Source organism: Silene latifolia, chromosome 1 (genome assembly GCF_048544455.1).
Source record: "Silene latifolia isolate original U9 population chromosome 1, ASM4854445v1, whole genome shotgun sequence".
NCBI classification, from domain to species: domain Eukaryota; kingdom Viridiplantae; phylum Streptophyta; class Magnoliopsida; order Caryophyllales; family Caryophyllaceae; genus Silene; species Silene latifolia.
The window spans coordinates 11,601,103-11,673,191 of record NC_133526.1 but is presented as its reverse complement, the minus strand read 5'-3'; the positions used below and the strand labels follow the sequence as shown (position 1 = coordinate 11,673,191).

The following is a 72,089-nucleotide window of genomic DNA, read 5'->3' as shown; positions in this document are numbered from 1 at the left end:
CAAATGTTTGGCACAACCTAAATAAATATGGTCACATATTGTATAAAAGCACAAAGTAATATTTTTATGTATGAATCTCTATAATATATCTTTGTATGAATCTCCAGTCAAATTTGATGGAACAAATAAATTAAAATTCTTCTTTTGTACTGATTTTTCCATACCTCCAACAAATGTAATTATTTTTATGGTTGAATCTCAATAATAATGTTAACACGAAAAATAAAAATACCTTTTGGATGGAGGTTTCTTAGCCATGTCTTCATCGCCGATGGTATATCTGTTTTTGGTAGAACAAAAGATGAAAATGGTGACAAGTTGAAGATGGTGAAAGGAGAGAATTGTGGTTTAATTTGGGTTTAATTTGGGAACAAGAATAAGATGAATGCGGATTTTAGGTTTTTTTTGGGTTTTTGGGTTTGAATATTGAAGATAAATACAGAGATAATTTGAGAGGTGAAAAGATTTGAAATCTTTTGTAAATAGGAAATTTGAAAATAGGAAATGAGAGTAGTGGAAGAAGATAGAATAGTGTTCGTTCAAATTGCATGGGGAATATAAACAAATTAATTTTTAATCTCCAATGGTCAATTTATGCACACTGCCCAATGACACCTACTCTATATTATGGTTAGTTTATTCATACGGGTCATGTTCTACCATATTCATACAATATGCTACCAATTCGACCCGTCTTAACCTTAAGACGGATAACATCCGTTTTAAGGAAGACTAATTGAATAAATTAATGTAGTTGATGATTGTTAGCACGCACATCTAGGACAGATACCACATTGTTTTACTATGCCAAAGAGGAGCTTAAATGCAATGGGCTTAACAGAGATTTGAAAAGTTAGTACTTATTCTGTTCCAATTATTTGTTTGCATTTGATTAAAATACTCCCATTTTCTAGTTCGTGCGGAGAACTCCGTTCCCATATACCATAACTTTTGAAGCTAATATTATTTCAAGAATCAATTTGTTTATTTTTGAACTCCCAATATTCTTCGATTTGTAGTATGAAATGTATGATGCTACGTATACAACAAACCTGGTGACATACTGACATCAATCCCCATTGCTTATGACTTATGAGGCAGGGAAACATGTTGTGGGTGTAATGGTAGTGTTGAATTAGAAGGAGTATTTTCCAGCTGAATAATAATAGAAACGATGTGACTGTAGAACTCGACACCGACTGTAATACTACGGTTTTATGAGCTTCTGGGTACTCTATCGAGTGGGCCTTACTCTGTCGAGTAAGGGTGTTTTGCATTTTAAAATAGTTTCTGACCTGTAGGGTACTCGATCGAGTAGCCTTGGTACTCGATCGAGTAGGCGTTTGATATAGGACCATTTTGCACTCTTTTTCCCTCTATTTTCATGCATATTCGACCCCATTTAAAGCGGTTTTGTACCCCCTTTACTCTCGTTTCTAGTCCCGATTCCCTTTACTATGACACTTTGGCCCCCTTGCAGAAATTGAGGCGGGAACGGGCGAAACGAAGCTAGAAAGACGGGATTTCTAAGCTATGCATGAAAGATGAAGGGAATTATCTTTGAGGAGTACCCTCGGTAGGTGAGCGCTGACCGGCTGGCTACTGGGAGTACATTTACAAGGAAATGAAGGAAAAAGTATGAAGAAGCACCCCCAGCCGGTGGCCCGGCGGCCGGCTAGCCGGCTGGAAAGACATATGAGCTTAGGAAATGCAAAGAAATGAAGGAAGTTACAGGAATCTCCCAGCCGGTCAAATGACCGGCGGCCGGCTAGCCGGCTGGGAGTTCCTCCAAGTGCCAAAAGTCAAGATTGAAGTCAAGGGTGCCCCAGCCGGTCAAATGACCGGCGGCCGGTTGACCGGCCGTGCACACCTGATGACCTCCAAAACTCGTTCAAAATTCCAAAGATCTCCCAGCCGGCCAAGCACCGTGGCGGTTGACCTACGGGGAGTGCGTATACGTGTTTCAAAGCCCATTTCCAATTTCTGTCCTAATCCTGGTGGAACCTATAAATACCCTCTCTTAAACCCCTTTGTACACAGAACCCTAGATCTAAGAAACATTCCATATTTATTGTAATACCTCCTTAATCAAGTTCAAATCTTTCAATAATTATTATTAATATTTAGCAAGAATTAGTTAGTTCTAGTAATTGTTAATTGTTTACACTTGTTTGTTGAAGTTTGTATTGGGGATTTTGAAGGGTTTTCCTTCTTATTAATCAATCAAGCATTCATCTTTCCTTTTGTTGGTATAATTCCTCTCCTTTCTTTTACTTGTTTATCATTTGTTTACATTTTCCTTGTCTTTTGATATTGCTATAACATTCATCATGTCTCCTCCTTGTGTTGTTTGCTTTTCTTCTCTATTTAGCATAATTTCCCTTAACATGAGTGAGTAGATCCCTTCTAGGGTTTAGGGTGATTCTTTATGGAATTTATGGGCATGATTCTTTGAATATTTTGGTCTTTGGTGAAATTGTTTAACTTTCCTATTCATTGCACTCAAGGTGTTTGTTGATTTGCTCAAGTGAAAGCTTTTGCCTTTCTTTCATTATCGCTTAATTCTCCCTTGGAATGAAAGTTTTTGAGGGTCTTGATGTATGTCTAGGAGGGGTGTGATACTTAATGAAAATTAGTAATCACCTTTAAGATAGCCAAGACATTGATTCTTCATCTTAGGTTAATCTCTCACCGTTAACCCTTTTTGATCTTCGTGTTTGCCCCTAAACCATATTGATGACCCCGAAAGCCCTAGCTAGCTTTTAATTAACCGTATTCATTATCATCAACTTATTTGTCTTTTGCTCTAGTGATTATAACCAAAACCCTTTCTTTTAATTTTGATTAAACTTGACTCCTAATCGAACTTTGTAGCAACCCCCACCATCCTTGAGTTCGACCCCGACTAAATACTACGCTTTTTCGGGTTTTACAAATAGTTTTGATATAGGAAGTAGACGACAAATTTCCGACTATCAGCGGCACTCGATCGAGTACGTCAGTTACTCGATCGAGTAGCTCGGTTTACGGGTATTGTTTTGTCGGGTTTTGTTAATAATGCGAATTAGTATTTAAACCTTTCCGTCACTTTCATAATACACTTTTTACAAACTTAATTAATTTGAAAAGAGATTGCAACCTACGTACTTCGCATCCTTCGCATTATTCACAAATCCCGGAGCTTGGGAGGTCGGAATTCATCGTTCTTTACATTCTTGTGATCCTTGCGTCGAGGGTAAGATCTACGTACTGATTTTATGGTATTTCGTTAAGATTGTTTAAACCCTAATTTGGGGATTTGGGGGTTTTTTTGTCTTTTATGATTGTTAGTAATTGTATGATTATATGTTAGGGGGAGGATTCGTAGAGGAGGCCTTTTGATAACAGCTGTTGAGATCGTCTGATTGTATTGCATTCCAGGTAGGGTTTCCCTACTCAGTATTAGTCACATGATGTGTTGGTTGTGTTTTGTGATTGTTGAATATTATCATACGAGTATTGTGACGGTTGTTGGTTTTGATTGTTGATGGTAGTTGTGGTTGATTGTATCTGTCTGTGTTCTTCGGGGTGCGTCCCTGGATGAGTGGAGTCACTTGCGGGAGTGACTTCACGCCCATTATTCGCCTTCTGTGGAACCCGCCACAGAAGGGATGTGCACATTAATGGATTTAGGTTTATCGCTCGACGGAGATGAGCGGGACTTAGGTGGGAACGGCTGCGGTCCTCCACTGGCGGCGAGGAGTAACCTGTTGCGATGGGTACTCTGGCAGGGCTACACACTTTAGTGTGTAGTCAGTATTGTGGAGTTGATGATGGTGTTCGGAGTATATCTGTGACGATTGAGCCGTGTTGTTTGTTGTATTGTTGAGTTATATAAATTGTGTGATTAGTACTGGCCCCGTTTATTGTTTTGAATGGTGATCCATTCGGGGATGGTGAGCAGTTGTTGAGCAGATATGAGTCGAGATACATGGGATAGCTGGGATGTGTCACCTTCAGATGATAGAGTCTTCCGCTGTAACTTGAGTAGTTTGTCAGACGTTTCATTTAGTTGACTAGACAGTTGTTTTGAGAACTTATAACCCATGTTTTGGGCAGTTGGTTTTGGATTGTATTTATTCACTAAACTTATACTATTTAAATGTTGTTTCGTTATTGTCTTATGATTATCGTTGCCTCGGGAAACCGAGATGGTGACATCTTTATACCTGAGTGGTCCTGGTAAGGCACTTGGAGTATGGGGGTGTCACACCGACGAACAAAGCGCAGAGAACAAACAAACAAAGAAGATTTGTTTATAAAACCTTACTGGCTGGGTCTTACAACGTGCCCTTGCCTACAACACACTACGTTCTAGCTTTGCTGCGACAACTCAGACACAAGTTCCACTGGAAACGTCCTGTTAATGGTGGTTCAATAGCATATTGTGGTTGTTTGTGGCGTTAGGCAACTAACTGTGAATTTAACACTTGATAAACTGATAGGCTATCGCACACCTATGCAAAAATAATATTTATACCCTAGGTAACAAATTAATGTAGTACTTAGGGGTCGAACCGAAAGGAGACGGGAGTTTATAATTTAGTTGTTATGGATTAAATTTTATCTTGGTAGATAACGCTTGCTTTGGTTGATTGGTTTGATGTAATAAAACAATAATAAATAAAATGTCTAGGGAGGTCGGGTCACACATACCAATTACGTAAATATATAATTATGTTAAACTTGGTAGTAACAATATTGTCAATTGTTTAGGCTTAAAGACACCCACCTTACGATATTACTGTCAACCATAGACCGGGTCCTAGAGAAACTCTCGTCCATGACTAGGTCGTCCTACTACACATGCTTTGTCTAATTCGATTCCATGCCTCTCGACTTTTAGAACGAATGACAAACTTAATCTTTGAATATTGCCTTAAACAAGTATTAAACATTATGGTGCAAACATGTGATAGAAACAATTGAACAATATTATTATTAACTAATTTTAACATGTTACATATTTGATTATTGCATGGCTCCCTTTATTCCCTAGACAAATGTAACTACTCTAACATGGTGGAAATGTAAACTAAACTAATGCTAAATGAAATGATAAATAACATAATTAAAATAAAGATAGAATTACCTTGAATGGAAATAGAAGAACAATTGCAAATGGAAATAACTTGGAATAAATCTTGAACTTGATAATAGAAATGTTGTAACAAACTAATATAAACTAAAACCAAACTAAACTACCTACTAATATTTAGAGAGAATTTAGGAAGAAAAATATATGTAAGAGTTGTAAGAGGTGAATCCAATGGTCGAGCATAGGCTCCTATTTATAGGAAAACAATAGGAGTAACGCATGCACCAAAGAGGAGCCAACCTCGATCGGATTTGGCAACCCCGACGGGGGTCGTAGTGTCCATCACTTTTCTCTTAATTCAGTCCTTAATTGCAAATGGTATACTATGTTGACGATTAATGCCTTGTTTAATGGTGTAATTAAAAGCATCTTAATAATTTCCAAGCATCCTAAGCTATTCTTAGCATCCAATATTCTCCACCATAATTTGGACTTTGAATTTGGGCTTGACTTTGCACATTGACTTTGCTTGTATTTTCATTTGATCCAACACTTTCTTCATGCAAAATCCATGCACTTCCAACACTTAGTCCAAATTTGTGCTCTTATTTAGCTTATTTTTTCTAGTAGCTTATTTGTAATATTTCAGCTCCAAAAAGCTTGAGTACCTACAAAATGTGACAAGACAAGCAAAGATACTAGAATACACATATTAGTTCATAAAATACTAATGGGGTGTTTGTGGACAGCGGGCCGCCCACGGGGGCGCTTGGTGAGAAGGTCGAAAAACAAGCGTCTGCATTTTGTAAGGAGTCGCCACCAATTTTTATGGGAAATTGGAACCGTTCGAATACCTCATGCCATGTCAAGACACAAAGTAGTGACATGAACACTAAGCAATCGTTGCCCTTAGCATTCTATGTCTAGAATGACTCTCGTGGATGCCAATGAACACGGGTGCTCACGGAGATCTGGAGTAAGGGGTGAGGGTACGTATTAGGAAGCTCTTTTGATCGAACACCTAATCCCGCCCGCCTCGATAGCGGCCTCTACTAATGATTAGGGAAGTTGTCTATACTCGATATATCGTCGGCTATATGCATGCAATGCAACATCCATAGATTAATCCTAACATGTGAGAATTAGACTAAGTCGGTTGACACATAATTAGCATACAATTGGGGTCGAAGTAGGAATTTAATGCTCAATTACATGTGAAAGCATTCAAGCAATAAAAGAAATACAATAATTATGAATTACAATAATGGAAATTACATTAATTACATTGGGATAGGCAATTTATGTCGAAAATACCTTTAAAACGGATAATTTGAGAAAAAGAAATAAAAGAATAAATAACGAACAAAACAGAAGGCGATAATACGGTTAATAGTTAATTAATACGTAGGCTAATTAAACTAGGTCAAGGCAACAACGGAGTTTGAGACGTAAATCATCTGGAAGCAAAGAGATCGCGCCCTTTGGAAGAGCGCGCGAGCGATTCTTTCTGTCATTCCAAGGGTGAGTTCTGGACTGCAAATCGTTAATGTTAATTGTTAATTTTAAGGATTGATTAGATTATTTGACTCGGATGGAAGTGATTAACAGGTTATTTAACATATGAATGGGTCGTAAAAACAGTAAAACATGGGTGAGACGGATGCAAACGGATTAATTTACATGAATGAACGATTAATTGGTGAAAGACATTAATGAGTCCTCTATTGAAATTAATTTTAACTAGTCTAAACATGATGATATATGACGAATATATGATGAACAACGGGTTAGAATGTACCAATGACGAATTCCAGAGATTCAATATGAATGAATCGAACCTCTACAACCCGGGTTTGAATTGAATGACGAAAACCCGCAAATATGAATTACTTGGGATTTAAGTCGGATTTATGACGATTTAAACATGTGGATGAATGATGGATTATATACATATGATTATTAAACTATCATGTGAATGAAGAATTAATCAAGCAAACAAAATAAACAAAAGCAAGACGAAATTTACAGAGGACGAAGAAGAAGAAAAGAAGCGAAGGCTGGCGGCCCTCATTTAAGAGGCGCGGCAGAATCGCGCTCCTTCGAAGAGGCGCGCAGCGATTCTTTGCGTCTTTTCTCGACTGTTAGTTTTCTGAAAATCCGTAAAAAGAGGTTTTAAAGACGGTTTTAGAAATCGGTTTTAATGAGGTATTTTCGACATAAATCTTACAATTGATACAATAAATAAAAGTACAATAAATAAAAGAGAGATTTACACCCTCAGACTTACATGTTGACGAAACGAGAAGAACTAAGATATCGATTAGTGATGCTCGACGCGAATGCAAGGAAAGTGCCCTCTTAAGAGGAAAACGATTGATTAAATTAAGTTGATTAAGTGTAGTTGGTCAAATTGGTCGGTCATGCAACGGAGAGGCTGGTACCCGGAAAGATCCGAGCTTACGTGGTCGAAAGTCCAAGAACGTAGGCGCCAATTAGTAAGAACAAAGTCTAGAATGCAAAGGGAGAAGAGAAGGGCGGACACTCGCGTGAGAAATATGAGGAACGAAGGCTCCTATTTATACTAATCACGCGGCGGAATTATGGTAAGAGTTGGATACGGAAGGAAAGATCCGGAAACAAACGACTTAGGTTAAAACACGGAAACTTGGACAAAAAGAAAACCCTGGGAAAAGGCGCAGCAGGCACTGCGTCCCTTGGAAGAGGCGCAGCACCTGCTGCGTCCTTTCCCGGGTAGGTTCCTCTGCGCGTAGAAAACGCGTTTGACAGCCTCTCGTATTTTAGGCATAACTTTCTCTACAAGACTCGGATTTAGGTGATTTCGGTGGCGTTGGAAAGCTAAAAGAAAGATCTAGAACTTTCTGTGAAATAGGCCTGACCCAAAAAACTTGTTATCACCTCGTAAAACGGGCCTAAAGGTCGGGTTGTCAATTTAACTAAATGAAATGCACATTTTGTAATGTAAACTTTTAGTTTAGCCTAATGAAGTGACATGAGACTCAAAATGAGATATAATCTCAACATTTTATGACATCCTAACCTTAGGTAGACAAGCACATTGCTTTGACTCGGGATTTGACGGTTTTAGAAAATGAAGACGGTTTTTGACCCGGACTCCAAATGTACTCTAATTACTGCCAAAACGACCATATCGGCGCGTAGATGACAACTAAGAGGTAGACATTAATGTTTGAGCAATCACTTGACGATAAACTTACGAACTGTCACAAATCGTTCCGCGTACCAAACATGCGGCCCAATCATCACCGGGTGGTTTGCGGGAGGTGCAGAAACGAGGTGTCTACAGTGTTTGGTTGGGGGAGTTGGAATGGAATGGAGTGGATTTAATCTATTCAAGTGTTTGTTTGAGCTATTTTGGAATGGAGTTAGAATCCAGATGGATTCTAAATCTATTCCAACCCCTTCTAATCTCATACCCAATCTTTAACCCAAGATTCTAATTCCATTCCATAATGTTTAACATTTCATTCAATTTCAAAGTTAAACCAAACAATATAACCCAAGTATGGGATTTAGAATCCATACCACAATGGTATGAGATTCCAATCCATTCCATTCCTTCCCTTCAAACCAAACGCCCCCTAAGATAAGTGCTAAATGACATGTGAAATAAAGCTAATATAAGGGGTTAAAATGTATAAAAAATGCACTTATCATAAACAGTCGAAAACCGACAAACTTTCTATTTATTAATTCAAAATCTTACAAAGTTACATTCAACTGCAACATTTCATTCAAGCTTGGATAAAGTATATAATAAGTATGTGGTGAAATCAACTTTGCAAACAGTCCTACAAGTTTTCCTTACAAATACTGAAGATCTTTGATGACAACATTCGTCCCAAAGCCCTTTCGTGACATTACTGCAGCCAGGAAACGAGTATATCAGAATTAAGATTGTGTTAGGCGCTAAGCAACATAGATCAACTGTTTTTAGTTGAAATACTAATAATAAAAGCTAGAAAAATGATCGAGACGGACGAAGTATAATAAAAAAAAAAAGAAAAAAAAAACAATAATAACAATAATCGTTGCAAAAGACTAACAAATGTAGCAATATCCGTGACAAAATACTAATAAAACGTGGCAAAAGTTTAGTAAATTATGGTCTTATACATAACAATAAATATACTTTGACGATATATTATGACAATATAATAAAGTTGTTATTTTAGAGATAAAGATCTAACCAACACTTTTTCTCAATTCAACTCTATAGAGTTATTATTCTAAAGATAAGTGACACGACACTTATTCGTGTTTCCACAATTACTAGCAAAAGTCTCCTGTTTATCACTTTTAAGTACTTTCGTGCCTTGACTCGAATTCAATACGATATGCCGTCCTTACAAATATTCAGTCTTCATACACGCCAACCCATACCCACAATTCAAATGAATTCTTGTTCAGAAAAATTCAGAGGTGATATGTACGTGAAGGTAGGATATCAAATAATGGGTCAAGAATTCTTTTCAAATATAAATGGGACTTTGAAAAACGGGGATTTTTCACTCTCTAACCTTTGGTGATCAGGAGGCATATTGTATATTAATTATTTTATTATCTAACTATAAGTTATCTCTAAATATCATGTGCTACATACTTGTAGATACTAACAAAATAAAAAATATTAGTTGCAAACAAAAAAGAAAAACAAATTAATACAAACCTTTTATTTTCATCTCATAAATTTGGTATCAATATACCTATTCATTTAACTTTTATTTCTTTTATTTAATAAATGGTCTTTTGTTTTTCCTCACAATTAATATACTTTGTATTTATTTTATCATAATTTTTTTATCTCCCCCTTAGTTCACAAACCCTTCCTTTTCTCCCAAATAAATTCTATAAATTAATTAGATAATTAAATACAAAAAATTCCTTATATAAATATTACAACAATCCTATTTTTCATTTTTATCCAAAAAGTTGGGAGGCAAAGTATGCATATATAACCAAATGAATTATTTAACTTTTTTATTCTTATTATGTTTTGAATTAATTAATAGTTATAATTTTATTTAGTTATTATTTTGTGTTTATATTGAAATTGCAGGAGGATGACATTGCATGAAATCTGAAAATAATGGTTATGAAACTTCTTTACAATTTTCTTTTGACTTGAATATTGTTTTCATTTTTGTTGGGTTTCATTTTATTATTATTATTATTATTATGGTCTATGCGCAATATAAAACTGTAGTATGGATCTCTAATTATTGGTGATATGTTACATTATAAATTCTAACCCTTGGAATATTAATTGACAAATTTTGTAAATTGTACTAAATTGTCTTACACCCTTTCGTACACTTTATTTGTTTTCCGTGCACTTTTCAATTTGTATTTTGTCAAACAGGTTATAAATCAAATATCTTAGTCGACAAACAGATTATAAATCAAATGTCTTAATGGAAGTGTTGAAGTATATATATATATATATATATATATAGAGGCGGGATCTCGTGAGTTTGTTTCTTATGGTGAGTTGTAAGTTTGGAAATCCCAGCCATTGGATAAGTGGAAATAGAAGGCTGAGATTAAATCTCCCTAATAATAATAAATAGAACGCTGTCACTAACAAAAAAAAAATCAAATACCCACTTCTCTCTGACTTATCTCTAAACCAAGAAAAATCCAAAAACAAACCCCAAAATCATGCGATTAAACCATAAGAATTGTAGTTTAATTATTATAGAATCAAATCAATACAAATTCCAATTATGTCAAATTTGTTTTTGATGCATCGGATCAAACAATCAAAGCAAAATCACTAAATCAACACAAAAATAGTTCTAATACTAATTGTAATCCGTATTTATATTAGAGCTCGCATCTGGGCTGTTGCGTTGATTGTTTTATTGGAGGTTAATGAAGTGACGGTGGCAGCCATGGTGGGTTGGTTTCGATTCCGACTTAGGTGATTTCCAATTGGGTCGGATCAATTTCAGGTCTAACAAAGCTTTAGTCGGATCTGGGTTGTCACTTGGTGTCATATCTGGGTTGTCACACGGTGTCATATCTGGGTTTCCAGTTTTTATTACTAAGCATTTAGAGAAAAAAGATGTTGCAGGATTTGGGCCATATCTGATTTTCAGTTTGCATCTTGGTCATTCTGGCTTGGTAAGTTTGCTATGTCTAGGTGTGAGGAGATAATGGGCAATGATAAGCATTTTGCTATTTTACCCTGAATAGTCTTAAATTCATAGTGCGGATGGAAAACAATGGAATTAATGAATTAGTGATTGAATTAATGAATTAATGGAGTTTGATCCGTATTCATCCTACTTTGTTGAGTGGATCCCCAACAATGTGAAATCAAGTGTGTGTGATATCCCGCCAACAGGTCTTAAGATGGCTTCCACATTTGTAGGGAACTCGACATCTATCCAGGAGATGTTCAGGAGGGTGAGCGAACAGTTTACAGCAATGTTCAGGCATAAGGCTTTCTTGCATTGGTACACTGTAGAAGAAATGGACGAGATGGAGTTCACGGAAGCAAAATGACAGTAGAATAACAGGAGGGTGAGAGTAAAAAATCAAAGTAGTAAAAAAAAATCAAAGTAGTAAAAAAATCAAAGTGACACCGGAATAGCATTACAATAATAGCAAAATAACAGTAGAATAACAGCACAATAACACGTGGTAAAAAAAAGGAAAAAAATCAAAGTCGTAAAAAAAATAAAGTGGCACCGGAATAACATCACAATAACAGCACAATAAGAGTAAAAAATCAAAGTAGTAAAAAAAATTAAAGTAGTAAAAAAAAATCAAAGTGATACCGGAATAACATCACAATAACAGCAGAATAACAGTAGAATAACAGCACAATAACACGTGGTAAAAAAAAAGAAAAAAAAATCAAAGTCGTAAAAAAATTCACAGTAACAGCAGAATAACATCACAATAACGGCGGAATAACAATAACAGCACAATAACATGGTAAAAAAAAAAGAGAAAAAAAACATCAAAATCGTTAAAAAAATCAAAGTAACAGCAGAATAACATCACAATAACATCGGAATAACAATAACAGCATAATAACATGTGGTAAAAAAAAAAGAGAAAAAAATCAAAGTCGTAAAAAAAATCCAGGTAAAAAAAAGCACAATAATAGCATAATAACACGAGGTAAAAAAAAATAAGAGTAAAAAAAATTTCAAGTAAAAAAAAATCCGGTACAAAAAGAAAAAGAAAAAAAGGTAACATAATGAGTAAATTAAAAAAAAACATAAGAGAAAACAAAAATCAAAGTGGTAAAAAAAAGCATTATAACACGAGGTAAAAAAAAGAAAAAAAAAATTGAAGTAAAAAAAAAAAGGAACATTACAAAAAAGAGAAAATAAGTAAATGACAATGGTTTTATATGACATGTAAGATTTGATCTTGGCCACTCATCTCTAATTTAATCTAATGGCTGAGATTCCCCCAACTCACAACTCACCATAAGAACCAAAATCACCAAATCCAATCTCTATATATATATATATATATATATATAGATTGAATCATGTGAGGCACCCTTCTTAGGGTGAGGCGGCTGGACTCATTCTAAACCGTCGGATCTAAAAACTAATAACGCACCAGATAATTCCACATGTCCCGTACATCACCCAATCTAACAAACACACCTAATACTCAATCATTTACTCCTCTGGCTCCAAGCTCTTCACTTTCTCTATCTTCATCTCGTCTTCGTCTACATTTCGATCGCCATTTTATCACTCAACCTTGGATCGCCATTATCAACCTAATTTCTTCTCGGAATTAGGTAATTTTAATAAACTTATTTTATTAGTTTAATTACTTTGTTTCGCTTTTGTTTTAGTACTTTCCTTCACTCGATTTCAATTGATTTCTATGCTTTTCTATTGTGCTTCATTATGCTCGCAATTGAAGCTTCGTTGTTATTCTTCAGTGTTAGTTATGATCGATTTCATGTAACCTATAGGTTTGTGACGAAACACTCATTACGAAATGTTGAATAATACCTAAGTTTGTTAGTATAAATTAGTCTATGCTGTTGTTTCATAGTTAATTGTTGTGGTTTTATTTGATTTACAGTCATTTCAGTGATAAAATAATCACAAAGTAGTGAATTAGCTGAATTAATCAGAGTTCCTGTTGATGAAAAATTGGACAATACTGATTTGTGATAGGACTAATTAATTAAGAGTCACTAATATTTTGGATCCCAATTTTGTAATTGTGCTGAGTTGTTTACCTCCAGTTTTTGAGCGTCCAACATCTGACATTGTTCTTCAGTGGGAAACTTGTTGTAATTATGTTGGCTCTATCATAGTTGCTTTAACAACTGTAAAATACTGAGAATGGACTTGACATCCTTGTATGGCTGTATGCCGATAGCGCGCAATACATCCAAACTGATAACTACGGAGTAGTTTTTACCAGTAACAATGTCATTTACAAGGACCTGAGATCATTCAGCACAACTGAATGCAACACAACCTTCATGTTGTCCAACTCTTTTCAGTGTATGAGGATCTCATTTCATTGATGATGCTCAACTATGTCTCTTGGCTAATTATAAGGTCGAGAATAACACAGTTCCATGTAGTAAGTGTCATGGCTTGCAAAACTGAGAATAACGGACAATGCTTTACTGCAATCAAAACCAAGATGCCATCAAAGTAATGGCGCAAGGTTTTTGAATTCTTATGTATGACACGGAATAAGAACCAGTAGTAAAGCATGCTTCCACAGCTCTAGTAAGCATGACTTTGATAGTTAATAGCTCACATGCCTGTGTATAACAGTTCTGTTCCTGAAGAATGCTCTGAGATCTTCTAATCAATACTCAGTTCAGTCTGCTGTGCATAATTCATCAGCTAGTGTTTATTTCTTGTGCATGTTAGAAGACACCAAATTATTTTGGGACTAAGGGTTTGTTACAATGTCTTTTGGGTTTTAGGATCTAACTATCTAAGCAAGCCGGTGCTGTTCAACGCGATACGAGGTGACTAACTTACACTTTGAAATAAAGCAAGGATTCTAGACTAGTAAACCTGAAACAAAATTTGCCATCCAACTTGCTTACTTCTTGATGGTAATTCTGCAGCTTTTTCACCTTTGAAGATTAGGCTGGGTGGCTTTTTACAAGACAAAGTCATTTAACAAATTAATAAATAATCCTTCATTGATGTTTGGTTTTACTCTAGGGTGTTTACCAATGAAGAGATGAGATGAAACTAATGCCTTCTTCAAGAAAATTGGGTACTTTATTTCTTCTTCATCCTCCTGAAACTTATTACTCCGATTTAGTGGCGAAGCAAGGGGGTTAGTATGTGCTGCTTGTCCTATAAGGAATAATTATGAGCTTTCTACTTAAAATTTGCAAATTTTTTTCTTAGTTAAAACAGTTGCATTCCTATTTGTCCCCTAAATTTCCGATATATGTTTAACCTTCTAATTTGGAGCATTTCAACCTCGAACGATTCTTTGGTTACAAGACACTCTTTGTATTTGGATTAAATGCTCTTACTGGATGAGTTTACAACCCTGATGGGTCTCCTTCGGGTGTTTGGGATCCTTTCAATGCCGAATCTCTTACTCGCTACATGGTTGAAAAGGGTTATCCTATTCATGGCTGGGAGCTAGGTATACTCATTTATCTAATCAATTTCCTAGATTCAACTCCATGTTCTAGTCATTTTGGGAACTTCTAAGTTCGGATTGGGTCATTTCCACATCAACACTATGGTTTTAGTCAATCGGGTTTGATCTTGGTCAATCTTGTGTATCGAAAGTTCAAGCCAAGTAACTGTTAAATGGTTCTCATTCATATACGCGTCAGATAGTTTTTGACTTTTGGGTCAGTCTTGCCATGTCAATTGTAGCAAATTGACCAACAACATACCCGACATCTTCTATATTCACTTTGTTTGGTTTGGGGAAATCAAGTATGCTAGTGATTTGATTACTCTAAATCACAAATTTAAAGGGAATTTGCACAATTTGTCCATTACATAGGTCAAAGTAAGTGAATATAAGCTTCTGGTTATATTATATTCAGTCTTTCAATGCTCATATATGTGTATTTCATATGTATACAATATACCTATGTTACTCTCGCTCGTCTTCAAGAAGTGTAGGGTCTGGCTATTAATCTTTTCGGCCGTACTGTTAAGTGTTAAAAAGTGTCTTGTGTAGTGATCATAATATGATTCCTTACCATTCTGTTTCCGTGGTGTCTTGGTGGTCGATTACGTGCTATAGTCTAGCTTTCTGCAGAATGGATCAGAGTACCTTCTTTATTTGTTGCACAGGAAGGACTCGTAATTGAGAGCAAGCGGCGGCGGTATCAAGATACAAAGACCGCACTGCAGTTGAGGAGCCTATCACTCCGCCCAAGATAAAAGTTGAATATACGAAGCTTCTTATCAATGGACAATTTGTGGATTCAAAGATCGGGTGAGTTTAGTAACAGGAGGCCTTGTATAAGACCGCTTCATACTAAGATACCGTCGAATCTCACCCCTTTGTAGTCTTGATACGAGACTTTGACCTATGTAATGGACAAATTGTGAAAAATCTTATCAGAGTATAGCCGATCTTCCGAGCAACACACCGACATCTTCTATAAGACAGTGAATATAAGCTTCGGGTTATAGCTCTTGGATGTTTCTTCGACGCAAACTAGTTTTTAGAATTTCTAAGCAAAACACAACACTAATTTGGATGTTATTACGCACCATATTTACAATCTTCGACCAGGTATAGTCGTTTTCAATTATTCATGTTTTCTCAATTAATACTATTTGAGGTTATAACTTGGCTTTTCGCAGAATGGATCGAAACTTGGAAAGTATTCTCAACCCATCAATTCATGATCGGGAGGCACTACATTTTACCAGGTTATGTTAGATATGTTTAGACATTCAAAGACTCAATATGCTTACAAAGTGACAAACTTGTTACTAATTTGAAACATTTTACCAGGTTAGGTTAGATATGTTTAGTCATTCAAGACTCAATATGCGTACAAAGTGACAAACTTGTTACTAATTTGAATTTTTTGTACCCGAATTAGCCTATTGGAGATGAGCGGATCCTGGGGGGTTGTCGAGATCTAGGGTGTCATCTATTAGGTTTATATATCATGTGTTTGTTATTTGTTGATGCATAATTTACTATTTGTACTATATCATCTATTAGCTCAAAAGGTAGAGCATTGTGCTATTGCGCAAGGTGTAGGTTCGAGTCCTACATAGATGAACAAATATAAATATACAATTATTATATAATTTATCAATATAATCTCTAGGATTCACAGAATAAATTATAAAAAAGTTTTAAAATTCACTGAATAAGGTATGAGATTCACAAAATAAGGTCTGAGATTCACCAAATAAGGAAAAGAGAAAAAAAAAACGTGATTTTAACCACTTATGATGACCAAGTTTCACAAAACAAGCTCTACGATTCACTGAACAAGCTCTGAGATTCACAAAACAAAGTCTCAGATTCACCTAATAAAGAAAAGAGCAAAATAGATGATTTTAACCACTTATGATGATCAAGTTTCACAAAACAAGCCTTAAGATTCACTGAATAAGGTATGAGATTCACAAAATAAGGCTTGAGATTCACCAAATAAGGAAAAGAGCAAGAAACGTGATTTTAACCACTTATGATGACCAAGTTTCACAAAACAAGCTCTAAGATTCACTGAACAAGGTCTGAGATTCACAAAACAAAGTCTGAGATTCACCTAATAAAGAAAAGAGCAAAAAACGTGATTTTAACCACTTATGATGATCAAGTTTCACAAAACAAACCTTAAGATTCTTTGAATAAAGTATGAGATTCACAAAATAAGGTCCGAGATTCACCAAATAAGGAAAAGAGCAAAAACGTGATTTTAACCACTTATGATGACCATGTTTCACAAAATAAGCTCTAAGATTCACCGAACAAGGTCTGAGATTCACAAAACAAAGTCTGAGATTCACCTAATAAAGAAAAGGGCAAAATAGGTGATTTTTAACCACTTATGATGATCAAGTTTCACAAAACAAGTCTTGAGATTCACTGACTAAGGTATGAGATTCACAAAATAAGGAAAAGAGGAAAAAACGTGATTTTAACCACTTATGATGACCAAGTTTCACAAAACAAGTTCTAAGATTCATGAACAAGGTCCGAGATTCACAAAACAAAGTCCGAGATTCACCTAATAAAGAAAAGAGCGAAATAGGTGATTTTAACCAATTATGATGATCAAGTTTCACAAAACAAGCCTTAAAGATTCACTGAATAAGGTATGAGATTCACAAAATAGGTATGAGATTCAAAAAAAAAAAAAAAAAAAAAAAAAAAAAAAAAAAAAAAAATTTTTCGGAAAAAAAATTTAAAAAAAAAAAATTTTAAAAAAAAAAATTGAAAAAAAAAATTGAAAAAAAAAATTCGAAAAAAAAAATTTGAAAAAAAAAAATTTCGAAAAAAAAAATTCGTGATATTGTATTGTATAGTGCGTGATATTGTTTTATGGACTCATGGACTCAAATATATAGGTGGACTCACCGGATCTTGCCTCGCCATAATGAGGAATTTGGTGAGACCGGCCGCCTCGCCATAATGAGGTGCCTCACCGGATCCGGCCTATATATATATATATATATATATATATATATATATGTATATAGAGTTAGGATCTATTGAGTCTACCTTCTTAGGGTGAGTCTGTCCTACCAATCTAGACCGTCAGATGAAGGAGATCCAACGGCTCAAGATGGGGCTTCTTAGTAAGGGTAAAAAAGTAATTACAGCTGATATAAGAATTGTCATCAACCTCGTTTCCCGTCATTCACTGATTTCATTTTCTCTCTCATAAAATGTTACTTTCTCACTCTTCTTCTTCCAAGGACCTTTCATCTTCGGTTGGTCGTCTTCCACTTGACATTCAATGCATTTTACTCTAGAAATGAATCACAAATGGAGAATATTCGCCATTAGAGCTTGGTTAGTTTTCTCGAAGCTTACTTTATAGATTTTCCTAATCTCTATAACGTTTCGTTTCAATCGTACCTAATTTTCGAAACCCTAACTTAGACTTACTTCAAAATTTGTCACTTTGTTTTGTGAATTCCTTATTTTTAATTCACTTTATGAAAAAAATTACTCAATTTCAAAGTATTTTGGTGTTATTTCGTCGTTCCCGATTTCGTGCGAAAGGAAACAAACAACAATTGTGAAAAGTTATTTGATGTCAACTGGATTACTTATCAATTGCTATTTTATTGAAATTTATAATATAATCTGCATAAATTCGTGATTCTTTTGATTCAATTCGAACAATTTGTCAGTTTTCTGTAAATCTAGGTTTGGCTTTATTCATATTAACACTAGCTTATTGTGTTTCTTCTCAATTCTTTTTTGCTTTTAGAGATTTTCAACCGGAAAATGATTCAGAGTGATGGCGCAGTTGAGCAAGGAGAAAGCGAAAATAATATGCGTACAGGTATTACAATATTTTCCTATTTCACTTCGATTTTGTTTACTCCCTACATAACTACTGAGTACGATAATATTCCGTACACATTTCTCACAATAACAATCATTTGTCATTCCCATTACTTCATCCAACAAGGCTTGAGTTTAGCAATTCGTAGCTCTCTCTGTTACTATAATGCTATATGTGTGTTATTATAATGGTTTAGGTGTGTTATTGTAACGATATAAGTGTGTTACTCAACGACAAATTTGCTATAATGGAAGAATGGTGTTCTGTTACTCTAATGCTATATGTGTGTTTTTATAATGGTTTAAATGTGTTATTGCAACGATATAAGTGTGTTACTCAATGACGAATTACAATAATGGAAGAATGGTGTTATGTTACTCTAATGCTATATGTGTGTTATTATAATGGAAGAATGGTGTTATTATAATTGTTTAATTGTGTTATTCTAATAGTATAGTTAATTTATGTAATCTATGAAGAACTGTGATAAATGAAACAATAGCGTAATTATGTTACTCTAATGGTGTAAGCGTGTTACTATAATGGTTTAATATTGTTATTCTAAAGATTGAGTTAATTGATTACATTTCTCTACAATAAATTTGTGAATTATCAACTTCTCTTTTGATTTTCTGGCCATGACTTTATCTCTTGAAACGGAATGAGCTAGGTTCAGAATGAGCAAGCTACAAAAAGTACGTTTTTTGTTTGTCTTTTTCTTCATTTTAAATATCAGAATTTTACAAATACGGATACATGTGGATCAAGTTTCGGTCCTTATAATAATAAGCACGGAGATCCTTAAGTTGACAAAAATGTATCAAGTAATAATTCCATGTGTTTTCAAATTCAATCAATTGATTATGCCTTAAGCATTATCTTTTAGGTCAGCTTGTATTATTCTACTCCGTATTTGTTTGCGACGTAAATAGTGATTGTATGATAATAATTTGTAAAATAATTGTTTGATCTGGTAAATGATGTTAGTTTGAACGCGTACAAAGTGCCATTGTTCTAGTAATGGCGTGGTATGACAATGATGTGTATGTATAAGCGTGTTACAATAAGGTTGTTAATGTGTTATAGTAACGGCTTACATGTGTTATAGTAAGGGTATTAGTGTGTTATAATAATGTGTTGACTCTTTTGGTTTCAATGTTATAATAATAATGGTGACAATATGGTCATAATGCTTTGGTTATTAGTTGTTTCGGACTATTTGGTCATAATGCTTTTGCGAAACTAATTTTTTCGTATGATTTCTTCTTTATCAATGACTACATTTCTTATCGTGAATATACAATACACGTTATCTAAATTTACTAAATTGTTGCTAGATTATCAGTACAATATAACAATGACATGATTTTGGCAGCTAGGGGTCACCAAAGTTCAATGTAGTTGGTTATTTGCTGCCACATTTCCGGTGTCTGAAGTGTGTCAGTTCAGAAATCGGTGCACATCATCCCTCCACAATTCACTTTGGTATTGAAAGGTATGATAACCAAGTGCTACTATGCATATTTGGCCCCTCTGGCCTCCTCACACCTCTTGATTTAGAAAGGGAATTTAGTGGGAAAAAAAGTACGGAGTGTTATGTTTGATTATTGGTTGTTGCAGACTAATTGGTTATAATGCTTTTACAATGCTGATTTTTTTAAGCAGCAATTGGGAGAATTATATTGTTTTTAAGTTGAATTTCGTCTGAAAAATGCGTAATCTTTCTATATAGATCTGGCTGACAAGAAAATGGTCTGAAAACTTTTGCATGGTTAAATAACAAGTCCGAGCAAGTTGTTTGGTTGTCAAAAACTGTTAGAAAGGTTTAAAGTGATAATTCTTATAAATACTCTAAAGGCTATTAGCTCAAATGGGAGAGCAATGTGCAAATTTTGCACAAAGGTATGGGTTCAAATCCCATATAGCCTAGTTCATTCGAGAATTCAATGATTGGATCTTATCATGATCAAAGATATATGTAGTAGCATTAAGGATGAGCAAGCAAAATCATACTCGAACATGCACAAATTAGGACAAGTAGATCCTGGTTAAATAAGGGTGTGAGACACTAATGTGTAAGACATCAAGAGCCAGTGTCAAAGCATTGCAGCAAGAAGAGGTCTAGTGACGAGCATCTGTCAAAACTAAGGACAAGGAGACCCTGGTTAAATAAGGGTGTGAGACAATGATGTGTACGATATCACGAGCCAGTGTCAGAGCATTGCATCAAGAAGAGGTCTAGTGACGAGCATGGTCAAAATACTGAACTAGACACTATCCTACCGCGGTTCTTTAAAGTAATATCAATTATGGTCTTTCAGAGTAGAATTAATTTACTCGATTAGAGTAATATACTTGTGAGTCTTTCAGGTAACATTAATAACCAACATGGGAGTTGAACCCATATCTTGTGCATTGCACAATGCTCTACCATTTGAGCTAATTGGTTTTTGAAAAGACTGCAATATAAATATTCATGAGTATGATCCATTGTTAATAATGAGTACCTCGTATATCATAGATATATACCGGAAAATGCCGGAAATTATTGAAACTTTGAGTTACTAACAATCGTGTTACATAAAATTAAAAGTACAGACAATCGCACCCCTAGGATTTTCTATCCTATTCCAAAGCTTATCTTTAGCAATCAACGAATCCTTTTTAATCAAACATTCTATAAACCTATATCAACTATGTACAATGAGCATGAATGCATCCGAATATCGATCAAACGAAAAATTGCAGAAAATTAAGAAAATAACATACAATTCCTATAAAATGAATGATAGTAACAATATATACAAGTTAAAGCTCTAATCTATACGAACTCGGGGAGATAAAATCGAATTCGTAAAACTGAAATCAGTGAAGTACAATTGCAATCAAATAATAGAAAATTACCTGATTTTACGCAAGCTTATTAGGATAATACTACTGAAGAGGAAATCGAGATTGAATAAAATCGCTTAGCAAACTAATTTGATAGAAGAGATTGAGAATGTTGATTAAATTGATTGGGAAAAAGTGGGGAATTGATTAGGGAGCAAAGAGAAAGTGGATACGGGATAGTGGACTGGTGTTACATACACTTGTGGGCTTTGTTTTTGGTATTGTTTGATCAACTTCAATCTCACTCGTTAATAACATGTTACAATAACTGTAAACATGTGTTACAATAACCATAAACATGTGTTACAGTAACAATCAAATACGTGTTACAATTTCATGTGAATCTACTTTCAATTCAGGAAACTGAAAAACAAAAGTTATTTTTATGTTTAGTACACATCAATCAAGCTCGATATCATGAAATTTTTTCCAGAAAACTACAAATAAATTCATATATCAACTATTGACAACATCAGATCAAGAAACTCGTTGAGAATCAAAACACCAGTTCTATAATTTCTATTTCAATTCAAGATAAACAAAATTACCCGAAAAATGCTCATATAATAAATCGAAAATCGAAACAATAGATCTTCTAACAAATTTCGAAAATTGAAATTTACCTCATCCATTTCGAAAATTGATTTCGGTTTCGAAAATAATTTTTTTATATTAATTTTGAAAATCGAAACAATAATCAATCAAAGAGTTTGGAGAACGAGTAAGGAGTTTACCTCATTAATCTTTTTTCTTGTTCATTCACAGCGATGTACCAATTTTATTTCGCCTTCGCCGATAAAACTATGATTTGAGTGAAGAATCAGACGAATTCTAATAATTAAAATCAGGATAAGAATCACAATCGCAATAATGGTGAAATTCCTCAACAAGCTTCTTCGTAAATTTTATTTTTTTAGTTGATTTTAGATATTTTTACTGAAAGATTGGAGAGAGAGAGAGAGAGAGAAAGAAAGGGGCAGTGAGAGAGAATGAAAGGGGCGATAGAAAGGGTTTTGTTCGAATTACTCAGCCTGACGTGGCGCAATCTAACGCGTCCATCAATATTAGATCTGATGGTGTATAATGATAGGACGGACTCATTTAAAACCCTGGACTCACCGGATCCCCGCTGTATATATATATATATATATATATATATGCTCCAAGGATATAAATTCGATCTTTTACAGCGGATCATGGTAAATATTTTGCATGGTTTTTGGTTGGAATTCGATGATCATTCGCCAATTCATTGTTCCAACTTTGAATGCTTTCAAGCCTTTAAATCAATTTTTTCCATCAAATATTTTTTTCTAGCACTCTCAATATTTCTTCGAGAAATGTTTATTTTTTTTGTAATAATTTGTATATACCTCCAATTCGCTATAATGTTCCCTCTTTCCTGAAACGGATTATTCAAGTAATGTTCCCCTTTCCTTTATTGGTAACTTTTACTCTTATTTTATTCATCTCTCTTCTATTACCAAACCCCACACAACTCTTTTACTCTTATTTTATTACTTTCCTTAATGTTTTGGCCCCACAACTCCTTATTTAACTCCTAATAATTCATCTCTCTCTCCTACCAACAAACCCCACATTTGTCCTTTATTCATTTTTCTTAAGTATTGTGTCATCTCAAATGAGATCATTATGATGAATTGGAGGGAATATTTTTCTTTTCTCATAAATTAGTTGTTACGAATATTTTTTAATAGAAAAATTCACGTGGTACCCTCGAACTTTGCCATTTTTCACGTGGTACCCAACTTTTTAAGTTTGTGCACATGATATCCTTGAAATTTAATTTTCAAGCACAACATGTCTTTTTTATCGTTTTTAAAATTTTCAATTGAGCATAAATTATAGACCAGAAATCGAAATTGACTAATTTTTTTCCAAATTGATTAACTCTTCGAGATCTATAAATTGATAAAACGAAATTGGTCATTCGGAAATTTATGATCAAAGATATGTTTGATTTGAAGTTTTCGTTAAAAAAAAACCCTATAAAATGTCAGTCAACAATTTTTTTCTCAAATCGTAGATTATGACGAGATAATCATTTAACGAAAAAAAATTGGCCGATTCTGAATTCCGATCTAGGAGTTATGCGCAATTGAGTTTTTTTACAGCGACAAAAAGGATATATTGTGCATGAAAATCAAACATGGAGGGTATAATGTACACAAACTTAAAAAGTTGGGTACCATGTTCAAAATGGCAAAGTTCAAAGGTACCACGTGAATTTTCCGTTTTTTAATTATCACCCCACTTCTCTTTTTTGTCCATTTTTATATTATCGTCCTTTTATTTCTACTTTGGGAGGTACTTTTACCAAACTCTCCTTATAACGTTTTTTTTTTTTAAATTACAAAATAAATGTCATTGTTTAAGGGTAAAATTCTCACGTTACTCCACCAATTGTAAACTTTTTCCTTTTATTTTCAATTGATATTTGTCTTTTCTTAATCTTAATTATTGCGCACAAGTAAATGAGGTGATAATCAAAAAATTGGAAGAAGTATAATATAAAAACTGTGTATCCTCATTTTTTTGGAATTCATTGGTATAGTCGTTAAAGCTCCTCACATAAAAGTTTACCAACAACAAGAGATATAGAGATGCATCTAATTGACAAGAGATATAGAAATGAAACTAGAATGATGTCATTGCTGAACATATACATTTTCTTGTGTATCCTCTCAAAAATTGCTCACATAAAATTTATTTAAAAAATTATTGAATGCGTATTTATTCTAAAATTTTACTAGTATAAGTCACATGTCATCAACTCTTTGCTAATGGTTTAAGTATATCTCTTTTTTGGTGAACTGTGAATCATATATTATAATAATTATAAAGTGGAAGTACAATCTCACACCAAATACAAACTATTATGCATCCAACAACAAATTAAATTGAGACATTGAAGTTTATGGGATGCCCAAATGCAATGCGTTCCTTCTAGCTTGAATGTCAGCCTTCACCATAGTAATGACCCACCATGGCTGAGAGTATCATCTGCTTTCTCATTAAGGACCTGCACCGCCATTTGATTCCCCATTCCAGTATACCAAGTTGAAGTAATTTAATACCCAACCAATCCTGTAAGAGACGCTAACATTGAGCACTAAATTCACAATCATACATCAGGTGCTGATGGTCTTCTTGATGACCCAAACACATATCACACTTAGCATCATTGATAATAGTTAATACCAAATCTGAGAAGTATGTCTTTGGTCATCAGTCGCAACTGTATAGCTAACCACCCAATAATTGAGTGTTTAGGGACATTAAAACGATTCCAGATCAGAGGACACCAAGAAACCTTAAGCTGTATACCCTGCAACCATCGATACCCACTGGAAACAGAATAATTACCCTGGTCACTTTGCCAACCACCATTACTGAACCCAACACACATTTGATCCTTAACCTCGCAAATCTTTCTCCATGTCCAGCTAGAATTAGTAGTTTAAGTATATATCACTTAGGTCTTTTGTTATACAAATCATTTCAATAATATTTTTGCCAATACGTTGGAAATCAATTGAATTTACAAGCAAGATGTTGCAAGACCAACATAAGTTGTATATTAACAAAGCGCTTTCTACGCATCATTCATATCGTCTGTAATTGACTAAACACAATATGTAAAATTCAGTTATAAAATATCATTACAATCCATTCATTTTGTTATTTTGTATGTTTACTTTATTTTACATTTCTTTTTTCATTAGAATACGTTTTGTAATAAGGAATATAATTAGATGTCCAAGTGACCAACATTTTGTTTCTTTGCCGGATAAAAATAGGACCAAGGTTCTTAGAACGCACCAAAACAACATTAAAAACAATATATCAAGTACTAGAACAAAGGGTGAACCCAGGATTTTAAATTTGGGGTAGCAAATATAAAAACCGTAAATTTATCCAAAATTATATGAAAATTGCGAAAAATATCTTGCATTATAAATACAAAAATCAAATTTCCGACATTTTTTTATTGTGGCTTTGTCATGCAAAAAAAGTGTGATCGTTACTATGTAATATAGAAAGTAGCTTTTAAATTTTACGCAAATGCTGCAATAAGAATGTCGTATCATGCATCGGGAATAGTATGACCACTTTTTGATAAATAATGACCATTTACCATAAATTGGTCACTATTCATCACAATTCACAATTTATCTCCATTAAATTTTTCTATGCAATTTTGAGTACTTTATAATTTACGGGGGAAAAAAAAAAAACCATTTCAAAAAATAACAAATTGATCAAAGGGAAAGGTAAGTGAATTGATAGAAAATGGATCCTCTCCATTTCTTTCTCTCCATTTCCTTTCTTAAACACATTTAATAATATTTTTCCCACCAAACCTCATTATTCCTTTATTTTTACACATAAATTTTGAGCCGTTCGATAATACCAGAATACGATTTGGACCACCGAAAGGAAATGGCCTATCCATTTCTTTTTAGAAAATGGAGAGAAACTCTCCTCGAATTGATAAAAGCGATGGCAAGTTGGCAACTAACAAGGCAAAAAAGTTAAAAAAAATTAACTAGAAACTGGTGATAAGGAGATTCAAACTCCTGACATGCTGAGTCAATTACTAGGTACTCTACCCCTGATACACTTGAATTCTAGTACTAACTTAACCAAATTTTCATTATTTATCTTTAAAACCACTCAGAGCTGGGGTTGCAACTTCATCTTTCCAATTATTTTTTTTTCTTTGGGGTAGCAGCTGCCTACCCCATGTTACCTATTGGGTTCGCCCCTGACTAGAATACCAAAATTCGTCAATGTTGAGTGAATTGAATAACCACCGTGACAAAGCCAAACGCCCTCGAAATCTAGAGACAATCCAAACACCGTAAAAAAAAGCAGAGAATAGAAACAGAAAGGAGACTGACATTGATTAACACAACATGACAACAACCAGTAAAAGGACAAAGACAATAAGGACCATAGCAAAATAAGAGTGGTTTGCAAACTTAATCTATATATATATATATAAAAGAGAGTTTTTTCGAGCGATTCTAGAGCGTCCACATTATCAAAAATTAATTTTGGAAAGTTTCATAAATAATATTTTCCACATAAAAAATAAAGTGGAGAATCTTTTAATTATTATAATAATTATATTTCCTATTTTATATTCATGAGAAGTTTCTAATTTTTATATAAAAACTTTGACATTTCATTTGGCAAAAAAATGTTGTTATAAAAATTATGAAGATAATATAATTAGATTCGTGTAAAAAAATGCTTTCATTAGAGTATAGATTTCATATGATTTGCACATAATAAAGATGTCGTACTTCTTAATATGTTATATGTTCCACATCGAAAAACAATGTTAGTGTGGTGATTATAATACGTATAAATAATAGAATTGTCCCACATCGAAAGATTAACAAAAGGTGGGTGATCCTATGGTTATAAATAAGAGTCATCATTGGAACCTATATACCAACCAAAAACCTTTTGAGTCTCTTAAGCATTGTCTTGGAGAGCTCCTTAAGAGTTTATATCATTATCTCCACGGTATGATATATATATTTTTTATATTATGTCCAAGTGATGTTTATAATTTTTATATAAAAACTTATACATCTCATTTAGCAAAAAAGTAACATAATTTTTTTTTTTGAAAAATTATATAATTAAATTCGTGGTAAATAAATGATAGCATTAGAATATAGTATCATATTATTTGCACATATTTTAATTATGATAAGAAGTTAAAAAAAATGTACTATACGAATATTAATAAATAGTATAGTATTTGCTTATTATTATTAAACTGGGTTAGATATCGAATTAGGTGCGGAAAAGATGGTGTATTTCTAAGTATATTGTTTGTCCCACATAGAAAAATAATGTAGGTGTGGTAAATATACTACATATAAATACAATCAAGTGTTGCATAAAAAGATCTTGAATCCACAAACAAAACAATAATGAGCTTTTTTACTTTGATAAATAGTAGAATTAAATCTTTTTAACTTTCAAATATAGGTAATTACTATGCCTCATTACATTTGAGTAACTAAAACACATCATAATTTTTAACCATTAATTAAAATCGCACTAGAAAAAGAAAATATTTTGCATTTATTTATACATTTTATTGATCCCTCAATTACATCTTAAAAGTCGTGTTAGGAAAAAAATGTAATTTAAATCATATCATTTCTACATATTTTAATTATGACAAAAAATGAAAAAAAAAAAAAAACGTACGAATATAAATAGATAGTATAGTATTTTCTCATTATTAAATCGGGTTGGATATCAAAATAGGTGCAAAAAAGATGTTATACTTTTTCGTGTGTTATTTGTCCCACATTGAAAAATAATGTAGGTGTGGTAAATATACTACATATAAATAGTTGAATTGTCCCACATCAGAAAATTATCATAAGGAGAGGTGATCCTAAAAATTAATTTAGGAAAGTATCATAAATAATATTTTTTGATGTAAAAATAAAGTGGAATATCTTTTAATTATTATAATATTTATTTCCTATATTATATTCAAGTGATGTTTCTAATTTTTATATAAAAACTTTTACATTTCATTTGGCAAAAAAATATCGTTAAGAAAATTATAAAAATAACATAATTTGATTCGTGGTAAAAATGCTATCATTAGTGTATAGATTTCATATAATTTGTACATATATAAAATTGTGTACTTCTTAGTATGTTATATGTCCACATTGAAAAATAATGTAGGATTATATAAAAATAATAGAATAGTCTCACATTGAAAGATTAACATAAGATGTGATGGACATATGATTATAAATATGAGGCATCCTTGGAATTTTGGTATCAACCCAACCTTTTTTGCGTCTCTTAAATAAGATGTTTTGACTTTTGATCATATCTAAATAAATGATTTGACATAAGATATAAGTATTAAGACCTTATAACCATTTTTTTGTTACTAAGTTAATTACCCCGTTGCAACGCACGGGCATCCAAACTAGTATTCCACTGTTTGAATGAAGTTTTACGTTTTCCCATAATTTATGTTAATTTTTGCTTCTACGCTTTGAGAATAAGTTGTTTAAAGTGCTCTGATGAAACACAAGACAATACAATTTCCCATTTAATTTATATGCAACACCAGCCTTCGAAATCAGAGAACGGACATTCGTATGTTCTTTTAAATGAGGGATTCATGGGTTTTGGTGTTGTTCTATACAGAATATGTGATTTTTAACAAGTTCCAACTACTCTCATATCAAGAATTCTCAACCCCCTAACATATCTTACCCTTAGTAACTATGACATGACCTTGCTTAAGTATCCTACCAACATATCTCCAAAATAATAAATAAGAAGACAAACAAGCCAAATAAAGCATTTATAAACAGTACCACAAAAACAAAAAACAAAAACAATCAAACCCACAAGTCACAAAACTAGTTCATATATAAAAAAACACAAATTTAGTAGTCCTCGTTCCTCCCAACTTAAAATCGTCTTCCGAATTTAGGGTGATTCAAATCCCCAACTTTCCCGACATACACAATTTGTGTTGGTCTGTTGATTATCAATTCCATTCATACTTCTCTTCCTAAATGCATCCTTCCATATATATTCATACTACTACTGTATATAATTAATCTTCTAGGGTTTCTGCTCTTATCTATACCTTCTTCACATTATGTATATTACCATTTTTATTGATTATTGATTGATTGATTACTCGCATTCTTCCAATTTTCTGGGATTTCCAGCTTATTCATTATTAATTAATGCGGGTCTTAATCTATTTATGATTGTATAATTTTAATAAGATTATTATCATTGTATTTTAATTTTATTGGATGGATTCGAATAATTGGCGGCCTCCTCAATCTGACGCACAACCTCCGCCGGTTGATGCCGTTGATTGGCGCTCTCAACTTCAACCCGATTCCCGTCAAAGGATCGTCAATAAAATGTCAGATTTCTTTTCACTTTTTTTTTTTTTTTTAATAAATAATCGTATTTCTGTTTTTAATTGTGTTAATGATTGTGTTTTAGGAATTGGGGTGATATATTGTTAAAACTGATTTAAAGGGATTCATGTTGGTTGTCATGATCGTCTTTGTTGTTTGGAATTTTGGCGGTTTCGAGTTAAAAGTGATGAATGTCAATTAAGGACCTTACAGTTAGTGGGATTTTAAGTTGGTTATATGGTTGTTTAGGATTATGGCAGTTAGGGGTAAAAGCTGCATACTTTAAGACCTCCCCTTCTGTGGGTTACCATGTTTAGTGAAACACAAATTCTGTGTGCTTTTTTTGGTGGTTATCATCATTGTGGTTATCATCTGTGGCTCATTATGTCGACGTTGTAGATTAGATTTGTGGTAGTTCGACGCAAGGATGTTAATTGCTGTCATTTATGCATGATGGACTATATCCCATTTTGGGATATGAAATTAGGGTGGAAACATTCCTTCCTAATCGAGGAAAAAAGAAAAGGGATTTTATGAAAGAATGGAACTTTGAGGTGTTGTCGAAGATCAATGGCTGAAAATGGAAGCTTGAGAAAAAGGGGTTTTGAGAAAGAGTGGTACTTAGACGAGTTTTGGAAGATTAATGAGCGGAAATGGAATGTTCTTAACTAGCGCTTTTCCTTTATGATTAATTAATTATTGGTATGCTTAACTAGTCGTAAAAATGACGACTTTTGGTGGAAGTGGGTTGTGTTCACTAGTAATTATTTCACATTTCCATAGCCGTTTTGTCATTTGATTTAATATAAGGTCATATGTGACCATACAATATTGCTGCTCCAAAGGATACCATTCGTATTTGAAAGTGTGGGCTTCTTAGCTTAAGAGGTTCCCTTGTTTTAATGTTTTGTGCCCTAGTATTTAGCATATTGGAAGTCCTTGTGTAGTGAAATTTCACTGTCCTGGCTGTACCATTTATTCTGGATAAGAGTTGCAAGTTATAGTCTTTCTTCTTGCTAGTTTCATTCTGGACTACCGGATCCACTCAAATGGGTTGCTAATCCCAAATCTATTGCAATTACCCTATGTAGCATAGCAAAAATGCGTTCCTCGTCATGTCATTAATATTTTTTATCTTTGCTCGCGGTAATTGTAGCCTCTCGGGAGAATCAATGACTGCATCTTTGATGCACTGCTAGTACATCCGAGAATTATTAATTGGCTAGTTGTAAATAGCCCCAGGACTTTGGAACAAAAGATTATCCCGGACCTACACCGAGGTATTGACGGAGATTATCAAATTGCGCAGAACAGAATGAGAATGTGATGCGATACGACGAGATAGAAAAAAAGACTGGGAAGAGGTTACCCACTTACCTACTCTTAACGGTCAAAGCGAGCCTCTTCATTCTGAGATTTGATTTTTGTTTCAAAAAAAGATGGAACTTTTGATTTCAGCCTTAAAAAACCATGGGAAAGGAAGAACTTGAATAGCCCAAGTATAGATGGCCGTGGACTGGATATTGGCGAGGAATAAAAAAGAAATTTGAAGAAAGAATTAACAACCCCTTTTCGTAATATGCGAAGGAGAAAGTGAAATTTTGATATAAGATGGTGTAGGTTTCTAGACTATAGAGGGCCTAGAGTGCAAAATAAAGGTAGCCGCGCCTTTACAACTTGTCATTGCTATAAGTTCATTGTATTTCTCTAATTAAAAAAAATGTTTATAGTTTTTTTTTGAATATATATATTCTACCTTAATTATATATAGATGAATTGGCAAATAAGATCTAATTTGTAAAATAAAATTATCTAAGTTTATTGTTATGTCTATCTACCATTTATTCTAATTCTAAAATCTTTAAAAAATCGAGTGTTTTAATGTTATGAATTTGCGTATCATGTTTATAGTTATACTCCAGCGTATCAGATGCAATATTGAGAGTGAATTGCGAATCTGAACTGGGAGTATTATGAATGTGGTAATTATGGTTTCCTTTGTCTCTGTACTCGTGTTTTTTCAGTGGTTGAACTCTCTGAGTCTCTGATACATCTTTAGATTTCATATGTTTCGTCTCTAAGAGGGTAGCATTTCCTTTTCAGCTTTCTCCCAGTTCTTTATCAAACAAGCGTGTCTCTATCTGAAAAATGCTTATGCATCATCTTTTCTGCGGAGAAGGAAGACAACAGGGGGGTGGGGATGTGACTCGTGAGGTAGACAATAGAGAACTGTCAACTTTACATAATGGTTGTCCAGTGAAGGAAACTTTTCTTCTCTTAGGCTGTTGGTTAGTGACTTTTCACGTCTCAATTTAAATCCCTATACCTTACCAGCAGCTGATTCTGATTCAGATGTTGTCCTTGTTTTTTAGTCTGTAAAAGGAGGCGTGAATGTTGTTTGTTTTGCTGTCATTGAGTTGACGAAGCTTGATTTTTTCTTTTTTTTCGCGGACACACTTCAATCTGATTGATAGTATTGGGCGAATTAACAAAAAGGCATTGGTGAACTACCTCTGCTGCCCACGAGGTGGCAATCAGTGACCTGACCTAGAAACCCAACATGAATCCGACACGAAGTTATGGGTTAGTGTTAAGACTTTATGTCCCATTTGTGTAATTAGGTTGACACAGAAATGACACGAAACTTATACGGGTTGGGTTAGGGTTATGATTGAGGTCTTTCTACACAAACAGACACGAATAATCCATTTATTTAAATAGGTCATAACTTTGTTGGGTTGACTTGATAGTTTAACCTCCTCAAAAATAAAAAAATTATTATTCATCATTTTTGAGTTAATGGGTTATAAAGTTTAGCTGATTCCAGGAGTTTAATTGGATAAGTGAGTTGAAAATGAATTGCCTAAAATAAATAGGTTAGGCTGGTGGGGTTCAGTTATAGAAAAATTAAATGAGTTGGGTTAGGGTTGAGACAAATGACTTGCTTACTTAATTTGGTTGGGTTCGAGTGGGGGGAATGATGACCCATCTAAAGTTGTCACGGACACGAATCCAACATAACTGATCTGTTGTCTGGTCTACTGTCTGTAAATGCAAATTTGCCTTGTATTTCCGTAAGTTCTTTTTTTTTTTTTTTTTTTTTTTTTTTTTTTTTTAATTAATCTATGTTCCTTCTATTCCATGTATACAACTAAATAGCTAATGGATCTATCTTCCATACTTGGTCATCCAACTAAATTTCATCTTTAAATAAAATCAGGAGTCTTGAACGACTATTCCAAATTTGCAGTTAATTAGAGTTGAGCAACTCTGCCTGACTCGAATGTATAATCATAGGTCCTACATAACTGCATATGCTATTGTGCCCGACTTGAATGTATAAACATAGGTGGTACAGAACTGCCTATTAGCATTTAGTGTATGTGCTGATAGCATATATTAACGTTATCAGGATTTCAAGAATAGAGTTCAAATGGAAAATAAAAACTTGAAGCAATGGCTTTGGGGATGTGTGCATTACATTTCTAGTTGTTATGTTGTGGTATTTTGTTTGCTGCTAAAGAAAGTAAGATTGGTGCACTCTTGCTTGTATATTTACCAAATTAGGAAAATAATTTCTGTTATGTTATCTGCAAATTACGGAATCCTTTTTTCTCAGCCCTTAATTAGGCACATAACCCCTATGAAAATAATGTAAGGATAATAAATCTGATCAGTTTGTGTCTTTGCCTGATTCTGTTATATCTTAAAGATTGCCTAATTAGGTAGAGGGGGAGAAGTTGTATGAGGCATGGAGTTGTGGATGCACATAGTAGCAAAAACAAGGAGATTAACCGATAGTGTGATTACCAATAAATTTGCAAAGTTTACTTGCCTTTATTTATTTTAAAGCTTGTTTTGGCAACTTGGGATAGATGAGAAAGGTCGTGGGAAGGCCAACCTAGCAAGTGGTCTCCATTGAAAGAACAAAATCGCTGTAAGCTTGTTCCTTGGAAATCTGTTGGACTTTAAATGTTTCCTATATTGATCATTAGAGTTCATTCCCCTTATCAAAAGCTATGGTTTAGCACAATACTAAACTGTAGCATTACTCTACTGCGTGTTGTGCTATTTTTTTTGTCCCAGCTAAGCAGTAGTACTTTTTTCCATGTTACTTCGGACACGGAAAGCTAGAGTGTTGAATCTGATGTGATTTACTACGAGAAGTATAAATAAGTTACTTGAAAAGGATTGGATAACGTATTGGAAATACTATTCCCTTGTTACCGTGGAAACGGGAAGCTAGAGTGCTGAATCTGATGTGATTTACTACGAGACGTATAAATAAGTTACTTGAAAAGAATCGGATTAGCGTATTGGAATCGGATATATTAAAGAGAAAGAGCAATGGGTCATTGGTCATTGTCATCGTGAAGTTGTGAACCATTATATGATCATTACTAAAGTTTCGAGGGCACTCAGAACTTGTGCAGTGGTAATCAGAAATGGCGTTCAATCTCGTCTTCTTGATATTATAGTTTGATGCTTTGACCAACCTTACTTAAGACTCTTGAGAAGTAGCTCTTGATATCCAGAGCTGCCAGAGAACAGCTAGCTGATTACATCCACAAGATAGTTTTCTAAAAAGCAGTGTCATGAGAATTTAGAGGAAAAAAGTGTTGACTCGAGGTTGTTGCTCAGTAGTAATGGTCACACATTTGAAGCTAAAATACATAGTATCTAACGAAAATACCTATTTATATATATTTTTTGTTGGTCTTGAAAGTGGGCTGGCGTCTATTTAGTTCACTTTTGAAGGAAGCTCCATATCTAGTATTTGCATTTCACTTTCACCAGGTGTAGTGAGTGGCCCTTTGATGTGCTTTTCCCAGATTCCATGTTTGGTCTGGATTGATTATTGGTGGTGGTGGCATAAAGGTTGGCTGTTGGCCCTCGTGAGGGTTAGTTTCACTTCATGAGGAAAATAAGTTAAATGCAATAGGCAGTTAGTTTGCTAGCTTTATTTATAGTTGACAAGGAGACCTTACGAGGTCAGTGGTCACTGGCACGGTGTGTTAAGGAGATAACCTACTTAGCCCATTCTCTTATTGGGTATACTCTTGGTCTATGGTTTACCCTTATCCTGACTTACACATTGAATAGGATGTTCTTTTTATTATTGTTTTGGATGCAATGTTTGATATTAAATTTTTTGACGAATATGTATAGTTCTGTTGTAACTGAGTTGACTTCCTTCTATGTTAACTGAAGTACGAAGAGCTGCCAAAGCCCAAAACCAGTTGATTATGTTCTGGTTACAAATGTGGAAGCGATCCCTGATTTTAGAAGTTAATCTACCATTAATGTCGCTCTATTCAGCCATCATAGGATAATTTCTCGTGCGGTAGGAGTTTTATATCTGGAATTGATTGTGATATAGAATGAAATTTGTGATGTTTTTTTACCATTTTGGACTGACAGTATGTTTGGATATGTTTTGATGGCTGAATTTGTTTTTCCTCTCACTGTTGGAAAGAACTATAAATTACTGGATGTACATAATTGAAGTGTCTTTTGCGATTGTAGAATGGAAACACTGAAACGACACCTGCCATTTTCTGGCCAAGACGGACTGCAAGAGCTCAAGCAGATTGCTATAAGATTTGAGGAGAAGATATATAGTGCTGCTACAAGCCAGGTATGTGCTTTTATATTGATGTCATCATGTCATTTTTTAATCATAATATTATATTCATTTGTAATTTAATTCTTCTGAGAACTTCTCGCTTGTTCAGTCTGACTACCTGCGGAAAATATCCTTGAAAATGCTTACAATGGAGTCAAAATCTCAGAGTTCACTCCCTAATGCTATGCCTTCCAACTCTGCTGGTGTGAGCAGCAATCCACAAGATCCAGGTTCTCTTTCTCCTTTCTTTCTTCGTTTGTTTTTCTTCTTTTTTTCCCCTCACAATATGGAGAAAATCTAAATCCTCTCGTGTAACTTATTTTCCTTTGTGAACATGAAATGCCAGTTTTGACCTCCTCTCCCCCCTCTTTTCTCTTCATGTTTTCTGTAGAACCAAACAGAATTATGCTCAGAGCGCTATTTTCCACTCCAAAACATTTCCAGTTTTCTGCTTAAATATTTTTCGCTTGTATCAAATAGAGCCAAAAGAACAGTATTTATCTCTTTAGTGGATTAGATTTTCAAAGTCAAACAGAGCCTAGAGAACAATTATTCTATTCTTCCATGTCTTTTTTCCTTGATACTAATGTAGTACTGTAGTAGTACTATATGATTATTTTTATTATGGCATTAAATCTGGAGGAGCCGTTCGGAAACTTTATTCCATATTGCCAATGTTGCCCAAGACTCATTACTCTTTGGTTCTTGGTTATAATGGAATAAATCAAAATGGCTCACTAATGTGGCTACGCTTCTTTCTCTTGTGAAGTAGCGGTCCTCTGATACAGGTATCGAGGCGATGAAAGGGTCATTCGGAAATAGCCTCTTTGTGTTACTAACACAAGGGTCAGGCTGTGTACATCCAACCCCCTCTTACCTCGCAATTCACGGGTGCCATTGAGGCACTGGGGTAATGTTGTATTAACAACAACATCAACAACAACAACAACAACAACATCAGAGCCTTAATCCCAAAATGATTTGGGGTCGGCTGACATGAATCATCCTTTCGAACCGTCCATGGGTGAATGCACGCCTCAAAATGCGAATAAAAAAAGGGAAGATGAAAAACAAAAAGGAAGAACGAAAATGTAATGGAAAGTCAAGGTGAACTTAGGGGTTTTAAAATCGAATTCCGTCTTTCTTTTATAAAAACTTAAAATTTAAATCGAGAGAAAAGATTAAAACGATTTTTAAAAACCGAAATAGAGTTAAGGATCCGGAATGAACCAGGTAAAATCTATAAGAAAGTGGTTGTTGAAAAAGTGTGTAATAAAGGAGAGAAAAATAAATAAATTAATTTCTTTAAATTAAATAAAAAAACACTAAATCTGTCAAAAAACATCAAATACTAAAAATTCACATGTATCCTTTCCCTCCATTGTGCCCTCTCCGTCACCTCAAGCCCCAGAACTCTCATATCGTGCTCTATCACTCTCAACCATGTCTGTCTCGGTCTTCCTCTGCCTCTAGGGACCTTTTCTGTTCTCCAAGTCTCCAACCTCCTAACTGGTGCGCCCATAGGTCTCCTTCTCACATGGCCAAACCATCTTAGTCGGTTTTCCATCATCTTGTCCTATATTAACGCCACTTTTACCTTTTCCCTAATCACCTCATTCCTTAACCGATCTTTCCTTGTATGTCTGCACATCCACCTCAACATGCGCATCTCCGCCACACTCATCTTTTGAATGTGACAATGCTTCACGGCAACACTCGGAGCCGTAAAGTAGGGCAGGCCTAATTGCCGTGCGATAAAATTTTCCCTTTAATCTTTGGGGCATATCTTTATCGCATAGAAACCGTGAAGCACTTTTCCATTTCAACCATCCCGCTTTAATTCTGTGAGCCACATCTCCGTCTAACTCCCCATCTTTTTGAATAATAGATTCTAGATATCTGATCCGAACCCTCAACAACATTCCCATCGAAAATAATACTCCCCGCCTCTGTCGATCTCAACCCCGCCACCTTAGTGAACCGACACCTCAAATACTCAGTCTTACTCTCCACCCCCTCTTTTGTCTCATCAATCAACACAATATCATCAGCAAACATCATACACCAAGGGAAAATGACTAAGTGCGGAACCTTGATGCACCCCGATGGTAATAGGAAATTCTTCCGTTCTCCCAACATTAGTGCGAACACTTGCACTAGCCCCCTCATACATGTCTTTTATGAGGTCAATATATTTTCGCGACGCACCCTTTCTCGCCAAAGCCCACCAAAGTACTTCTCTTGGTACCCTATCATATGCCTTTTCCAAGTCAATAAAAACCATATGTAAGTCCTTCTTCTTGTCCCGATGGTATTCCATCAACTGTCTCATGATAAAAATCGCATCCATAGTCGATCTCCCGGGCATAAATCCAAATTGGTTTTCCGAGATGTCTACATATCTCCTAAGCCTTTGCTTGATTACCCGCTCCCATAACTTCATTGTATGACTCATAAGTTTAATTCCCTGATAATTGGAACACTCTTGAACATCACCTTTGTTCTTGTACAAAGGGACAAGAGTGCTTCTCCTCCAAGCCGATGGCATCTTGTTGCTCCTCCAAATCTTGTTGAATCTTGTTGAAGAGCATGGTTACCCATTCGATCCCTTTCTCCCCGAAGCACCTCCAAACTTCTATGGGTATACCATCCGGTCCCTCTGCTTTCTTTGACCCCATCTTCCTTAACGCCTTTCTAACTTCACTCTTTTGTATTCTACGCACAAATTCCCGATTAACCATGCTTGGTATTACCTCTACATCCCCAAAACCTTGTTCCTGATGTCCATTGAATAAATTATCAAAGTAAGAACTCCATCTAGCCTTTATTTCGTTATCCTGAACCAGAACCTTGTCGTCCATATCTTTCACACACCTAACTCTCCCAATATCTCTCGTCTTTCGGTCTCTTATGCGAGCCAGTTTATAGATATCCTTCTCTCTTTCTCTCGTGTCCAACCTGGCATACACTTCTTGGTTAACTTTTGCCCTCGCATCCCGTACGGCCTTTTTAGCGGCTCGTCTAGCCTCCTTGTACTTTTCAAAGTTCTCATCACTCATGCATTTCCCCATAACCTTATAGCATTCACGTTTAGTCTTTATCGCTCGTCTCACCACATCGTTCCACCAAGATGTGTCCTTACTTGATGGTCTATTCCCTTTAGATTCCCCTAACACCTCCCTCGCCAAATCCTCTACAACATGCTCCAATTTATCCCACGTTGCATCAATATCTTTCTCCTCGCATCCGACCAAATATCGCTACTTCCAACCTTATCCAAAAATGCTTGTTGGTTTCCCCCTTGTAGCTTCCACCACTTGATCCGTGCCTCACCGATTATCTTTCTCTTCCTCAAGTCTCTCTTACCCCGAAAATCAAGAACCACTAGTCTATGTTGTGTTGCGGCACTTTCCCCGGGTATGACCTTGCAATCGGTGTACTCTTTCCTCCACACATTCCTTACCAAAAGGAAGTCAATTTGACTAGCATTACCTCCACTTCTATAAGTCACCAAATGAGAATGTCTTTTCTCGAACCAAGTGTTCATTATAAGTCATATGCCAAAGCAAAATCCAATATGTCACTTCCTGCTTCATTTCTCTCCCCGAACCCAAAACCCCCATGAATGTTCTCAAAGCCAACTCGACTAGTACCCACATGCCCATTGAGGTCACCACCAATGATCAATTTCTCTCCAACAGGGACTCGTTCTACAACCTCTTCCAAATCTTTCTAGAAGGCTTGTCGAAAAGAAGCATCCAAACCTACTTGAGGTGCGTAAGCACTTATAACCGTCACCACCTCATCCCCGACTACAAGCTTAATGCTCATAATCCTATCACTCTTTCTCGATACTTCTACCACATCATCAATGTAATCTTTATTAATGACAATACCCACTCCATTACGACTTTTGTCTTTACCCGTGTACCAAAGCTTATAACCCCAAGGCGCTATCACCCTTGCTTTATCTCCGACCCACTTTGTCTCTTGTAGACACATTATATGCACTCTCCTCCTTTTCATAACCTCCCCTACCTCAGCTAATCTCCCTGTCAAAGAGCCAACATTCCAAGTACCAAAACGTAACCTACTACCCTTCCTAAAGTCATGTCCTGATTTCTTTACCCGCTCTTGACCATGCTTCCTAGATCCAAACCTATTTGACACCACACCCATACTTCGAGGTGGCGCGCCGCTTTTGGGCGACGACCTAACAACCCTTGCATATTTTTCACTACACCCGGGTCTAGAAGATGTAGCGCACCCTTGCCTATTTGACACCACCCCCAGATGTAAAGATGGCGCGTCGCTTCCGGGCGACGACCTAGCAACCCTCACATACTTTTCACTACACCCTGGTCTAAGAAGTGCATCGCGTCGCTTCTGAGGAGACGCCCCAACGATGTTCAAATTCCGATTCTTGTCCATAAAATGTGACAGTTTTTATGCTGGCTGCCACAGACCTACCGCAACCCTCCTCCTTTATCCGGGCTTGGGACCGGCAGCGAATGCCCGAAAACACTCACAGGCGGAGTTTAATGTTGTATTAATAAGGTTTTGAATTTTACCTCGAACTCAATACAGAGTGTTATTGGCCGTATTTTATAGCAAAACGCCCGAACTCATCTGCAATGGTCGATTTTTAGATGTACTGTGATTATTTACTATTTTATATGACCTTATTTAGTCCGCTTTTTCATTTTCTTTCAGTGGCTTCTCAAAATGGCCAGGCCCAAGTGCACAAGCAAAACCAGTCTGCGTCTCTCCAGATGGTGCCTAATCAATCTCAACCTCATCAACAGCTTTCGACTCAGAACACTCAGAACAATGTAACATCTACTACAGCCAGCTTGCCAAATACTCTGGCAACTAATGGGTTAGCACAAAATACTACACCAAATGTTGGCCAGAATTCTAATTTGCAGAATATCTCTGGCATCTCACAAAGTTCCATGGGAAATACAATGAATCAAGGGACTGCTTCCAATGTGTTCTCCAATGGGCAAAGGCAACTGCAAGGAAGACAGCAACAAGTTGTTTCTCAGCAACACCCACAGCAGACTCACAATTCACAGCAGTACATGTATCAGCAACAATTTCAGCAACAAATGTTAAAGCAGAAGTTACAGCAACAAAGTATTCAACAACAGTCTGCCCAGCAGCAAATGATGCAAACTTCTTCTGTTATGCAGTCTTCCATGATTTCTGGGCTGCAACCAAATCAACAACAATCGTCTATACAACAAGTCCAACAACCAACTCAGTCTATGCTTCAGCAGCATCAACAGTCAGTTATCAAGCAGCAGCAACAACACCAGCAGCAACAACAGGTATTGTTCCCGTTCCCGGTGGCACCTTAATATTGTCCCTTTATAGATAAGATTGCTTGTCACTAAGTCTCGTACAAAAGATTATCATGATAACATGATCACGAAACTGGACCATTTATTAGGAAGTTAGTTTTATTTTTCAGTGGTTTAATGGGCATGTGGGTTAGGTTTCTAGTTGAATTGGGTTGGTCCCACATGAGACTAATTGACTCACGATATCTGAAGTGCATAATCTTTTCCCTATTATTTTCTATATGGGATTCACCCCGTTGTTTCTTTTTATACATGAGTATCACCCCTTTGGTGCCCTTGTGTAGATAACTTGTATTCCCTACAAAAAAACAACAGGTACTGGGTCCACAACCAAATGCTGGGCACATGCAACAAAGTCAACTGATTAGTCAACAACCAAATTCTGGAAACATGATGCAAAGTCAACTGATTGGCCAGCAACTGAATTCTGGGAACATGCAACAAATGCAACTGATTGGTCAACAACCAAATTCTGGGAATTTGCAACAAAGTCAACTGATTGGTCAACAGAGTAATATCTCAGATATCCAACAGCAGCAGCAACAGCAAAGGCTACTAGGGCAGCAAAACAATGTTTCAAATTTGTCACCCCAACAGCCAGCTAACCAGCAGAACATGCCACAACAACAACATTTGATGGGTCAACAAAGAAATCTTCAAAACATGCATCAGCAGCAGTTGGGTCACCAGAGTCATGTTGGCGGGCAGCAACTTATTGGAACACAATCTGGTATACAAAATTTACATGAGATGTTTGTATACTTCAACCAAGCGATTTAATGTTGTATTTCTCATTTTAATAATAGGACTATTCCCTCACACAAGACTCACTGAATTAGGTAATGCAAGTATGCAGACAAATCAACACTCCATGCACATGATGCAACAATCAAAGGTACCCGTGCAACAACAGAACCATAATACTGCTTCTATATTACCAGGTGGTGGGCAGCAACAGCAGCAATCACAGTCACAACAGCAATTGATGTCACAGCTCCAATCTCAGTCGACACCATTACAACAGCAATTGGCTATGCAGCAGCAACAGCCAAACTCTATTCAGCATAACATGCAGCAGCGGATTCAAAACATGAACCCAGTGCTTCAACAGCAAAACTTGATTGATCCGCTGAAGATGTTCCAATCACAAAGAGCCACTCCAGAGGGACCGTCCAGTATGTATCTAACTCCTACAATTTGCTTCTGCTGATCTATATTACTCAGACTCCCGAGTCTAGAAGTATCTTTTGCGTACTTGCATATCCAAGTGTCGGACTCTGCTATTTATGAATAGTCTACATGTTTTTTGGCTTAAAATGAAGTGTCCAAGTGTCATTGTCATGTCTGAGTGTCGAGTGTCGCACACAGGTATGCGAGATAATAGAAGGAGTGGAGTAAAAGATCTGTTGATGCTTGGGTAATATTGTGTCTTTCTGCATTTTTTTCCTTCTTTTGGTATCTGTGGGAACTTATCCCTTTCACCTTTATCAAGTGTAGCAATGCACTTTCTACAATCATCAAATCATGACTGCATTTGATTATGCCAATCCCGACTTGTTCATTAGAATGAATATATATTAGTGCTTTACTTAGTTCTGTATGATCTCGCTCTTAGTTTTGAAAAGTGCAGCGCCGCTTAAGCCTAGGGCTCAATGAGGCATAGCCAAAATACCTCCGTGTGCGTTGTAGACAACGCACAACTAACCTGGTGCACTACTATGCAATTTTCGATCTAATATTCTTCTAGTTCTTTCAATATGCCTTTCTCTTTGGCACAGTATCTCTAACGTTTATTTCTTTACATGTTAACCTTCTAGAGAATCCAAAAGGGGAAACATAGCATTAACATTATCTATAAAATACAACTTTGTTTGTAAAACTGTGCGCCTCGTGTCTATAAGATGCGCACTTGCGTCTCATATTCTGGCTCATACGGTTCATGCCTCATAAAACTATGAGTACACTTACTTGTTCTGCTTCATTTTGTATGTCTTTTTGTAAACTACACAGTAAACAGTCGGATGAGCTAGAAATTAGAAATGACAACTACATGTGGGTTATATGTCATCCTTTGTCATCTTCACGTCTCTCATTTGACGAAAGAAACATAGTGTTTTGAAAACCGAATCTGACATTGGGTTCTTGTGATTTCTGAGAAGCCTCTTTGGATTCCACTGCTCAGACAAGTAGTGCGAACACTGGTGACTGGCAAGAAGAGGTCTATCAAAAGGTAATTAATTTATCATCCCCCATCTCAGTTATGCAACATTTATACCAAGATGTCTACCTGGCTATCTCTCATGAGAGATCCAAAGCCTGTTTCGTTGCACAAGTTCTAAGCTTGTCTTGTCAGAGCTCTTTGCATTTCATATTTTCAGAGAGCTTGTTATACTGTTTTGTAGAAATAAGAGTGGTACTAGACATTTGTATTGTTGTGGTTTGTTAAACGCTCTTTTTACCTGTCATGTCAGTATAACCTGAACAATTGTCAACAAAACTAAGTCTCTCTTAGACCGCTTGGGTCTTGAGCTTCTTGGTTTTTCTTTGCAGCATGCACCTCTGTTTGCTGATGACAATTTTCTCTTCTGTAATCTACTCCTTCACAAGAGGTCATTCATACATGTATCACACGAGGAACTTTCTGTTCATGTCTTTGATACATCTGAAACTTCGGGTTTGCTAATCTGTTTATTTAACTTCAGTTACAGTAACGGAGGACGATATTGATTACTGTAATCAGGCTTACATTAGCTAAAAAATTAATTTCCGACGCTGCTTTAGACCTAATAGTTTTTTTTTTGTCAATAGACATATCGGTGGTGCTTGACTCATGTTTCCGTTCTTTTGGAGACCGATTTCTGACTGTAGCTTTGTAATGATTGCCAGATCAAGTCTATGAAGGATTTGTACTATGCTGACCTTAATGAGATGTACCAGAAAATTTCTATTAAACTGCAGCAGGTATTTCGACTTTTATGCTGTTTCTTTATAAACTATTTCACCGTTACTCTCTACATTAAAGATTCCCACCGTGTTTCTGTTATGCTTAAGTTCATTTGGAATCTTGTAAAAAAATAATCAGCGTGACAATTAAATTACAAATTAACCATTTGCAGATATTCTCTGAATTGACTTTTCTATTTTTTGTAGATAAGATTATGCATGATAGTTTGAGAGCATAATTATCCACCTTCCATTTTGTAAATGGGTGTCGTATACGGGGTGTCTTTTTGTATAATGCCGCCACCTCCATCTTGTCTTTTCGTAAATGTGCTCCACCTATATGATATCTTTTGTACATGGGTGTCACGCCGTCAGGGCTGTCACTTATATTTTACTTATCAAAAAAATCTGGACAACACTTGGCCATTAAACATAATAGGGGGTCTTGCAACATTTGATCGAAAATGTCTTTAAAACTGAAGCATTATCTCACTCCAGTCATTTGTATCATCAAGAGTGTGCATGTCCGTGAGGTTTGTCTGAACTAGGATCAACTTAAAGAACACAATCATAGATTCATAGGTATATATATTACTATATTAGTAGTATATATATAGTCTCTTTGTTCCTCTTCCATCCCATTAATTTTCCCTTCCCTCTTGGAATTTATTATGCGCTCTTTTGCTACATATTATTTCTTTCCCTTTGCTGCCTTCTTTATCATGGTAATGTAGGCCCGGGGTTGCCTGCCAGTTATGTGTGAAATGTGGGAGGACGGGTTGACAATCATTTCGTGAGAGCAATGCCACCTATCAATTTTATTGGCTCCACTAATTTGTTGTCGGTGTCGTCTATACGACAAGTTCTTATATCAATTGAAATATTAAGTTGCCATAACATTGCTTAAAGTAATTGTCTATTTGTGTTGTTTGAACTAAAGTTACACTGGACAACGGAAATTATGGATCTAATCAACAAAAACTAAGAATTGGCACAAACTGTGAACCTTAAAATTTTTCAGGAGTTCATCATATGGTGCACAAACTTAATCACAATGAGTACAAAATTATGATGTGATTTCCATAAATGAATTTCTGTGATCTTTAGGTTTGAATTAGTTTGGCTGAGTTATCAAAAAAATATACCGACTAAAAGTGTCTTACGTTAGAAATAAAGTTGATGCTTACACTAGATAGAACATAGAGATTGGGATAACAGAAATGATTTGTTGGTTGAGCATATATGCAGAGTTTCCATATGAGTAATTCTTATATTTCTTTTTGATAAGTAAATTTATCATCTTTTTTAAAATGGGAAAGTCACAAGAAGAGGAATACATCATAAATCTGTTGCTGGGAATTAGGCTTTCCTTATTCGTGTGGTGTGCCTCATCTCTTTATTTTGAGAAAACTGAAAATAATTTATAGTATGTGCTCTGTAAAGGTACTTCTCTTATTCTTATTCTTTATGCATTAACCAGCACGACGCCCTCCCTCAGCAACCAAAGATTGATCAAATTGAAAAGCTCAGAGTGTTCAAACACATGTTGGAGAGACTGATGCAAGTCCTCCAAATTACGAAGAGCAACATTTTACTTTCTCACAGGGAAAAATTGCCATCATTCGAGAAGCAGATTGTAACCTTACTTAATTCAAACAGGCCCAGGAAACTTGTTCCTTCAAATATGCCTCCTCAACTTCCTTCTATGCAGCAGTCCCATTCTCTAGTTCCTCAAGCACAATCACATGATGTAGTCAACCCTCCGTTGCAGTCTATGAACTTTCCAGGCTCTATTTCTACCATTCAACAGAGCAGTATGCCAAGCTTGCAGCAGGGTTCTATCCCTTCATTATCTGGTATTACTTCTTCTCAACCGCCCAGTTCTAATTTGGACTCTGGAAAGGCAAACACACCAAGTTCAATGCAGCAAGCTGCAATTTCATCCATGCAACAAAATATCACGTCATTGCAACCCAATAGTGGAGTTGGTTTGCCACAACCAAATGTGAATAATCTCCAATCCAATTCCAATATGCTTCAAAATCAACACCTAAAACAGCAGCATGAGCAGCAGACAATACAAGCCCAACAGTTAAAGAACATCCAGAATAAGCAAATGCAACAACATTTTCAAAAACAGCAGTTGTTGCAGCAGCAGCAGCAACAGTTACATCAGCAAGCGAAACAGCAACAGGCTTCACAAATGCAGGCTCATCAGATGCCTCAACTTCTTAGATCGGGTGGTTTTCAGCAACATATCTCGTCAACACAGCGTTTTCTGAATCAACAGCTAAAGCCGGGGGCGTCTTTCCAGGTATCGTCTCCGCAACTGCTTAATGCAGTGTCACCCCAGATAAATCAGCATTCTTCTCCCCAAATTGACCAGCAAAATCTCCCACCAGTGTTTCCGAAAGGGGGGACCCCCTTGCATTCAGCAAGTTCACCTTATGTCCCGTCTCCATCAACGCCATTGGCCCCATCTCCTATGCCTGGTGATATCGAGAAACCCGCTGTTTCCTCACTATCAAATGTTGGCCATCAACAGACAAGTGGTGGTGCAATTGCTGCACCTCAATCACTTTCAATTGGTACCCCTGGGATCTCTCCATCTCCTCTGTTTGAGTGTGCGGGGCAAGATGGTACCCATTGTAATGCCTCCACTGTTTCTGGAAAATCCAGTGTAACAGAACAACCAATCGAACGCTTGCTTAGAGCGGTAAGTAGGATTTGATTACTGTACCATTTTAATTTTTTTAATGGCTTTCCGCTTTCAAGCCCATATTAAGATTATTGTATGTAATTCTTTCATGAAAACAAATTCCTCCTTTCCAGGTGAAATCACTATCGCCGAAAGCTTTAAGTGCAGCGGTCAGTGACATGAGTTCAGTTGTCAGTATGGTTGATCGCATCGCTGGATCGGCTCCAGGTAATGGCTCTCGAGCCACAGTTGGCGAGGATTTGGTTGCCATGACTAAGTGCCGGTTGCAAGCTAGAAATTTTCTTGCACAAGATGGCGGTAGTGGAACAAAGAGAATGAGACGGTATACAAGTGCAATGCCCTTAAATTTTGGGCCATCTGTTGGTAGCGTGAATGATAGTTTAAAGCAACTGAATGGGCCTCCAGGCACGCCTGAGCTAGAGTCAACTGCGACATCTGCTATCAAGAAGGCAAGGATTGAGGTATTTACCGATCCCTTGTTGCTGAAAGTGTATATTCCATGTTGCCGAAAGTGTATATTTCCATTTGATTTTTTATTCTTCTAATTGTTACTCCCCCCCATTTCACTATGATCTTCCTGCTTTCCACATTCGGCTGTTTCTCTAAGATGTTCCTCTTTCCCTTTTGACACACAATTTGTGGCTAATATTAACCCATCTCTTACGCACACATTCTTCCTTAAAAAAGAACCACATATTTGTTTTTCCTTCAATATTGCTCCCAAAAGTAATAGGAACATCAAAGTGAAATGGAGGGGAGTAGTATGAACATGGTGCCAGTTAAAGTGGGACGGGATGGAATGTATGTTTGTGCTGGCATGTTTGAGTACAAGGTTCTGCTTGATGGTGCAGGTTAATCATGCTCTTTTAGAAGAAATCAGGGAAATAAACGAGCGTCTTATTGATACTGTGGTCGATATCAGTGATGAAAGCATGGACCCCTCCTTGGTAGCACTAGCTGCAGAAGGTAGTGAAGGGACCATTGTCAAGTTCTCTTATAATGCTATAACTATCAGTCCAAGCCTGAGATCACAGTATATGTCGGGCCAAATGGTGAGTATTTCACTTACGTTTGAAATGGGTGATATTATCGTGGCATTGCTTAATGCAGAATTGCAGATTAATCTCCATTGGTTTGTTTTGTGCTTGCAGTCTCCAATTCAGCCATTGAAGTTACTTATCCCCGCCAGTTATCCAAATTGCTCGCCGATTTTGTTGGACAAATTATCTATTGGGGACAGGTGATCTTTGAGAAAACTATCCATCTTATGTTTTTGTCTTTGTTACTTAGATTTGTGTACGGTATTCAAGTGTAGTACTCAGCACGACTCAAGCTTTGATAGATAGGGATATATCATAGAACGAGGGAACAAGTACGAGAATACGTCATCAACAACATTACCCTGCTGCCTCGGCTCGCGGAAGTTGCGGGGTAAGGGGGCCAGATGTACGCAACCTTACCCTTGTGTTAGCATCACAAAGAGGTTGTTTCCAAATGACCCTAAATGAAAATTGCATTGCGAACACGTCGTCAAAAACACACAAGAAATTTTTAGAATTGTTAAAGTGAAATGGAGAAATGTTTGAGACATATAAGGCTTCAAATCGTTAAATATCGTACTACAGTATATATTTCACATTCCAGTGTCTTCCGTTACTTTTGTCATGCAAGCTTCACTCTTTCTCGGGGGAAGTGTCGGATTGGAAAGTGTTGTGCATAGATTTCATACTCATATCCTTGAGTGTCGTGTTAGACACAAGTATGGCATAACATAAAGTTCTTGTTTTGTATGTTTCTTTCTTACTCATGATATTTGTGCGGTTCACTTGTCATTTTTGTAATTGACTTGTATGTTGAAAGAAAGAATCATACCATTGGCAGTCTTGTTTCATTTGTATTTTTGGTAAATTTGACGGGAATCACCCCAAGTTTGGACTATCTTCTGTTTTTAAACCCGTGTTTGAGTCATTTATTCCGGTTTTTGTCCCTATCTAACGGGCGTTGGTCTTTCTGTCAACCCTTTACCTTTCTTCCCCAAAAAATCGAAACCCATTAGACATGATGCATAGCATATTTCCTTCCAAAAAAGATCCCAAGTACTTAATTTTTTTCTCTTTTTTCTATTTTAGTAATGAGCTTGGAGATCTTTCCGCAAAGGCAAAGTCAAGGTTTAGCATCTCTCTCCGATGTCTCTCACAGCCAATGTCACTGAAGGACATAGCGAGGACTTGGGATGCTTGCGCTCGTGCTGTCATTTGTGAATATGCACAACAGAAAGGTGGTGGGAGCTTCAGCTCGAAATACGGGACTTGGGAAAATTGCTTGGGCACAGCTTGAGCCGCCCTTTACAGCGCTTGTAATTAAACTTTCTGAAGTCCAGGATGAAACCCATGTCCCTGAACCCATGTGATCCTTGGATGTACAATTTTGACATCGCTATCAGACTCCCGAGTTGTAGGATCGTAAGATCCTACAAATAAAGTTTATATACCCAGTATCGATCCAACATAGAATCTTTGATAAGCGGGATTTTATGGCTTTGTTTTGTTTTTAACCATACATGGTTAGATACGAAACAAATGTGAAACAAATGTTTTCTTTGTCCTTGTTATTACATGTAACTTTTGTACAAGTATGGAAAAGAATTTTGTAAATAAAACAATTCATTAAGCAAAAAAAACTTGTACAAGTATGGTACTGACATGGAGTGCTCTTTCTATATATAAGGTTTAGAACTAAAAGTATTCCTATTTTAGGTTAAGATTTTAACTTGGTTCTGGAAGTGGTTTAAAATAGCTTTTCTTCTTCTTTAATTTTCTATTTTATATAAACTTACATTTTCAAAATCCCATTGATCTATTTTCTCAAATTATGAACCAATTTTCTTAATCCTATGTTTAAGAACAAAAAAAAAAAAAAAACTGGAATTGAATGTATAATAATTGAAATATTTCAAGCGTGGAGGAAACCTTAGAATGTGGAAATGTAATTCGGTTTTTTTAATTATTATTTCATATACGGAATTTACTTTTTTTCACGCACTTTTTTCATTCTTTTCCATCTAAGAGCACATCCCCAATGGTTGAGCAAAAGGATTTGCCTGCAAATTTTAAAAAATTCAAGCTATTTGCTCAACCAGAGTGCTCCACATAGACTAGCTTAGTTTGAGCAATTAGCTCCATGAAGCTAGTAGCTCAAATTGACCAACAAAGAGATACTCCCTCCTATTTACCATTTTCTTCCCTATTTCCTTATTCGGATTATTCGGGTTTTCTTCCCTATTTCCTTTTTTGGGTTGATTTGTGTGGTCCAAATAAAATTACATGTGGGGTAGTGTGTTTTGTGTGGTCCAAAATTGATTTCTTATTCCTTGTGCAAGAACAAAATGGGAAGAATATAGTGAATAGGAGGGAGTATATTATACCCCTATATGCCCATAAAAGAGATGTATGTGGGTCCATCTAAGCAACAACTGTAGTAGTTTAACGTTTGGGAAAGTTTGAAACTTAGAAATGTTGTAGCTTAGCATCTTCAATGGTAAGTTAGTTACCTTTACCACATCAACTTTTTAAACTACAATAATTTTAAGCTATAATTTGCTCCAATGGTTTAGCCAACTTACTAATAGCTTGATTGGACTCACTTAACACACTTTTCTATTTATTTATTTAATTTCCAAATTTTCAACATAAAATTAAAATTTAATTAATATGGCCACTATTTTCTTATTGGGTACATATATCTAGTGGGTTCATTTAAGCAAGTAGCTTGGACTACTCCAATGGTTAAGCTACTAGCTTACAATTTTATAAAATTGCAAGCAAGTCCTCAAGCTAAACCATTGGAGATGCTCTAATAATCTAATTGCTACAAGTTAGCTTAACCTAACCAAATTAACTTTCATATCAATTTTTTTTTTTTTACTTAAACCTAATAATCTAATTGCTCCAAGTACTCTCCGAATTAATTTATAGGTTTTATCAATTATTAATAATATTTGCCGGGTTTTATTTAATTTATCAAAGTTTGTTTGTTAAAGGACGAAATTAGGGTTTATACGGTACTGTATAGCGGTGAGGGTGGTGCGAATTCCCGATGGTCGACGCGGTAGGTGGTGCGATTTACCTGAATGTGAACTAAGTCTTTGACAACCTTCTTAACCGCAGAAATAAACATTCTCTTTACCAGTTCACCTGCATCATGGATAAGGATGACTGATAAGTGAATGACAATGGGTGGGATATGGATGAGGTGAAGTCATATTCATATCCTACCCTCATCCATATCCTACCCTCATCCATTTATTCATCCACATTTATATCCACCGGGTGAAACGGGCAGTTGTTGGATATTTTCACTCTTATAAATTAAAGACAATAATATCGAAAAAAAATTAAGATAAAATTAAAAAGTGTACAACACCAAATAAATCATCTTACATATTGGAGTACAAGTACACTAATTTTAGACAACGATAAAATTATGTGAATAAGATACCACAGAGAGAAGAGATGATTTGAGATGAAAATTGAGATTGGAGATCGATCAGTGTATCCGTAATTAATAACATTAGTAAATAGAAGAGTGGACTAGTGGAGTTAGACTCTTATTAGTGGGCTAAGAATTACTTTGGTAAGAAAAGCCAAGTAAAATTTGCAAAGTTTTTTAAAAGAAATTTTAAGTTATTATTTTTAATCTAAATAATTATTAATTTTTTCAAAAAATTAACTATAAACATTGATTTAGTATATCCACTGAGTGGTTAATAAATTATGATCTATATTCAACCCTAAATTTACCCATATTCATATCCCTCCCTAAATTCAATAAAAATCGTCATCCATATCCCACCCACTTAATTTCGGGTGGATAGTGACACTGCTATCCGTAATCATGAAGAGCGTGTCAAATTGCCGAGCAGACTACACGTTCTACCCAAACAGGACTACTTAAGAAACAACACTATATGAGACATCTAAAATAAGACTGCCGCCATTCAACTCCACTTGGTACATTTGCCTCCATTCAACGCTTATTTTACATCATAAATATTTCCTCGCGTTTGTTATCTTTAACTACACATTTATAAAATAAAAATAAAAATTAATGTTCATCTCATGGTATATTGAGCGAGGGAGATTAGCAAAAAAAAAATGACAAGGTAAATTCATAAAAAACAAGAGAGTAAATTGTGTAGGTGAAAAGCAGGAGCCATATATGAGGAAGCTTATCGTAAAAGAGAGTAGCCAGCATTGGCAGAAATGGGAAGCATGAGTAAGATAGGACTATGTTATTGTCCAACTCCTACCAAGCTTACAACTTCAACTCCATTATCATCTAAACTCAAACCTTCATTATGCAATTACAATAATAATACTAATAATACTAATAATAATAATAATAATAATAATACTCTTTCTCACATCCAAACTTCTGGCCTCATTGCTTGCCTTCGTGCCCCCAGGTATTTTCTCTATTATATATAGCAGTAATTCTTGTGTGGGCCGGTCTCACTATTACTAAATTTTGATGACTACTCTTATCATAAGACCGTCCCACATTATAATTTATGTACGTCAACTAATATTCAATTTTAATAACTACTCTTATCATGAGACCGTCCCATTTAATTTTAATTGTGTTCAATGTTTCAGTGCGGAGCTAGCAATTGGAGCTGCACGAGCTGCATTAAACAGTGGAATCCAAGTTGTGAGTTTTTCTTTTGGATTTAGATATCTTCATTCCCAACTTAGTTGTTTTGAATTGAATTTCAATTTCAATGTGTCATGTGTGTAGTTGGAAGTGGTGATGTCTACTCCAGATGTATTTGAGGTTGTTCTGCTCATCATGTGATTTAATTTCCTCGCTTTTTAATTAACTTTATTGTTTTTGCTAATTGTCCTTTCCTCTTTGTTGTAGGTTTTACACCAACTACTCAAGGAGTATCCAACAATCACATTAGGGGTTACATTACCACCTTTCCTCGTTTCTTAATCCCATCGTTATTAATAGGAATAATTAACTATTCTTATTACGCTCCCTCACTCAAATGACCATTGAGCTTGAAGAGAGAGTTTTGAGGTGCTAGGATTCGAACCCGTGACCTAACATTTAGGTCACGATGCTCTGATACCATGATAGATGAACCATCTCAACCAAAACCGATAATTGTCATCATGTGTTTTAGGTTGGAACAATTCTAAAAGCCGAGGATGCTAAAGAAGCAATAAAGGTTGGTGCCAAGTTCCTCATGAGTCCTGTAATGATTCAGGTACATACATACATACCCTCTCTTAACTGTATGTTAAGCCGCCTTGCATATATATCAGTATCCGACACTTAATAATTAATACACGGTGTTCTCTCAACAGGATATATTATTGAATATCAAAGATGATGAAGTTTTATACATACCTGGTGTCATGACTCCAACAGAAGTATGCTTATTGGTGGTTAACTGTTTTATTATTATTGAACATTCACAAATTAAACATTAATTTAATTAATTCCACTATTGATTTTGCAGATATTGACTGCTTATAATGCTGGTGCCATAATAGTGAAGGTGCATTTGTCTTTCTTTCGCTACACATAATCTCGTAAATAGGACAATCAAGGGAACTTATTTATAACATGCTCTTGTTCGGACAGCTCTACCCTGTGTCTGCATTAGGTGGTGTTGAGTACATAGCGGCTCTCAAGAAGCCTTTCGGTCATATCCCCATGGTTGCTTCTCAGGGAATCAGTATAGGTACTGACTCTCATTCACATTTTGTCTTTAAAATTTGTGAGTTTATCTTACCTTTTGTAGGGTAGGATAAATAATGTAAATAATTTTATTCCTTGCAGGTCAAATTCGGGAATACATCATACGAGGAGCATCTGCAGTAGTCCTATCTGATGCCATTTTTGAGGAAGAATCGGTTAAACAAGGCAACTTTGATTGTATATCTCAACGAGCGCGGCTTGCAGCTTCAGTGGCCAATGAAGCTGTGAAACATCGTAGAATGGTACAAGGTCTATGACCTTGTAGCTTCAGTTCTCTTGGGCAAAAACTTGTATAAGCTGAGTTTCGTCATATGTTTACGTTTGCTTCTGAATCGGTCTGTTATCATCTCACAAGCGATAGGAGTAGGAGTATTTATAATAAGTGTGTTAGAGTATCGTCAAAATAGTGAGGTCCTCCGACCCCCGGTCATATGGGTATACGCCGAGGTCTTCCCGAGTTCGGACGCTCACAGAAAAGAGTAAGGTTCAATGTTTAAGGCATCAACTCTATTTGGCAAAGAATGAGTTCATTCTACATGTAATTAACCTTTTGATTTTTTATGGTGTGCCCTTCAAATTTGCTTAAACTTATAGGTCATGTGTTCAAACAATGTACTAAAGTGTTATGTGCAACTATTAGACTTGACTTGGTAGATTGATCGTCCTCATGTAAATCAGGATGATCAGTTATTTCTGATATGGTTCAATATATATTACTATGTTTTTTCTTCTTTAATCTTTATGATTTTATTTTATTAAATTAGTTGAAGTATGTAAGAATATGGAAAATATTCTTATTAATATTAGTAATATTGTAAATATATGATCTTGATGTTTTAGGTAATGTAACTATAGTTACCTAATATTAGGAAAATAGTTAGGAAAGATAGGTTTTGGAGATCTACTAGAATTGTATAAAGAGTCATGATGTACGTTTGTTTTGTTTATCAAGCATAATAACACAATTACATCTCATACTCTCTTCATATTTTCACATGGTATCGTGAGCCTTAAACGATCCAGCAAAAATAAAGATACATAAGTCAGAAACGTTCACCATGCCTGGTGACGGAGGAATAGGCGGGAGTGGTCCAAAGACGATTCCCATAACATCGCCTCTTTATCTTCATCCCTCTAACAATCCTAATTTGAATGTCACGCAAATCGTATTTGATGGCAATAATTATGAAATGTGGGCAGATGCTGTCAAAAACGGTTTGGATGCAAAAAATAAGTTAGCTTTCATCGAAGGCAAAGTTAAGCAACCGGAGATGGATGGAGATGAAGAAAGTCTTGAGGCGGTTGCCTGGAGACAATGCACTGCAATGTTACGAGCATGGCTTCGGAATGTTATTGACCCAAAACTACATCCAAGTATAACCTTTACGCAACCCATTAAAGATGTGTGGGACGAGTTGCGTGACAGGTACTCAGCGGGCAATGCACCGAGGGTACATCAGTTGAAGAGTGAATTGAATGAATGTAAACAGGGAAAAGATACAGTGGTAGAATACTACACGAAATTGAAGACGATATGGGATGAATTGGCGAATTACAGCAAGATTAAGTCTTGCACATGTGGAGCAGCAGCTTCAATAGCGAAAGAGCGAGAGGAAGAACGGGTACATCAATTTTTAATGGGATTAGATTCGAAGTTATATGGCAATATTCGAACTAATCTGTTGATGGAAGACCCAATAGCTAGTCTGAGTCGTGTTTATGCCGTGACTTTGAGAGAACAAAGGCATGCTTCCCTTACCAAAGTAAAGAAGGAGAGACATGAGGCAGCCATGGCAGCGAGAACATACGGAGGTGGAAAAGGACAGGGGCAGATGGCAAAGATGGACAGTGATGACGAAGTACCGCCCCCTCAATGCACTCACTGTGGAAAATTCTACCACACGGAAGACAATTGCTATGATAAATACGGACATGAGGTGGTGAAGGCAAGAGATAGAGGAAGAGGACGAAGAGGAGCAGGGTCTTACCGTGGCACTGGTACCCGTGGCAGAGGCAGGGGGCGTGGACAGAGCAGCACACATCAAGCCAATGCAATGATGGGAGGATCTGCAGGAAAGCAGAATGACGCGACAAAGACGAACATTCCCTTCACTGATGCAGAAATAAAAAGGCTCCGGATTCTGATAAGTGCAAGCCCAGAAGGAAGCGACAAATTACAAGGTATGAAAGTTACAGTTGATGTCGAGTGGTTAATAGATAGCGGGGCGTCTCATCACATGACAGGTAGATGAGACTTGCTGAAAAATTCATGGGTCGAGAGCCTGTCAAGCGTGAGCTTACCTGATGGACGAAGGGTTGAAGCAAGCATCCATGGGGAAGTTCAATTAGGAGAAAAATTCATTTTGAAAGATGTCTTATATGTGCCTTCGCTTACATGTGACCTCATTTCCGTTCAACGGTTAATTCATGAAAACAATTGCGTAATAACATTCTATCCTGATTATTGTGTAATGCAGGAACAGACTTCGAGGACGGAGATTGGACGGGATGAGCATCGATAAGGGGTTTATTATTTTCGAAATAAGAAGACGGAGTCAGTAGCACGGACTGATGTTGCAAAGGAGAGTAGATTATGGCATCAAAGACTTGGGCATTCATCCAAGAGTATTCTTTCTCGTTTTAATAATTTAATAGGACGAAATTTATCTTGGAATTCCGATGCAATTTGTGATTCTTGTTGTAGAGAGAAACAGACTCGTACCCCGTTTCAACCCAATAATAAAAGATGCACTGATTTGTTTGGACTTATACATTGTGATATATGGGGAAAGTATGGGGTTGCTAGTTTGACACGAGCACATTATTTTTTTACCATTGTTGACGACCATAGTCAAGGAGTATGGGTATACCTAATGAAAGAAAAGAGCGAGGCTGGAGATTATATGAAATTGTTTTGTCAAATGGTCAAGACCCAATTCGATAAATGTGTCAAAATCATACAGAGTGACAATGGAACCGAATTATTATCGGGGACAATGCAATGTTATTATGAAGAAAATGGTATTGTGTTTCAGACTAGTAACATAGATACACCCCAACAGAATGGCAGAGTTCAGCGAAAACACCGTCACATCTTAGAAAAGGCAAGGGCATTACGATTCCAAGCGGGTTTACCCTTGCAATTTTGGGGAGAATGTATATTGACGGCGGCATACTTAATAAATCGCACACCCACACCTTTGCTAGAAGGAAAGACACCCTATGAATTCTTGTATCGTAAAAAAACCCAATTTTGATAATGTTAAAATTTTTGGATGTTTATGTTATGCACACAATAAAGAGAAATCACGAGACAAATTCGGGGAGCGGGGAAAGCGATGCATATTTATAGGGTACCCACATAGCAAAAAAGGGTGGAAATTTTTTGACCTTCGCGAGAAGAGAGTTTTTGTATCCCGAGACGTCGTGTTTTATTAACACTTTTTTCCCTATTTAGATGCAAGCACTGGCAATAATTCACAGACTATTTCTGACAGTCCCAATAACACCCAAACCCATACTGATTACACCATTGATCACGAGGTGTCTACCGGTGTAAGGGGGAGTGATGGGTCAGGGGGAGAAGGAGATGACAATCATGAGGAAAGTGAAGGGGAACAGGTGACAGGGGAGTCATTAAACACTCAGGATCACACTGATGCAGCGAGGGAAATGCAGCATTCTGAAACAGTTGCTGAAACAGCAGGGCCAGAAACAGGTACGAGTATTGATGCTGAGGAAGAAAGAATGGGTCGAGGAGCACGCAATAAATTTGAGCCAGCGTGGAAGAAGGACTATTTTTGCAAATCCACTAGAATAATTACCCCGAACTCGACTGCTCACCACGCACAAAATCAGTCTTCCAAGTCAGGTACGCGTTACCCATTAATCGATTATGTTCACCGATTGTTTTTCAAATTCTCACAGGGCACTTCTGGCCACCATTGATGGAAACCGTGAGCCTGGCCATTACCATGAAGTAGCTAAAGACGAGAGATGGCGAGTGGCCATGAGAAAGGAGATTGGTGCTTTGGAGGCAAATGGAACTTGGAAGGTTGTCGACTTGCCAAAGGGAAAGAAACCTATCGGGTGCAAATGGGTATACAAAATAAAATACAAGGCAGACGGAACAATAGAACGGTATAAGGCAAGACTTGTAGCACAGGGTTTTACCCAAGTTGAAGGAGTTGATTTTCACGAAACTTACGCTCCGGTGGCAAAAATGACAAGTGTGAGATGTATGTTGGCAGTAGCGGTCATCAAGGGCTGGCATATTGAGCAATTAGACGTTAACAATGCTTTCCTATATGGTGACCTTGATGAAGAGGTTTATATGAGGGTACCACAAGGTTTCGAAAATGAGGCAGGGAACAAGGTATGTAAACTTCTGAAATCTATTTACGGGCTGAAACAAGCTTCGCGTAATTGGTTTGCAAAGTTAACGGTGTCAATGAAGTCTTATGGGTTCACTCAGTCCCTGGCCGATTACTCACTGTTCACATATAATCGAGATGGAAAATTCATTGGAGTCTTGGTCTATGTAGATGGCATGATTGTGGTTAGTAATGATAGTAGTATTTGTGCTCATTTCAAGCAATTCCTAGACAAGAAATTTGGAATAAAAGATTTGGGAAAATTGAAATACTTCCTAGGAATAGAGGTGGCACACAGTGTAGATGGTTTGTTTTTGAATCAAAGAAAATATGCCATGAACATCATAGAAGAAACAGGTATGAAAGGCGCAAAGACGGCCTATACGCCAATGGCACAGCGGCATAATTTGGGGTTGGCAAAAGGGTACGTGTTGCGAGACATAATGAAATACCGTCATTTGGTCGGAAGGTTAGTTTATTTGACTATTACGAGACCTGATCTTGTATACTCAGTTCATATATTGTCTCAGTTTGTGAACGAGCCAAGAAAAGAGCACTGGAATGCGGCTCTAAGAGTGGTACGATATATTAAAAGAAATCCAAGTAAGGGAATTATATTCAAGACGGATTCGAACTTGCAGCTACAAGGATACTGTGACTCGGATTATGCGAGTTGTCCTATGACTAGAAGGTCACTCAGTGGGTATTTCGTTTCACTTGGGCAATCACCAATATCATGGAAGGCAAAGAAGCAAGTGACGGTGGCTAAATCAACAGCAGAAGCAGAGTATAGAGTTATGAGTGTGGCCACAAGTGAATTGATATGGATTAAGTCGTTCCTAGCATCGCTAGGAATTTTTCACACAAAGCCAATGAATTTATCTTGTGATAATTAAGCGGCTATGCATATAGCACGAAATCCAGTTTTTCATGACAGAACAAAGCACATAGAGATAGACTGTCACTTTGTGCGACAGCATTTGGTTTCCAATACAATTAATACTTCCCATGTCAGAAGCAAGGAACAGATAGCAGATTTATTTACAAAGGCACTCGGAGGAGAATCATTTGATCATCTGCAATACAAGTTGGGTCTCGGTTTACCAAGAGCTCCAACTTGAGGGGGAGTGTAAGAATATGGAGAATATTCTTATTAATATTAGTAATATTGTAAATATATGATCTTGATGTTTTAGGTAATGTAAATATATTAGTTACCTAATATTAGGAAAATAGTTAGGAAAGATAGGTTTTGGAGATCTACTAGAATTGTATAAAGAGTCATGATGTACGTTTGTTTTGTTTATCAAGCATAATAACACAACTAGTGTAGATCCCCGTGCTACAGCACGCTATTTTTTAGTTTTGTTTTACAAAGAGACATTCTCATTAAATTAATTGCATAAATTAACTGTACATTTAATGTTATAATGTACTAATATAATCTTAGTAAGAGGTAGAAAATGAGAGTTTATTACCATCAAAAGACACTTTAAGTTAAGTTATTTTTGTCTTAAACCATTTTTACTTTACTATAAAAATTAACTCTATAATGCTATATCATTGCATGAAACTAATTTATGACATTAAATTACAATTAAGTGATGTAAAAATGTAAAATCTAATTTAAAAGCGTATAAACTATATAACAAAAACATGTAAATAAAGTATAGCACGCACTTAAAAAGACAATTTACGAATAATTAGACTAATATTTTTTTAAATTAAAAAAATACATAAAAATGGTTACGTCCTTTAAAATATACCATATTTAGAGTGTAACTGATGAGGATAATATAATAAACAAATTTACGTAGTTTTAGGGTGTAAGTGATGTCAATAATTATGTTAAAGATTGCATAAGAAACAGGTTTGCGTAATTTTAGAGTGAAACTGATGAAGAATAATATCTATGGAAATGGAAATGATTGCATAATAAATTATGGATTTTAATGAAAAAGTTATAAATATGAATTTTAATTAAAAAAATTAGAGTTTAATTACAAGAATATATTAATTGAAAAGATAATAATGTAATGAAATTTTTTTTCTTTGTTACCTTATTTAGATAGATGCCTTTTAGAGGGAAAACTAAGAGAATTTTTATTCTCTTAGTAGTAGGGGGGATTACATCTCATACTCTCTTCATATTTTCACAAAGTAAATACTCAAGACTCGATTTTTGGATAAATAAGATTCGGTTTTTAACAGTTTAGTAGACTGTTTCGTGTGCTTAAGAGGAGATTAAAACGAACACAAATAACAAAGCTTTGGACATAAACTCTAAGGACTTGATTTGAACACTCAAATGGACGGTTGAAAATGGCTGAAAAATCGACTCAAAGTAACCAAAACACAAGGATATGACTTAAACTAGATCACAAAGCAGGTTTAAGCCTTGGAATTAGGGGTTTTCCGCACTAAGCAAGAAGAAAATTGGTTGAAAACTTCAGTTTCAAACTCATTCTTTAATTCACTCAAATCTGATTTCTTACATAGGTTTAGAGCACCTAATATAGAGGTTCCAATCTAATCCTAGCCATACATCTAACATAGCATCTAAGGGCTCACAATGGTCTCCTAAAGAGACATAAAAACGGCTCATAGGGCCTTACACAATCTGGAAAAAAAAAAAGGCTACAAGACAAATGAAATAAAGAAGATTGTTGGTAATTGTATAAGCTTCTTTCAATCTTTTGGCGTGCTTTACTTATTTATCTTATAAGGACTTCTTGGGTAGCTGGTGGGGCTCGTCCATAAGGAGTATAAGACCCAAAACCTGCAACAAAAGGTCCCTTAAAGCTTGCCTAGACAAAAGAAGAAAGCTTGAAAGCGATGGTTGTACTTCTCTCCAAAATCGTGCCCATTGGACCACCCGGCTGTTTTGTTCTCTTTTGCACCAGATTTAATCCTCTTCAAGACTTAATATCTTAGGCAAAAAGGCTCTAAACTCATCATAGAAGAGTTTTAGGCCGGAAAATGGCATGTGTTCATAGACGGAATTGGAATTGGCCTCATTTTTTGAGGTGGCCCAAAACCGTGAAAAATGGAGCTCGGGGTACTTGTCAATTTCACTTCAATTATTCAATTTTTTTTTATGTTACAAATTTAGATGCTGCATTGTGTAGAAAATTATGTTAAAAAAGGAACTATAGTAATTAGTATATAATCTTAATATTTACGTAAAGGAGTCTCAAAAACTTTATATTATAAAATTAGGATAAATTATCAATTACTCCTTTTATTTACTACTATTTTTTTTCCGTTCATAAATTCTTTTCAAAATTACTATTTTCAATGGTAACAAAACCCATTTCAGGCAAGTAAAAGAGGAATATTCTGGTCATTTCAAAAATTATTTATTATCAACCATTTCATTTTCTTCTTCTGCTCCCCTATGTTTAATCTTTTTAGTTCCTAGGAACTTCAAGTTGAAAATTCATGCAAATCTGAAAAAATTCATATGACTTTCCAAAAAAAGTATTTGGTTTGCATGTAGGAAGTTAATTTATGTGGGAACTTCCAATGACCAAAAGAGGGCTTGGTGAGTGACTCCCACATAATTGAGGAAGTAAATTTTGTGGGAATTTCTACTCCCCATATTTTGGCCCAGTAGGTCTCATGAGATACTGTCTCCCACTAATTTAATGGAAGACATAATAGAGAAAAATGAAATACAGTGGGTCCCTTACCCTATTATGTAAGAGGTCTCCCAATAACGCTATTGAGATACCGTCTCTCTGAAGTTTTTGTGATTTTGGCCAAACAACATCATGTTTTTACAGTTCTAAGGAAATCTAAAATCTCATGATTTTTATGGGCAACCAAACAAGCCCCTATTCTAACTCTCTTTTTCTCTTTTTTCACACTTCTTCATCGATCATCTTCATATATAAAATAGAGTTATGTAATTATGAATATTTTTAGATTTATAATGAAAATTATTTCAGTTGAAAAAAAAATGAACGCAATTAATTTTCAATTTTTAAAAGGAAATTGAGGTTTAGAAAAGGGATTTTATGGGTTTGTTCTTGAAGTGAAATTAAATAAAAAAGGACGTGAACTTCATTACTATAACTAATGGAAACAATCAACTTTATACGGATAAAATTTCTAATATTAGAGATTTTAAATTTTCAATTAGACAGCTCTAAATGTAATTTAAAAAAAATATTGAATAAATCAATGAAAATAGTTAACTACGATCATCATATACACCTTAAGTTAGTAGACAAAATGCATCAAAAAATTTGAAGAAGAGTGGCGGAATTGAAGCCGGTAAACTTGAAGATGATTAAGTAAAGTAAAAAATTCAGAGATAAAAAAGTACGGTGTGTTTATTAAGTGAAGGGTTTGTAAAGCGGTCTACCCAAATCTTTTTTCCACTAAAAAAGTACAATGGTACCAAATTTTAAAGTTTTAATACTTAAACAAAGTTAGTAATTTTGGAAACAAAATACTATAAAATACATTAACCTTTAAAAAGTGGTAAATAAAAGAGAGTATTTGATATATTCAGTTAATATATTATACAACTGGGTGTATATACAACTTTATTCAATATAGTTGAGCTTTGTTACAAAGTTGTCGAGTTTTGTTAACAAAATTATCGAGTTATGGTACAAAATTATTGAGCTTAACAGAATAATTATTAAACTCAATAACTTCGTAAAATAGCTCAATAACTTGTAAAATAGCTCAACAACTTTGGGTAAGATACTTGTAAAATAGCTCAACAACTTTGAGTAAGATCTCAACAACTTTAGGAGACGGATTCCGGGTAGCCCATCTGAATTCTGAACCCTCTAACCGACTTTCTAATTCGTATATATACACGAGTATCCTCTTCTCCAAACATCTATCCTAATTTCCCAAATCAATTTTAAAAATCTTCACTCCCGCCAAACCCTAACCCTAATTTTCTCTTTCTCATTCACCATGTCGATGATCGGACAAACGAAAATTCATCGTTATTGGCGAGGAAAGGCCCCTGATTGGGCTGAAGAAGCCGAAGAAGACGCTGATCTCCGCCAAACCCTAACTTCCTCCTCCAATCGCAAACGAAAATTCATCGATGATATCAATTCTGCCGATGATCCCCGTCTCCGCCGTCTAGCCGACTCCCGCGCCGTCGACCGGGATGAAATCCGCGCCGATCACCGGAGAATTCGCCAGGCTGAGATAGTGTCTACGGCGGAGGATGACGCGGCCATGGAAGACGAGGAGGAGGACGAGGACGCGGTAGAGGAGAAGCGAGGGAGGATTAGAGAGCGGTTGTTGAAGCTCCGTCGCGAAGAGGATGAGGATGCAGTTTCATCGGTGGAGGATGAGGAGGAAAGCGAGTACGAGACGGATTCTGAGGAAGAGGAGGAGGAGGAAGCTATCCGTAGGGCGATGGCGAAGCCTGTTTACGTTCTGAAGCATGAGAGGGAGACGATTGCGGAGCGGGAGAGGTTAGAGGCGGTGATGCAGGCGTTAGTGGAGGCAGAGAAGTGGAAGATTGCCGAAAGGAAGCCGGAGACGAAGCAGATTGTGGTGGAGATGATACGAGAGGATTATGAGATACAGGAAAGTTTAATTGAGAAGGCGGCAGATGTTGGGGATGTGGATACAGATGATGAGACGAACGAGGTGGAGGAATACGAGAGCTGGAAAGCGAGAGAGATAGCGAGGATAAAGCGTGATAGGGTTAGGAGGAATATGACGGAGGAGGAAAGGAAGAAGCCGAGTTCTGCGCCTAAGAAGAAATGGAAGTTTCTGCAGACGTATCATCATAAGGGTGCATACTTTCAGAGTGATCCTGATGGTGGTAGTGGTGGTAGCATGGACAGTTATGCGATTTATTGGCGGGATTTGTCGGCTCCGACTGGGGATGATAAACTTAATAAAAGTATTTTGCCGAAGGTTATGCAGGTTAAGAACTTTGGTAGGAGTGGCAGGACTAAATGGACTCACCTTGTTAATGAGGATACCACTGATTGGACCACTCCGTAAGTGTCTTTCTTTCTTCTTCTTTTCTTTTTGTTTCTCGTCGTTGTTTCGTGATTATTGTTGTTGGTAAACTGCTCTGAAAATTGTCTGCTATAAAATTTACTGGTGTAAGCCAGAAGACTGAATCTGAAAGGCTTTTGCAAAGAGGGTAGGATATACACAACCCGAACATTGTACAGAAAATACTGCGGTAAAAATTCTGGTTAAGGTAGGCATGACTGTAGGAGATTGTACTCGGAAAGAATTTCGCATTAGAATTGTATTGATAAAAGTCTGGTTTCATTTTCCCTCACCTTCAGATCGCTTGTAGAAGTTTGGGAGGTAAAAGAATGACGAGAATCAGTTAATATCAGACTCTCAGTTTGTATAACGTTGTAATTAATGTTTGCTGCGTCTTATTTTAAGCTTATTTGTATAGCGTGTTGATGTCTTGCTTTGTACAAATGCAGGTGGGCAAACAATGATCCTTTACGGTCCAAGTACAACGCCAAAATGGGTGGCATGAATAGACCGATTGCAAAACCGAAGGGAAGCAAAAAATTGAAGACTGGGAGCAGCCTTGAGTTTTGGCCAAGTTAAATAGGATGATTTTCCATTAGCTTTTGCATTTTTAGTATATGTACTGTAAACTGTAGTGCTCTTGAAATCTGGTAAATTTGAACCATCAATCATGTTGAAATTCCGGAATTAAACCCAAAGACGACGGTGGTTGGTTTTACATAAAGTATACTGCAGAAAGTTTTCTCATTCTTTCAAACGACTTCAATTTGTTGCTCCTAGTATGAGTATATGTTTTCCTTGTATGGTTCTACTGTAAAACTGTTACTGTAGTTTTGACGAGCGCCATGGATTTCTGACCACTGACCAGTCATTTTGATCTTAATTCCGACCAACTTAAATCACAAATTATAAATCCTACGTCTATAACAGTAATGCTTGGCTCAGGCGTGAAGCCAAGCCGATAACAGTAATGCAACATGATGGAACACAAACATAGGATACGGTATCCGCCCTAAAAAAACTAGTCTAGAAAAGCAATCACCACATATTTACGGGTTTCGAACCAAGTTACGTATATTACTGGGTAATTTTGCCAACCCATGCCCGTGCTTCGGTAATAAAACACAATAATACCGTATTTTTGTGGGAGAAAATAAAACTATTATAAAACACCTAAAAATCAAAAACAGGCGACAAGTTGGGTAAACATTAGATTGTACGACGTAGGAGATATTAACAAAACAAAAAAGATTACTCTCGAAAAAGTGCTCTAATGTTCAAAGGTAAGCTCTAATGTAGAGAAGATAGAACACTTAGTTGGACCATACATGAACAAGACCATGCTTGTTTCCGGTATATATTTCATTGCGTTCTTCATCATAAAAGAGAGCGGTAATGTCTTCCAAAGCCTCGCCAGGTGTGCTCCTTATGCTTGCAACTCTTCCTCGGTTCTTGCTGCTGCTACCACTGCTACTGCACTCATCTTCGATAATGGCACAGTTATCCGATTTTATCTTCGCAAGGCATTTCCCAGTTAATATATTACTCACATTAATCGAACCCGCTGCATGATTCATAAATTTCCATTAGAGCAAAAACAAGGAAACATAAACAGACACAGTTAACCCTAAATACGCAAATTCCATGACAATAGTATTTCCTTATGGAAATTTTCTACTTTGATCCCCTTTGAATGGAGCTAATTCCACTTTGGGTCTTAAGGTATCAATGATACTATCCGAAAATTGATCTTAATATATTATCAAATGAAGGAAATTTTTGCATTTCCATTACGCTAAAACTTCACTAATTAAGAATGTAATACACTGGTCACCTACAAAATATTTCCTAGTAACAAATCTGATGTGATACAACAAACCAATAAGAACTTGGTATCTGCGGTAGTTTTCACTAAACCCCAGCGAACGGATCAATAGGATCGGGTGCAGGTCAGGTCATTTCGGGTTAGGTTGGGTCAGGTCATTTCGGGTTTGGGGCATTTTCGGGTTTATTATTATTTAGGGATGATGGCCCGTATGCAGCATTGCAGCAAAAAACCTTAGGATCAATTAAGGTTGCGGGTCAAATACGGATCCTCTGTTGGAGTGTAAGTTGGGTATGGGTCGAGTCATTGAGCATTCAGGTCAGGTAAGCTTTTCAGGTCTAGTTTTTCCCTATAGCCTCCAACCTCCATTATATTTGTGGAATAAGATATAATAATGTCAGATGGTAACATGGTTGATATGGTCTTTTGACCACAGGAAAGATTTCTCCAAAGTGGAAAACCATCTAAATCAGAGGGCACAATAACAAACTACAGGCCACCAAAGTGAAATCAGCTTCAAATATTCCACCAAGGAAACGAGGAAAGTATATGTCTTTTCAACAACTGGCATGTCTTTGGGCCTATGAATTTCGTAATTAATCATACTGATCACTTAAAAAACGATTCAGATGTGATAATCTACTATCGTAACATTGGAAGGGAAGAGAAAGATTAAATCACAAATTTTACCATTTGCGTCAGGCAACATGTCCTCAGAATCTGCCTTGCAGTAAGAAATGATAAGGTCTTGGTCACTTGTGATATATATGTTGTTTGTGTTGCAGTCGGGATGCCACAAGAGATGGTCCTCGAAAGACGTTACAAGCTCTCCACGGAAATTCCACACTGCCACTGTTCTGTTCCTAAAAGTAAGAAATAATTGGTTCTCATATAGGAAAATAAAGGCAGATGGAGTCATAAAGTCAGTTTTGCTGACTTCAGTTATCTCTGAGTTACGAACCTGTAAGAACCAGTAAGATATTATCAGCTAGGCCGGTAAAAATAATAAAAGCTGCTGAAAAAATTTGAGGGAAAGGGTTCATATTTTCTTACATCAACAATTTGAAGATTCTCATTTTCTTGCTTGACAAGAAGCTTCTCATTGAATTGCTCAATGAAATCAACCTTCTTATTTCGATTGATGAGCTGTTTGAATGATTTGAGAACTGTACCATCCTCGATAGACAAAAGTTTCAAAGGAACATGGCTAGATTCTTTTGTAAATATCAGTAACATGATTCCCGGGCTGTTATAATCAAAAGAGAAAACCATTACTACAATCAATTGACAGCAAAAGTCTCCTGAGAGAACACATGGCATAAAAAGAGTGCGTGACATGCAATTAATAAGGATTGCATTCAATGTATTAATGGGTAATTTGGGTAAATGGGAAGTTCAGTTCTCAGCACAAACACTGTGAGACTGTTTCTAAGAAGAACTTGTGTTCCTAGATTCAGGAACATGTAAAACCTATACTTTACTCTTTACCCAACTTCTGTGCTGGCTGCACATTGACCCAACTTTGTAAATGACAATTTCAAAACAATTGTGCACATTGAACCAACTTTTGTGAGGTCACAAAAGTAAACCAGCTAACCTATGATCTCAAAACACCAAAGGCACAAGGGAAACCAAATGGCAGCATACAAGACCGTCCTGTTAAGTTATTACAGCAGAGCAGACACAAACTGATAAATTACCATGTATTCCCTCTGTCTTTAAAGAAAGTTCACTCTTTCCTTCTTGGGCCATCTCAGATTCTCAGGCATATACTTCCCGTGCTTTCTCTTTCAATTTTTTTGAGGTAAATGTTGTCCTAATAGAAAGTTGGCATTCACTTTTCACGACAAAATTACCGCAACATTAACCGAGTGCCTAATTGCGGCAAAAACATGCATTCACTTTTCACTACTTTACAATATTTCATTACCAACTACTCCCTCCCATCCACTCTTTTCTTCCCTATTTCCTAAAACGGATTATTCAGGTTTTCTTCCCCTTTCCTTTTTGGGAAAGTTTTTATTAATATTATACTCCTACCTCTCTCCACTCATCAAATCCCACCATATCCTTTATTAATATTTAATTCTAATTATTCCTACCTCTCTCCAATAACCAAACCCCACTCATCTCCTTTATTAATATTTAATCCTAATTATTCATACCTCTCTCCAATTACCAAACTCCACCCATATCTTTATCAATATTATACTCCCCACCCTTAATCTCCGTGTCCACTTCAAAGAGGAAAAAAAGAGTGGATGGGAGGGAGTATTTTACTATATTTCGTAACACTCATTCCCAAGTAGATGTGAACCTAATTTAAAGACAAGGTGAGTACATGATATGATAAATAGGTAATTAACCAACAAAAATGTAGGCACCAAGCCAGAAAAGAAATAAACAAGTATAACAGGAAAAAGTGCATTGAGATGGATTAAGAAAGTTACCTGATTTTAATCTCCTGAACATTTTTGTCAGAAATGGAATAGAGCATTGTATAGTTCTTCAAGTCGAAGACCTTGTAAACACTACATTGTTTGCACATCACACACCATTTAAAATTTACACGGGCGACAAAAAAATAACACAAATGCAAGTACAGCTAGTGAATGGGCAGACTTTACCTGTCCTGAGCAGAATAAGTGAGCACCTTGCCATTTACATCATCAAACTCCACAAAACCAGGCCATTTCAGTGATTCAGACTCAAAAAGAGCAAACCCAGCATCAGGTTTTCCTCTCTTTATGTATCTGTAAAATTTTCACAAACCATATATCACAAAGGAAATTCTGCTCAGCAAGAAAATCAAACTGAAAAACTGTTTTCATTGCTTCCATAGTTGAAAATTAGAATTACAGACAATTAATAAATTATTTTTCAATTCACTTTCTCTTGAAAGCCGCCCAACAGAAAATCTCATAATCATAAGATCTTAAGAAGAGAAAGAGTTACATACTCGATCCTTGTCGTTCTGCACTTCAAAGAGCTGAAATTGTCAGAAGCGTATACTGAAACGGTGATAAGGGAATCATTATTTTTGTTGTAGAACAAACTTCTTATAACTTCGTCTGAACTGATATTCAAGAAGCATATCCTCTGGTTTGTTTCTGAAATCAAAATGTATCATCTCGGTTCAAATACTTATCAACATCGTTTCAGTATAAGATTAAGATAATCAAAGGAAGTCACAATACATTTCTAGCCACTAACCTCGACTAAACGCTGCACATATACCAGACTGTGCAAGAGCAAAAACAATATTATGTGCAGCTACAATTTCGATGATTTTTGATCTCTTCCTCAGAAACGGCAAGATTGTGGGGCACTGGTCTTTAGGATCATGTGTATCATACTCTTCCTGACACAATATGTTGTAGCATTGAGATAAAGGTAGCATAAACTGAAGGGATGGGGAAACACTGTTTACATACCTTTAATTAAGGCCTGAGTACAGTATGTCCAATCTATGGCGTAATACTACCTTCTATACAAGTTTCCGTGTTCGATATAATATAATCCCTCCATTCCACTTCATTCTTCCACTTTTCAAAATTCCTCTTATAAGTTTTGAAAAATGTGGAGAATGCAGTGAAATAAAGATCAGCAGGCGTTTTGTAATTATATTTGATGGTTTTCTCATTTTTTATGTCTTCTTCCTTTTCTTCTCTTCACACTTTTGTGCTTACCTTGCTTCATGTTTCCATTCTCTTACTTTGTATTTTTTTCATTTTTTGCCTCTAAACTTTAACCCATAAACGCATTCTCGATGTTTCTTTCCTTATCAAATACTAAGCAAAGGCGTACAAAAAGGTGGGCAACTAGGTCTTCATTGTCCATCGTCTACAACTAAGATAGGGACAATAAACTAAATAATTTGCTGGAGCCCTGTTTATGTCTTCATCGAATTCATTCATAAAAAATGATGTCCTGCTTAAGTACTCGCAATGGCTATGAATACTTCAAACCAAGGTTTTGGCTTTTAAAGCAATCTCGTTTTGACAAGATAATGTTATTATGATCTTTTTAGAAACCAAGTACAAGTTACCGGGTCTCATCGCAAAAATGCCACAGGAATAATGAACATGAAACATCCTCCATCAGTCACAAACTCAAAACCCAACTATAAAAGAAGAAAAGAAAACAGACCACACCAGCATGTAACTGGCTCATTTTCCTGCAGTAATCTAGAGAACGAAAAGTCTAAAAATGACTATATCAGACGCAACAAACGTCAAGCAATACTAAGGTCACAAATATTGTAGGGCCACCAAGCATTTCTACCCAGATCTCCATAAGGGCTAAGGCCCATTACAGCACAAACTTCATCAATAAAATTTTTACACTTTACAGCGCTTACCATAGAGATAGACTTGCAGATCGTACTTAAAAAGTAAAGGTCTCATAGAAGTAGATCAAGGGATACAAGGGCATTGCTTAGTTGTTATAGGCACAAGATACACCAAGAGTCCAAAACGACAAAGGCCCATGGCGACAATGCGAAGGGCATATCCGACAACAACAACAACAACATTACCCCAGTGCCTCAATGGCTCCCGCAAATTGCGGGGTAAGGGGGGGTCGGATGTACGCAGCCTTACCCTTGTGTTAGCAACACAAAGAGGTTGTTTCCGAATGACCCAAGACAAACTAAGGAAGGTGATGGTCAGAAAATGAAGGTGTGCTAGCCCCTGCTAGGCTGCTAGCTATATGGTTAGCCCAGCACAAAATAAGGAAGGTGATGGTCAGAAAAATCTCTCAGCGAGTCTAAGACAAACTCCACATTTATCAGCATTGAGAATATATGACCCCATTTGCTTGCGATATTTGATTCTCTCCCACAAACCCTAGTTTGTATCCAAGGTAATAAATACTCCGTATAAAACATGTGCTTTTACAATTGCGTTGGTTAGAATGGTGTAGTAAAGCAACAAATCTTAATACCATTCCATGCTTATCAAAGGCGTACATGACTAAGCAAAGGCGTACCAAAATACCAGAGCAAATCCAAATATAAACAAGCCAAGCTCTGGAAACTCACAACATAATGCTACCATCTGTCGAACATGCTACATTAAGCACAATACTTTAACTAACTTAAATTTTCAGCAACCACCATCACTGAATAAAATCTACAAAGATCTGATTTTCTGGTAAGAATCATACTACAACTACCAGGTTTTCCTATGATGCAGCTAAAATCACCTAAAATAGAATCCCAACTTGTTGGCCCTAATTTGAGACTACCACACCCCCGAATTTCATCCTATTTTACTAATTCTTCATGCATAAGCACCAATGAGAGAACAATCTACAGTGAGCAAGCCATGTTTAGTACTGAACACCCAAATTTTGATCAAGATCCAACTAGATTTCAGACATGACACATCTTCATTAGCACTACCACAATCTCAAATATGATTGCATCTTAAAACACACAAACTGCAAATACTAGCACCACAAACAACAAACAAAAATACTTCTAAACTAGCAAATAAACACGAAATTAAGGCGTGCCAGAATATTTATCCAAATTCAATTCTATCATAAACTAAAACCAACCACATTAGCAACACCAAAATCCCAAATGCGAGCACATTCCAAGCCACACAATCTCAAAAAATGACAAATCAAGTTTAAGCATTGAATAATTCGAGATTTAAAGCGATAAAACAGGAATAATAAGTAGTCAAAAACATTAGGAAAAAACAAAACCTGCAAACAAATGTTGCGAAAGCGTTCCTGGGCATCACTCATACTAAATGCACGATAACGCTTGGAGCAAATTTCTCTCCTTTGCAATTTCCTGACGCTATTAACAAACCCTTCAAGACCGCCTCCTCGCGGTCGCTTCTTCGCCACAACTCGACGGAATGTGCAAGGCCTAGGGCTCGCCGATATCCTCCTTCCATCCATGTGTGCTCCCCTCTCTCCGACACACCACAAATGCAAAAAAAGTTCCCAACTTTAACCGCTAAAATTGGAGTATACCCATCAAAATTAGGGTTTACATGAAGTTGAAATAAAGAGTTTTAGTGAGAATCAGAAACTAAAAACATGGGGGTTTTGATAGTTGGATGAGAATTAATGTGGGTTTTTGTTGTAATTGTTGGTTCGTGATGCCTTTACTCTGATTTAGAGGAGTAGAAATGGGAGATGAAGTGCAGTGCAGTGCAGTGAAACGGAGAGTGTTTGGAGGGAAATTAGAAGAGGGAAAGAGTGTGTTCAACACTTGGAAGGGACCGGGGGGAAGACTTGATCATGGCCGAGTTGAGATTCGCATTGTATACAATTAGACCCCTCCCAAATGGGTTTAAACGGGTCATTTTCGGGTTAATAATAATCGTAACATTTTCGATTTGGGTCATTCTTATTGGCGGGTTGGGAATTTCGGGCCTGGCTTTTTGGTTATTTGGTCTTGTTCCGGGTATAATTTCCGGAGCAGATTATTGGTCTACCACCTCGACATAGAATAATGTCTTGGTGAAATCCTTCTCGCTCTATCGTCCCACTCGGCCTCTCCTGCAACAATGAAGCAGGCGGGGCTTGGGCGTGTGCAGCGTACTCACTCCGACGCTCAATCCAAATAAACTTAAAGGATTAAGTGTGTTACTTGGCTAGATGCGTATTGTAGAGAGATAAGGAGATATTCCAGGATGAATAGTGTATTTAGGTTATAATTGTGAGATCCTTTCCTCAATGAAGGTTGAGGAGTATTTATAGACTTTCACCTTTTGTCACGTAGTAGCCAAGTGGCCAAGTGGCTAGCGGGTGGAAAAGCGATCTACCCCTCGGTAGGGACCTATGGCCAAGCGGACAATGTTGACTCGCACGAGGGGTCTTGGATATGAGAGTACGCGGATGTGTCATTTGTGAGGTTGTCACGCCGAGACCCAGTGGTGGCCGATGGGATGCATCGGCTAGGCTATCTAAGTCGTTGACTTGCTGTGGATATCTTTGACCTTGCTCAGTGTGTTGACTTGGTCAGCGGTGCAGAATATGCCCCATCAGGTC

At 36.2% G+C, this 72,089-nt stretch overlaps 4 protein-coding genes across 9 annotated transcripts; 3 read left to right on the top strand and 1 right to left on the bottom strand.

The window, feature by feature from the left end:
• Window positions 1-28,983: 28,983 nt before the first annotated feature.
• Window positions 28,984-48,859, top strand: LOC141598595 (mediator of RNA polymerase II transcription subunit 15a). 4 transcript variants are annotated; one of them, XM_074418317.1, is made up of 13 exons: window positions 28,984-29,466; window positions 34,991-35,102; window positions 35,200-35,320; window positions 39,804-40,423; window positions 40,772-41,186; window positions 41,398-41,631; window positions 42,616-42,686; window positions 43,343-43,417; window positions 44,880-46,115; window positions 46,232-46,579; window positions 46,970-47,170; window positions 47,270-47,358; window positions 48,248-48,859. In XM_074418317.1, the coding sequence occupies exons 1-13, from the start codon at window positions 29,351-29,353 to the stop codon at window positions 48,453-48,455; spliced, it is 3,846 nt and encodes a 1,281-aa protein (XP_074274418.1). In that variant the 5' UTR covers window positions 28,984-29,350; the 3' UTR covers window positions 48,456-48,859. The 4 variants fall into 4 exon arrangements, with proteins under 4 accessions (XP_074274418.1, XP_074274402.1, XP_074274409.1 ...); XM_074418301.1 differs by having other exon boundaries at window positions 28,985-29,466; window positions 41,296-41,631; XM_074418308.1 differs by having other exon boundaries at window positions 28,991-29,466; window positions 42,613-42,686.
• A 2,452-nt stretch (window positions 48,860-51,311) lies between these two features.
• Window positions 51,312-53,539, top strand: LOC141598577 (uncharacterized). 3 transcript variants are annotated; one of them, XM_074418264.1, is made up of 9 exons: window positions 51,315-51,582; window positions 51,773-51,827; window positions 51,915-51,950; window positions 52,038-52,082; window positions 52,306-52,389; window positions 52,490-52,555; window positions 52,645-52,683; window positions 52,770-52,869; window positions 52,968-53,539. In XM_074418264.1, exons 1-9 carry the CDS (start codon window positions 51,380-51,382, stop codon window positions 53,141-53,143), a joined length of 804 nt encoding a protein of 267 aa, XP_074274365.1. In that variant the 5' UTR covers window positions 51,315-51,379; the 3' UTR covers window positions 53,144-53,539. The 3 variants fall into 3 exon arrangements, with proteins under 3 accessions (XP_074274373.1, XP_074274381.1, XP_074274365.1); XM_074418272.1 differs by lacking the exon at window positions 51,915-51,950 and having other exon boundaries at window positions 51,312-51,582; window positions 52,968-53,498; XM_074418280.1 differs by lacking the exon at window positions 52,038-52,082 and having other exon boundaries at window positions 51,312-51,582; window positions 52,968-53,498.
• An 8,552-nt stretch (window positions 53,540-62,091) lies between these two features.
• Window positions 62,092-63,999, top strand: LOC141598568 (uncharacterized). Its single transcript, XM_074418253.1, has 2 exons — window positions 62,092-63,249; window positions 63,700-63,999. The coding sequence occupies exons 1-2, from the start codon at window positions 62,198-62,200 to the stop codon at window positions 63,827-63,829; spliced, it is 1,182 nt and encodes a 393-aa protein (XP_074274354.1). The 5' UTR covers window positions 62,092-62,197; the 3' UTR covers window positions 63,830-63,999.
• Window positions 64,000-64,388: 389 nt separating this feature from the next.
• On the bottom strand, window positions 64,389-71,342 carry LOC141598560 (uncharacterized). The gene is made up of 8 exons (XM_074418241.1): window positions 70,791-71,342; window positions 68,289-68,436; window positions 68,035-68,185; window positions 67,703-67,828; window positions 67,526-67,606; window positions 66,129-66,321; window positions 65,766-66,036; window positions 64,389-64,814 (listed from the first exon to the last, which is right to left on the bottom strand). The coding sequence occupies exons 1-8, from the start codon at window positions 70,989-70,991 to the stop codon at window positions 64,564-64,566; spliced, it is 1,422 nt and encodes a 473-aa protein (XP_074274342.1). The 5' UTR covers window positions 70,992-71,342; the 3' UTR covers window positions 64,389-64,563.
• Between the last annotated feature and the right edge of the window lie 747 nt (window positions 71,343-72,089).

Excerpts from the sequence above, each read along its gene's own strand:
- LOC141598568 (XM_074418253.1), top strand. The coding sequence starts at position 62,198 with ATGTCGATGATCGGACAAACGAAAATTCATCGTTATTGGCGAGGAAAG. Across the intron at positions 63,250-63,699 it reads ACCACTGATTGGACCACTCC|GTGGGCAAACAATGATCCTT; the intron begins GTAAGTGTCTTT and ends GTACAAATGCAG.
- LOC141598560 (XM_074418241.1), bottom strand. The coding sequence starts at position 70,991 with ATGGATGGAAGGAGGATATCGGCGAGCCCTAGGCCTTGCACATTCCGT. Across the intron at positions 68,437-70,790 it reads TTCGCAACATTTGTTTGCAG|GAAGAGTATGATACACATGA; the intron begins GTTTTGTTTTTT and ends ATATTGTGTCAG. Across the intron at positions 66,037-66,128 it reads AGAATCTTCAAATTGTTGAT|GTTCGTAACTCAGAGATAAC; the intron begins GTAAGAAAATAT and ends TGGTTCTTACAG.
- LOC141598577 (XM_074418264.1), top strand. The coding sequence starts at position 51,380 with ATGGGAAGCATGAGTAAGATAGGACTATGTTATTGTCCAACTCCTACC. Across the intron at positions 51,828-51,914 it reads TAAACAGTGGAATCCAAGTT|TTGGAAGTGGTGATGTCTAC; the intron begins GTGAGTTTTTCT and ends TCATGTGTGTAG. Across the intron at positions 52,390-52,489 it reads TGAGTCCTGTAATGATTCAG|GATATATTATTGAATATCAA; the intron begins GTACATACATAC and ends TTCTCTCAACAG.
- LOC141598595 (XM_074418293.1), top strand. The coding sequence starts at position 29,351 with ATGGATTCGAATAATTGGCGGCCTCCTCAATCTGACGCACAACCTCCG. Across the intron at positions 43,418-44,879 it reads TTTCTATTAAACTGCAGCAG|CACGACGCCCTCCCTCAGCA; the intron begins GTATTTCGACTT and ends TGCATTAACCAG. Across the intron at positions 46,580-46,969 it reads TCAAGAAGGCAAGGATTGAG|GTTAATCATGCTCTTTTAGA; the intron begins GTATTTACCGAT and ends TTGATGGTGCAG.